Source organism: Xenopus tropicalis, chromosome 6 (assembly GCF_000004195.4).
Source record: "Xenopus tropicalis strain Nigerian chromosome 6, UCB_Xtro_10.0, whole genome shotgun sequence".
Classification (NCBI taxonomy): domain Eukaryota; kingdom Metazoa; phylum Chordata; class Amphibia; order Anura; family Pipidae; genus Xenopus; species Xenopus tropicalis.
This window is the reverse complement of record NC_030682.2, coordinates 138,174,366-138,237,699: the sequence shown is the minus strand read 5'-3', so window position 1 is coordinate 138,237,699 and position 63,334 is coordinate 138,174,366. Positions and strand designations below refer to the sequence as shown.

The following is a 63,334-nucleotide window of genomic DNA, read 5'->3' as shown; positions in this document are numbered from 1 at the left end:
GATAAGCAAGCCTTAATACCCTAAAACTACAGCTCTTTTACTGACTTCCTTGTCTAGCGTGAAGCTCCACCCCTCCTTCTCTCTCCGAATATGAAGAGGTGCCTACTGCACATGCCTTATTGATTTTAATTGGAGCAGAGCCAGTGAGCATGCCCAGTAGGCACCTCTTTGAGGTCTTTATATTCAGAGGGGGTAGGAGGGCTCAGAAAGCAAAAGAGGCGGAGCTTCACATTAGACAAGGAAGTACCTAAAAGAACTGCTATTCAGCTGCTTGTAATAGAGAAAAAAAATCAATCTGCACGCAGGGAGAAAGGTGCATTATTCAGGGCACTGAACAGAGTAATTTTAGAGATTTTTTTAAGAAATGGTTTATTATTTAAATGAACTTCTGTCATTCTGCCCAGCCTTCACCTGGGCCAAACAGCAGGGGGACTCAGGTTACACCTTCAGGGCAAAATAATAACACATCCCCTTTAACATCTGCTTTTAGGAGCTGTTCCTTCCAGGGGTCCCTTTGTGTGTTGCCCTTACACATATAACTGACATAAATCACACGCTAACATCGTTATGGATGCCTTGCACACACCAGAAATCATCACAAATCAATATTATTTCTGCTAGGAACCAACTGCCTGCTAGATTTCCTAAGGTGGGAAAAACCCTACAGAGTTATCTTTCAAAATGAGCTTTCCTGTGTGGGATGTATCAGCAGCTATTATCCAATTAAGATCAGACACCTCTCGCCCTCTAGTGGCAGACTTGATATCACTCCCCTCCACCTACCTCTTCCTCTTTGCTCATACCTGGGTGAAATCAGTGTTGATTTGGGTTGTCTGGGCCCACTTGGACTGCCACCTCAGCCCCCCCCCCAGCAAATTCAGCCTCCACCCCAACCCCTTGCAAACTGTGTACCCCAAGATCATTAGCACAACAAGCACAGTTGCACTTTATACACCAAATAGATATTTAAAGGAACAATTCAGTGTAAAAATGAACAGACTGCGCAAGAAAAAATATTTCTAATACAGTTAGGCAAAAATGTCATCTATAAAGGCTGCAGAGGGCAGATGTCTAACATAATAGCCAGAACTCTACTTCCTGCTTTCAGCTTTCTTAGTTAAGTTGGCCATACACAGTAAGAGAGCGGATCTTCTCCCAATATCCCCACCTACGTGTGGCCATAGGGCCAAACAATCGAATTAAAACAGCGAGTATAGGTTCAGGGACCACATCAATGAGCCAATGTGGTCCCCGATCCGATGGAAAAACCAAACCTGCCCCATCTAGATCAGGCCAGATGTCGGTTGGGCAGGCACGCCCATACACAGCAGATACAGTAAGTCTAAAGGACCAATATTGGCAGATAGAATCGGCCCTTATATGGCCACCTTTAGTCAGTGACAGTGACCACATGGGACATAGGTAACTATTCAGTTAGTTTGTAAGCACGCAGGTCAGATTCAAATGCAAACTAACTGAACTGTTATGTCCCATGTGGCCCCCTCAAGTCACTGATTGGTTACTGGCTATTATGTTAGACATCTACTCACTCCAGCCTTTATAGATGACATTTTTGCCTAACTAATTACACTGAAAATATGTTTTATATTGTGCAGTCTGTCTATTTTACCCAATTTAATTTTTACAACGGAACTGCTCTTTTAACTCTTTGCTTTTGAACCTGGCAGTGTCGCCTGAAGCAAGATCACAGCGTTCCATTGGCTCTTGCAATCCATTATTATGCAGATATGGTCAGCACTGGGTTCAATCCAAGCAGGACACTGCAAGGAGTTTGTATGTTCACTCTGTGTCTCACTTCAAAAATATCCGTGATTTAGATTGCAAGCTCCACTGGAGGAAGGAGTGATAATCTCTTTAGTGCTGCAGTATATATCCCTACTATACAGAGGAAAGGGCCACGTTTCCTGAGGTGACTTGTAACCTACGGTGCTCATATAAATATAGGCAACTTGTTTGCTCCTTTAATCCTCCCTTGAGTAAAGGAAAATGATGTTAGTGAAATAATTACAAGGCACGCGGAGAATTAGCCCAAACCTGTGATTTTGTTACCTCTGATCCCTGACAGCTTTGCTCCTTTTGTTTGACCTTTGACTTTTTTCCCCTATTAAAATAGTGCTGCGTATTTGCCCAGTTAGGCTGTATGTAACCTGTACAGTATACAGTATGTAGCGAGGGTGAATCCACTGCTGCATTTGGCATGGAACCACTTTCTACCCACCCTGTTATGGAGAAGCTTGGAGGAGGCACATACTATACCAGCTTATCATTTAATTCAACTTTCTCAGGGTGCTCTTCTGAGCAATTTTGGCATTCACAATAATCATTGTTTTCTTTTAGATATCACAATATAAATAGCTGTTTCACTGCTAATATCGCAATTTTGGAACAGGAGCGCCCTCTGCTGTTCAACCTGGAAGAGGCCAAATTGCAGATGCTTTATTTACTGACGTAGGAAGCGACTTCGGATGCTTTTCTGCTCTGCACACTCAATGTGACAGGAGTGATGGAACTGAGCAGAGATATGCCTAAGCTGACATCACTGTCATACTAAGATTGCATTAGAATGTAAATGGTTGCTAGTACATTGTTCACTAGTGAGGCACTAAGGTTAAGGAGAAGGAAACTTTAAATCGCTGGAGGGTTGCCAGATTGCACCCCCCCTCCCAAAAACCTCAGTTACTTCCTTTTCTACAATAGGTGGAGCTCCTCTTCTTTAACAAAAACACACAAGTCCAGGGGACATGGCCAAGTCTGACCTTGCTTAGGGTACACCTGGGTTCCTTGGGCAAAATGGGAGCAGCCCGATGAGGTTCTTTGCCTCCCTTGTCACACCCTTGTTTCACTGCATTTTCTATAGTTGTTGGGGTTGCTGTGTTGCTTCCACTGGCACAGGTATAAATAAATAAGAGGTATTCACCATAATAAGAAGTGACATTAAAGAAGCTTTTGACTCCTCGGCTGAGCAGTGCAATATGGCTGCCTCCCATCACATGCAATAATGAAGTATTATCAGGTTAAGCCTAGGAACTTTCCAACTTAACATGGGGAAACTATATAACATGCTTGGAAATGATTGCCTTAATCTATCCCAATACAATTTCAGAGGCATATTTGTTCCGATTTGTATTTCTTTTCCGCAAACCTACTGACCTGTCACTTCTGCCATGACAATGAGCAGTCCTATACAACAACACGGGCTTGTTTGCTCAGACCCATAGTTATCACACAGGGTTTATGCAAGAGCCTATCTTGTTTAGTCAATCCGTACAGATTGTACAAATCACAGAAGAGCTGACTTTGCTATTACTGCAGGGAGCTGGATAAGGCAGGAAAGGTCAGGAATTCTAGCACAAGGTTGCACTGCACTATTATATGGGGGGTGTTTACTGGAATTTACTAACCTCTGTTTAACATCCTACTAACTTCTATCATCCTCATAGATATACTGATTGTTCTAAATATAAACAATGTATGCATAGTACAGCTGAATATACACAGGCAGAGCTCTGATGCTGACTCTATTAACACAAGCAGCAGCATAACTTGGTTGCACCGGGCCCCCCTGCAAAAACAATCTTCTGAGGGGGGCTCCACACAACTGGTTGCCCTTCCCGTCCTTCTCGCGGCGCACCTCTTGCGCCCCACCCTTTAGGCCCTGAGGGGGGGTGCTACGGTACAGCAGACCTTGCAGTCCGGGACCCCCTGTCACCCAGGCCCCCCGGGTCTGCTGTATAGAGTTACACCACTGTCTACAAGCTTTTTTTGGATCACTAAAAACCACTAAAAATTTCTAGCTAGATTCTAATAAGGGGGGCCAGGGACAGACCTGTGACTCCCAGCACATGGCACATTATTATTATAAGTCTCTCTTTATTTATATTTACTCATTGCAATGCTTGTCCTCTCTGTTTCTGCTTTTAGGCTACAGGTACATGTGTTTGGTATTAATACAATGCTGAATAGAATCTCCTTTTATACTTGTATATAGCGATCAGTTCTATTTTGGAAGAATCCTTTTATTTTTATAGTATAACCATAGGTGCCCTGCACAGGTTTCTCTCCCGTTAGTCCAAGCACCACATGAACACACCCCAGAACGCAGTGCCATAACTACTCTGCACCGGACTCACCCCCCCAAAAAAATAAATCTCCAGGGGGCGCAGCACAGAGATGAAAACCTTACCCAGCCTCATTCCCCCCATCCATTTAAACCCCCTAGGACTGCTTGTTACGCCAATGCCAAAATGGCTCTACTCCATCATACCTGAAAAGAAATCCTGTCCCTGGTTCTCTGGTGACAATTCTGCAATTCTCCCTAAAGGGGGCCAAACATTGGAAGCTTTAAGCTGCTGATTTGGCCCCTTAAGACCAATTTGGAAGCTTATCTGCCCGTGTATAGGGCCCTCTGATGGGCCTTCCTGACCGCATCAGATCATTGATACAGTCCTTGCCTCAACAGTCTGTTAGCCCTAGGGCCAAACAATTGGTTCAGCCTGATATCGCCCACCTTAGGAATGCATACTGGGGAAAAAGATCTGCTCGTTTGGTGACCTCGCCGAACCACCAGATGCTATAGTGTTTGGCCAACGTAACCTGTAAGAGACATATCTGACCAGTTTCCATCAAGGTAGCAGTATATATCAGCATATCAGGCCCCCACATAAAGTCAACAAGCTGCTGGCTAAAGCTGGCCATACATGTTGACCCATTAAACCAGGGATCCCCAACCTTTCTTACTTGTGAGCCACAGTCAAATATAAAAAGAGTTGGAGAGCAACACAAGCACCATAAAAGTTCATGGAGGTGCCAAATAAGGGCTAAGATTGGCTATTAGGGGCATATTAGGGGCATTATACATATATAAGGTTCTATGCATGCTATAAGCTATTTATACTGCAAAGTGGATCAACCCTACTTATAATTTATTTTATAAATAACATGTATCCCTTTAATAAATGAGATCCCCCTATATCATGCACCCGCCGTTGTGATATCCGTGTTCTCAATCTGTAAATAATACCGTTTGTTATTTCCTATGTTGTTGGATAGAGGTTCTCCTTTCTGATAAATTTAAGGAATGACCCCATGTCCTGTGTACTCTTCGGAAGGGAAACGTTCCCAGCCAACATGCTTACAATGGCGTAAATGTATTTGTAAACAGCAGCCCTGCATCTCATTGAGAGCTCGTCCAGTGTCCACTAAGTGACCTTTCCTCTTACCTTAGCCCTTCCAGCCAGACCTGTCTTTAGCGGGGTGCAAATAAAGCAAATGGCCCCTTGGGCTCTGGGCATTGTGGGCCCTGGAGAGCCCCAGTTCTAGATATATAGGGTGCAGGCCAACAGGAATTACAGGGAAAGATTGAGACAGTAGAGCAAGATGGTGTTCAACAGCAGAAGGGCCACATGCTGAACAGTTCTACTTTATATAAAGCAGATATTTCACAGGCCTAGCAGGTCGCAACTCTCTGCAACTCCCAGCAGGGCATGCATTACAAGCTACTATCTCTCCGGGTACCCATTTTTCTGCTGTCCTCAGCAAGACTTCTATGAACTACCCTAACCCAGAGTTAGAGCGGCCTGCTAGAGTACCAGAGGATATCCCGGAGGTCCACAGCAAAGGTCAATTCCCATCAGGTCTTTCCTTATTTCCCTTGCAGAACCCCTAGAAAGTTTAGCACCATTGAAATCCAATATTAGTAAAAGTTGGCTTTTAGCACCAAGTTGTGGGCTGTAGGAGGCCCAGTCTGACCCTACCCTAACCCTATCTCCCACTCTCTATTACAGACGCTAGCTCTCATATTACTTCATAGACCTCTTCCTACTGAGACCCCTCCTTCCTGAAGCTTTTAGGTACCACACACACCCTCTAGCAAGTGGAGTCCAAAGAGGCTCAATTTTTACCATTTCTGTACTAGGGAACCATCTGACATCCCTGGCCAATAATTAATTCTCATGCCTAACCTGGAAACTTTCCATCACCCAGTCCATAAGTATATTTAACTCTTATAGGGATTTTCCTCTTACTATGTTACATACATACACCCTATGAATCAAACGAACCGCACAGCTTACGTTCCTGTAGAGTTTTAGCAGATAGTTATATACATCCAGGGGTAGATTATTTCTTTTTTTTTTGGCTGTTATGCCTTGCCCCCCCCACCCCAACCTTAGCCCTGATCCTGCTGCCTCTTCACCCTCCCTCTGCCACACCCACCATCCCTCCTCCATCCATGGACATTGGACCTCCTGGGAATTATGGGCACCAGAAAGGCCTTATAGGGATTTGCCATTGGACACATCTCTACTGGACACTGCCTGGGCCTATTAATAAAAACTGTTTCCTCCAGCAACTCTTGGCTTGCAGAGCTCACACTCCAGATGGGGGGGAAACAATTGTACCTTTGAAGAGGTTTTCCCAGACCAATTATGCCTAGGGTTGGCACCGCTGAAAGGGATCAAACGGCCATGCTGTGCTGGGCAGGGGTGATGCAAATGGACAGGTTGCTGATGTAAAGGGCGTGGGGTTGATGCAAGGGGCAGAGAAATGATGTCATGGACAGACAATGGGGCAAATTCTGCCGTTACAACTTTAGCTTTGGAGTGGGTCCAAGGGGCGCTACATCGCTAGTGCAGAAAGTGCTATTGCTACTTACTAGGGGCAGCAAAAAGCCTCCTCTGGTAACCTTAAGAGCTGAATTTCCATTTTTAAAAATAAAAAAAAAAAGGTTTTCACCTTGCCTCATTGACTGGTGTATTACTGGCTAGAACCCTAACCGATGCTTCTCAGAGGGTGCCTGCTCCTGTCAGAACTGTGGAGTTGGATTTGTAGGTACCTGGAGCCGGAGGAACAATAAATTGAGAAATCAGAATCAGAGTTGGAGGATTTATGTACCGACTCCACAGCCCTGCCTGTAGTATGCATGGCTTTACAGCAGACCCTGCGACTGCTACAGGGACCATGTGATTTAGTGGGCGGGGCCAAGTGTGGCACCAACTGATGAGCTGCTTAAAGGGGTGAGTCACTTTTAGTATGTTATAAAATAGCCTATTCTAAGCAACTTTTTAATAGGTCTTAATTATTTATTATATTTTTGTAATTATTTCCTTCTTCTCACTCTATGCAGTTGTTAAATGGGGGTTAGTAACCCCAGCAGCCAACAATTTTATTGTTACTTTGTGCAACTTTCTTTTCTATCCAGACCCTCTACTATTTATGTAATGGTCTCTCATCCAAACCACTCCCTGGCTGCTAAGGTAACTTGAACCCTAGCAACCAAATAACTACTGAAACTCCAAACTGAAAATGAAATGAAAATGAAATAACTAAAAAAACTGCGAATAATAGAAAATCAAGACCAACTGCAAATTGTCTCAGAATATTACTCTCACATAACTTCCGTGTGTCAGGTGGTTTTAAGGATTCGTATTCGGTTCGGCCAGTAGTGTAGATTCCCCTGAATCCGAATTCTGCTCAAAAAGGCAAAATCTTGGCCGAAACCCAAACGGAATCCTAGATTCGCTGCCTCCCTGTTATAAGCCATTAAGTTTAAGTGGGCCCTGAAATGGTTTTGCTGCTGTTGGTGCCAGTAAGTTCTAATCAGTGTGACTGGGAATATTCCGTAGGGCAGATACATAAATACACCCCAGGTCTGCAGTTCATGTTTTTTGGAAATGTTGTAGTACCATAAATATGAGCATTTTGCCCCAGACCTACAACTATTAGACGATACTTTGCACATTCAGTTGAAGCTCCATGTATGTCCCCTTACTGGTGACACTGGTGGGAGCCGGTTAGAGAGTGCGCTCCGCAGCTCTGCCATTGGTCTGACTTAGTAACAGGGAGAAATCCCTGCGCACAATAAAGCGCGGCTGTTTGACGCAGGAATAACATTCGGCTCCCGGCACTTCCCTTGGGATCACAGGAGCGACAGTCAGGCTAACCAAGCCCGCAGCACTTTTGTTTGAGGATCTTGTGCCAATAGCAGCGCTGTCTCCGTCCCCAACATGACATAAATCGGCCGACCACATCGCCCGTCTGCCTTCTCCAGCCCTCCTTCTGCTGCCTCCTCCGGACCCCCTGTTGCTGCCTCCTCCGGCCCTCCTTCTCCTGCCTCCTCCGGCCCTCCTGCTGCTGCCTCCTCCGGCCCTCCTTCTCCTGTCTCCTCCGGCCCTCCTGCTGCTGCCTCCTCCTGCCCTCTTTCTCCTGCCTCCTCCGGCCCTCCTGCTGCTGCCTCCTCCGGCCCTCCTTCAGCTGCCTTCATATTGTGCCTCAGCGCTTACAAGCAATGGAGCTCTCGGTACGGTAGGCTTTAATCTCTCCCCTAGCTAAGACTAAACTACAGTTCCCGACATTCCCAGCCAGCTTGGGATTTCTCTAACCACAGCTCAAGGAAGGTTCTAGATCCCTGTGCTAGATTATTAGTCTGGAATGTGCTTGGGGCAATATATTTATACATAGTCAATAATCATTAGGTGGGACTCCCAACATATTTTCCTGCAATATCTCAACTTTTCATGCCTGTAGCCATGCATGTGATAGGAAGGGGTCCCAGAAATATGACATGGGAGGGGGCCCCAAACATTTTTTACAGGTGGGAGGGGAGGTGGAAAATGAAGTTACATCAGTGATATCTGGTGAGTTTGGTACCTAATTCCCTTAGGGCTGTGACAGACGGGGAGATTAGTCTCCCGAAATGCCATCCCATTGGCTAGAATGTAAATCGCCGGTGGGATGGCATACCCAGCGCCATGGTTTCCCAAAATCGCAAAAGTTTCCTCTCAAGGCAACTTCCACAATTTTGAGAAATCGGGGCGCTGCGTATGCCATCCCACTGGCGATTTACATTCTAGCCAATGGGATGGCATTTTGGGGAGATTAGTCGCCCGTGACAAGGGAGATTTGTTGTGCGGCAAATAATCTCCCCATTTGCCACGGCCCTTAGAGTGAAGACACACTGGGCTACTAGTAGCAGCTACTTTTTCAAGTCTACTAAACACCAGAAAATACCCTGCTGTAGAGAATACAGGTATAGGAATGCTCGGGACCAAGGGTATTCCGGATAAGGGGTCTTTCCGTAATTTGGATCTCAACACCTTAAGTGTACTAAAAAATCAATAAAACATTAATTAAACCCAATAGGATTGTTTTGCATCCAATAAGGATTATTTATATCTTAGTTGGGATCAATTCCAAGGTACCGTTTTATTTCTACATATAAAAAGGAAATCAGTTTTACAATTCTGAATTATTTGATTATAATGGAGTCTATGGGAGACGGGCTTTCCGTAATTCGGAGCTTTCTGGATAATGGGTTTCCGGATAAGGGGTCCGATACCTGTACTAAGAATTGCCTCTGCTTAAGCACACATAGGGAAATTTTACAAGTAGCTGCTACTAGTAGCTCTGTGTGTCATCACCCTAAAAAAGCCCCATTAAACAACCAAAAGCCCAGCCATGGTAATATCAGGAATGATCTGTCAGCATTAAAGGGCAAATCACACTTAGCATTTGGATTGGTATTAGTGAAAATGCCTGATGAAGCCAAACCACCCCGTCTGTGAGCAATGGCCTGAAAATGCACATTAGAGCACTGGTGTAAAAAACTACTGATACTTTGATCTGTTGAGTATGGAATTACTGATGTAATGGGGTGTTGGAAAGAGCTTGCTTCCCCCCCAACCGCTGCTCTCTGGGGCTCGGGGCAGTTGTTCCCATTTGCACCCTACTAAGCTAAATGCAAGTTTGTTTGTTAATAAATCCCTAACAAAGGAAGCAGAGAGTAGGGCGCCAGGCTCTGTTCAGTAGTTGGTTCTCCTTGTGTGCTTTACTCATTAACCCAATTTCCTCTGGCAAAGGGTGAGATTTTTCTCCCAGAACGTGAGAATGTCTCCCAGTATCAGAAGTGCCAAATTGCTGATTAGGCATCCGAGGTGGTAAAGGAAACTTCAACGCTTCCGTCAGGCTAATCTCATTGTGTCTCTGGAAGTGTGATTTTTCCAACTGATCGGGCCGTGACTTTGCAGCAGAAAAAGCTGATTTTCTGTAATGAGTGAGGAGATCACCCCCCCCCCAATCTCTGATAACTAATCATTTGTGCAAACATAGTGGCCTATCAGCTAGCCCCTTATCTGTTGCGGTCTGTTTAACCTGTATATAGCCATAGTCAGTTAATTGGTGACTGGTGAGCTGGGGGGCAGGAAACTTCCCGTAATTGACCAGTCTCAGGGTTGATAGGAAGTTTCAGTAGCCGAAACCTCATTTTCAATGGCCCTTCTGAAAGCCAACTTGCTGTGCAGCCCATTATCTGACTGTCAGCAGGTAGAATTGCCATCTTTCTCCTTGATTTAATCTTCATGCAATGTTGATTCAGTGTCAGTGCACACTTCACTTGCCCTTTAACCTACTCACAAACAAAAGAGATCTTCCACTCATTCAAGGTTTCCTGAATGTAAAGGGGGGGGGGGGGGATAAAGAACATGGTGGGGAGCCAGCAGTATCTGCCACTCTGATTTATCCTTTTGGGTAATGGCATACAGGGTGTTTTGTCGGCCGCAGGAAATTGTGCAAAACCCTGAAAATACCTCTTCCTTGCAGAGCACTGGAATGGTTCGAAACCACTTGAACTGTAAGTTGAGCTGCAAGTTGGCTGCCTAATTAGCCAAACAGTGGGATTCTGTAGAAGGGCTATATAATGGATGGCTGCCTTTCTTTGGTAACAAGCCCAACAAGAAGTGCTTCAAGAAGAAGCTACAGCTTCCCCAATGCCCCAATACACTGGCAGATATGGTCCATTGGCTGATTCAACTTTCAAACTCTCCCAGTCAATGAGCCAACTAACATCCATAGCTTTAGCTGACCATACATGTGCAGATTTGGTGTGGTAGAAGATCATCCCGTGATTAGGTCCCATCAAATACGGTTAGAATTGTTTGAACATTTCATCTGCTGATGGACTATGTCGTGAGTGCTTGGTGCACAGTGAAGAGGAACCCAGCAATTCCAATCAACAGCCTGAACAAACAGTACAATAGAAGGTGGCCACATATATGGCCCATTCATCTGATTGTTTGGATAGCAACGGAGTATGACAGGCAGTCTATAGGGACAAGTTCTCTTCAACTGTGACTGTGCCGAAAAACTGTGACTAGTGAACTGTTTATTTAATTCTTTCAGCAACCCCTTCAGTGAGAGGGTTAAGGATCATTTCGAGCAAAGCTTAGATTGGCACTTGCTGGTTAGAATGCCTGACCCGCTTAGAGGCAAAGTATATTATTTCTCATGCAAGGAATTTCTTTTTGGCCCACCAACCTGTTGAGGTGCTTGGAGTGAGAAGTATCACATGTACCGACTTGCCTGGCGCGCTGCCTTTATCCACATTGCTGTGTAACTGGCATAGCATGGTCTCATAGGCCGTGTCTATTAAACAGTTGGGCAAACGAGGTAAGAAGGTCATTAAGGTATCAGTAGCTACTGCTGCCTACTTCAATTGGAACTGGAAATGGTATATTTAATCTGGGGCAAAGATTGCAGCCAATATCTGCGTAGAATGGATATTGGCCTGTTTGTCAGTTAACCCATCCGCTCTTTTGTTGTTCTGTAGAGTAGTTTGGCCATTTTGGCAGCTGGATGCAGTTAGCAAGGTCATTAGTTCTCCATTGAGAGCAATGCTAAATTCCAACCAGATCTCTCTTAAGGTGGCCATACACGCACCAATATTATTTAATTCAATAATCAGTGCGTGTGTGGTGGAAGACAAGCCTTAGATATCGGTCATCTCAATGATCAGGCAGGACTGAAAATTTTGATTCGGCGTCTTTGAAGGTGCCGGAATGTTGTAACGTGAATACTGAATCGCAAGCTGGGGTAAAGCATTCCTTTGTTTTTACCTGCGTATCTGATGATTCTGCTCTTAACGTTAGTAGGGCGGAACCATCCTATAACCAACGGTTTTGGGAAAGATCGTAGTTGTAGCGTTTATGGCCACCTTTATTGAGCTGTAATAAGGATAAGGCTGACCTCAAATAACACCCAGTTTAACCATTACAGTATTTGAGATGTGGCTAAACCTCTTATGGAGGATGACCTAGAAAAGAACGAAAAAAGGGACCAAAGCTTGGATGGTTTTGAGGGAGAGTGGTGGAGGCTAAGATTGAGTGCCTAGGAAGTAGTGGTGATTGGGGGTAGGGCTCCTCTACATTGCCAGGATCATCTTCCTCTATATTTTCAACCAAATTGGTTATATTTTGTGTGTTGTTGCTGAAAAGTGGTTGTGGCTTGTCAAAAATGCCATGTGTTTCCCTTCATCCCTTCAGGATGCAACTTTTTATTTTCTAAAATCTGGACTGGTATTTTGAGGCCAACGGTGGGTATAAACAACCAATGAAAACTGCTGGCTTGGTCCTTCTGGATGCAGTTTATTGGCCCTAGTTTGAAACCAGCAGGTTAGGCTGCCCAACCGATAACTGGCCAAAATCAGCCAGATATCAGTCGGGCAGGTTTGTTTGCCTGCATTTACCTACATAATGATTCGATAGCTTAGCTCTTGGCCTGAAATTGCCCACCTCAAGGTTTGCCAAACAAGTGGATCTCTAGGTGTATGGTCAGCTTTAGGACTTGCTTTCCACCAACAATAGAAGACTAAACAATGCTTTAACAAAAACACTTTTACATGTTCACAGTTGGTTATCAACATATGACATGGGGGTGGGTAGAAAAGCAAAATGGCACCAGCAGCAAGCCAAACCTCAAACCCTTTGTTTGATGTTGAAGACCATTCCCTGCCCTGCCAAAGGCATAAATCATAGGTAAAAGTTGTGTGTATTTAAAGATCTTTATACATTTAATCCTTCTGCGTCCGTAGTCCTTCCTGAATCTTTATGTATGTATTTTTATAACTGGCTGCTTGGATGCCAAAACCAATTTCATTTCCAACAGACAGACCTCAAGCTTTCTGTCGTCCTGCCAAGCCTGAAATCTATTCATAATGACAACCTGGTATTGAGGGCCTCTGTAAGGTTCTGCCAAGTTGCTCTGCTGACCAGATCCCATCTGGATGTGCCACTTAAAGTTTTTTTGTCTTCCCGAAAGAGAGCTAAACCTGCACAGTGTCTGTACTATGTGCTGCTTGGTCTCATGTGAACTCTTTCTTTTTCAGGTCACACAAGATAGTTTGTTCAGGCTTATTAAATTGAGCTTTGATTAAATGGACGAGGTTGTATGCTGAAACTCGTAAAGATATTAAATAAAGATTAAAATGAGGGGTCTTGAAGTGCCTAAAACAGCCCTGTGTGCCATGACCCTAAAGGTGCAAAGTCAGTCTGGAGCCACTAACTACAGGGCATCTTTGTGGCACCTCTTACACTTTGCAGGGAAGGTGCCAAGTTGTTCCCAGTTGGGCTTAGCTTTTGGCACGGCACCTTCGTAGGTGTATAGAGCGGCCATGCAAAGGTTTTGGATTTTGGAGCATTGGGGAAACTACTGGGCCCCACAGCAAAATCATTTCAGGAACTCCCTAGATTTTGGAAACATCATGATTTAATATACGTTAATTAAATTGTCTCAACAGTTATTGCCCTTCTGGGTCCTCCATCACAGTCATAAGGTGGCTGTATACAGGCAGATTTCAGCTGCCAATTCGGGTCCTTCGAACCAATTCAGCAGCTTATATGCCTGTGTATGGGCACCTCCGACGGGCCTTCCCAACCGATATCTGGCCTAAAATTTCTAGATCTTGATCGTTTGATTTTCCCATAAAGCAGACCAAACTCCTTCAGACCAAGCCAGCAGATTATTGGGCTGAGTATCCATTTGGATACCCAAATTATATTATGCTAAAAATTGGCCCCAAACCTATCAGGCCGGTTTTTAATATCCCATTGGGTGAGGAGCGAATTGGCAAGGTGATTTGACCCTTGTCTAATGGGTTACAGTGTGTAAGTCGCCAATCGGGCCACACACTTGTTTGGTGACCTTGTCATTGTACTTGTCATTAAATTTGTAAGAAAAATTCAATCTGCCCCCGGCCCTCCCCAATCCACCTCATTTTACCTCCTACCCACCCCTTCCTCCCTCCCCCATAGTCATAAAATGCCTGCAGAATCAATGCTGACTGCACAGCTCCGCTTCTTCATAACATAACTCCACTCATTAACATACGTCTGCCTGTTTACATCACAACCTGCCCCTAAGGGACCCTGCCTCCCGTCCTGGCCCTTATCTTCCTCATTAAGAAGGTGGCAACCCTAATAATAAATGATGTTGTAGACTAGTCCACAGAATATTCTGTGTGACCTTGAGGAGGGTAGCATAGCTACAAACCTTACCCCTTTGCAAAACCACAAGTTTTACCGGCCAGGCAGGTCCCCAATATACATCGGTATAGGAGAGTGAAATGGCATCTGTGTGACTCTTGCCCTTCTTTATAGAAGGGGAACCAGTAGGGAACCGAAATGTAGGTCGAATAAATCTCACCTCTTGCATCTCATTATTTTTTTTGCTTTTTCTTGATACTACTATCGCTAAAACCCTGTGAGTGCCGACACTGCCTAAGTCTATATATATATATATATATCTAATACTTGCTCTAAAGCATTTGGATTGTTGTTTACAATTTCCCTGTGACAATCAGTGTGGGCGTAGGAACATTCCCTGTGCTATTCATTGCCAAGTCCCAACTGCAGAAGTGACATTTTGGCCTCACTTACTGTGTGCTGTACTGTCAGGCTTGTGCTGGGCACTTTAAATGTTAGGTATAATTATATGTGACAAGAAAATCTCTCTACCCTTCTGCCAGCCCTGGTTCTGTATAGGATTTATTATACTGTACAAGCCAAGCAGGAGAAGCTCATTTATATATTTATATGTTACTGCTCTAGCTAAATATTTTATGTACTAAGCTTATTTAAGTGCATTTACTGCTCATGAAATGCACATCTGGAATTTTGGGCTCATATGCCAATGGGCAGCAGTCAGCAAGCATATTTCACACTTTCTATACTGCCTAAATAAGGCCATTCCAAGACCTATGTATTTATAGGCTTGTTTGGGTGTGTTTTTATTTATATTCTTGGCTAGTTCCTTGCTTGTCATGTGTGTGCCCTGTTGCTCGTATGGTGGAATGTATGTTAAATTATACATGTGAGTTTATATTCTGGCAAAAGCAGCAGTTCTACCCTGCTTTATGGCAGGGATTCTGCTGATAATGGGGTTTTCATCTTGCTCATACTGTTAGAACTGCTATTATGGTTTTTTTTATCTTCAAGTTGGATGTGTTTAATGAGGGCATCCTACCTAAATCTAACCCTTAGGGCTCTGGCACACGGGGAGATTAGTCGCCCGCGACAAAACTCCCTGTTCGCGGGCGACTAATCTCCCCGAGTTGCCTTCCCCTGCCATCCCACCGGCGAAAATGTAAGTCGCCTATTCCAGTCGTTATAATTCGATTGTTTGGCCCAAGGGCCAAACGACCGAATTAGCCTAAATTCCCCCGATATCGCCCACCTCTTAAGGTGGCTATACACATATTAAGATTTTTCTCACCCTAACGCCCAATTTTAGTGCTATCCAACATGTGTCAAATTATCAGGTTAGTGGGCACCAAACGATTGCACATCTAGCGATTTTTCATCTGACATTGGTCATAAAATCGGCAGGTTTAAAAAATTTTCGTTGTTAACAATGAAATTTGCCATTGTTAGCAGGACCAAGCAGGCAGCTACCCACAGTTTCCCTAGCTCCAGCTAGATGGTATTACTCAAAATGGTCATTTTTGTTGATGGACAAATTGAATTTTTAAACAATTGTTTCAGGATAAGCTTGATCCTACGATAACCGAAAGATTTTTTTTTTTTAAATCTTTCCCTACGTCCCTGGCCATAGGCCTGTGCTTAATCGCTTGAGTTGCAATAGGCTTCAGTTTCTTCAAACTGTCAGAGATGCCCACCTGCATCGGGTTTTATTCACAGACGTCTGTACCTGTTTTATATTACAAACCGGCTTCCAAAACCAGCTTGCAGAATAGCAGCACCTACCCATGAATGCAGTGTTTGGCAGCCTTGTATTCATGGGGGGCAGCTGATGTAGATACCCCTACCTGGTTTTGTTCCCCTTAGTGCTTCTGTGGTGGGCGCAGTAGTAAACGAGGCCCTTTGTTTGCCTCGGATGCTTTGCTTTTAACAAAGATGCAGCATCCTTGTGGTATGCAGATAAGGCTTTGCACAGGCACGTATAATTGGTGCAATTTAGTGCCCTACTTCCGTGAAACACTTTGCAGGCCTTGTTGGTGCAGGTTTCATTCCCTGCAGGGATTCTTGGGGCAGTTTAGTTTACTGAGAATGCAGCAATATATTCGGGATACTGCTATTCCTAGCAACAGACTGTCTAAACACAAGCAATCAACATGAATCCACTTGTGTGGGACCCCTCATATACCAGTATCCTAGGGCTCCCCAAGTATTGCTGAACTACAATTCCCACCATGCAGGCTATAGGGTCCATTGTGAAAAAGTTAACGCATCAGGTTAATTTTACACAGGTAACATGTAAAAAACATGCAGCAACATTCCGGATACTCGGGATATGTTCTTTTCTAAATGGTATAATGACCGGCCTTTGCAGCACTTCCTATTCACAAGAAAGTACTTAAGAAATGTTAAAGTTAAAATCACTTAGGGGTGCCAAATAGTTAGGAACACCCCCAGTGAACAACTGATGGTTAATTCCCCCTTCACACATTCACCAATAAAATTGTACTAAACAGAGTTTTTCATGAGTGTATGGCAGATCTCAACTGATATCTGTCGATTCTATGGATCAGAAATCAGGAAGGTTTAAAAATGTTATCCTTCAATCCGCCATTGTCTGCCTGTGTATAATGCATTGAAAGATGAGGGAGTCAAGAGTAACTGCATCTCTTCTTAACTTGATTTGGCTGCTGTAAGGGCTAATATTACTTGTCTGTAAAAGATAACCAGTGGCCCAAATACCACCCGGCTAGGGGTTTGCGAGTGCACCAAATCCTGCCTCCTCGTGGAGCCTGGGGGAGGCCTTGTAAGATATTGGTAAGGGAATGGCAGGTGATGCACTGGGGGTTTTGCATTTTGGACCTAACCTGTAAATGTTTAGTTCCTTCACTGACATGATCATTTCATTATAGTCTGGCCTCTAAAGTAGTATATATTAGCCAATATTATAAACACAACTGTTGGACAGCACCACAGGAGGTAAGTAGGTTATGCATAGGTGGCCATACACGTTAAAAGGTTGGTGAAGTTGCCAAACGATTGGATCTTCTCCTGATGTGTCCACATACAGTGGGTAATATAGGGCTGATTTGATCATTTGGCCCATTGATTTATATAGCGCCAGCAAATCACACAGCGCTTCACCATATATTCAAAAAATCTTAAAATGTTTAACAAACAATAGTATACAGAATAACAATATTATCAGAGGGCCCTGCTCGCAAGAGATTACAATCAGTGCCGGATTTGTAATGAAGGTGCCCAGAGGCCGCCCTAATTACCCACCCCTTCCATCCTCCATTGATTTATCGCACCTACGGAGCAGTGGGCACGGGACGCAATAGGCGCCCTGTTCCCAGTGCTCCGTATGAAAGCAATGTGTTTGTGTGGCTGGGTTACCCCTAAAGTTGTGCCGCCCTAGGCCTGGGCCTTTGTGGCCTTGGCACAAATCCGGGCATGCTTACAATCTACAGAATTACAATCTACAGGATGAAATTAAAACAGTGAGTATATTGGCCAAGGACTGAATCAATGAGCTGATGGGGAAATCAAACCTGCCCGATCGTGGGCTGCCCAATTTTAGGCCAGATATCGGTCGGGTAGGCCCATTGGGGGTGCCATACATGGTCAGATAAGCTGCTGAATCGGTCTAAATGATTCAAATTTGCAGCTTAAATCTGCCCGTGTATGGCCCCCTTTAGGCATTGCATCATAGAGATGTGATTTTTTTTGTTGGGGTGTTTCATAGGAAGAAATCTCTGGAGCCAATGGGGTGACTGGAAACCAGTCACAGTTCCGTGGAGGATCACATTTACTCTTCATTTTATTACACCAAAATGTAAAGGTCCCCATACACTATAAGATCCGCTCGCTTGGCGATGTCGCCAAGCGAGCGGATCTTCACCTGATATCACCACCTACGGGTGGGCGATATCGGGTAGCAAGTAGCTTAAAAAAAAAAAAATTTGCGGCCATGGGGCAGTCGGTTCGGGGACCGCATCAACGAGCCGATGCGGTCCCCGATCCGACTGGATTTTCTATCCTGGCCGATCGAGATCTGGCCAATTTCAGGCCAGATATCGGTCGGCCAGGCCGCTCGGTTCTGCCCATACACGGGCCGATTAGCTGCCGAATCGGTCCAAGGGACCGATATCGGCAGCTACTAACGGCCCATGTATGGGGACCTTAAGGCCTTTTGAAATTAAAAGTGCATTTACCCTTGAAACGAAGTAATACGATAAGATAAGTAGAAAGTAGTGTCCTAAGACAAATATATCCTTTCTCCTTGCAATATTTAACTGAAAGCTCCCTTTGCATTTATTAACCAGTTTGCTGACTTGGCATTTGAGCAATCTTTCTTTCTATTTGCCCTAACGAAACTTTACCCACTGCTCCCGACCACCCACATCATTATGTGAGAGTCATGCATGTTAATGACACTCCAGTAAGTGAAATGCCCCCGAGGTGCTGACATTTCCCTCTGCTGTCTCTGCTTGTCTGTGCAATAACCACTTCATTTATAGGCCCCTCTGGTCAACTGCTTATCTCCGCCCACATTTTGCAGCTTTAGTGCACATTAATTAAATATTTTCAGTGGTTTTAAAGTTAATTGTAAGTGGGTTGCTGTCTAAAAGGAGCCGTTCACATTTAGGGTAACTTTTAGTATTGTATTTTTGTTTTTATAGTTTTAAAAGAATTTTCCTTCTTCTGCTGCCTCCTTCCAGCTTTTAATGGGGGTCACTGACCCCAGCATCCACAAACTGTTGCTCTGTCAGGCTATTATTTTATACTTCTTTCCTATTTATCTTCCAGTCTCTTGTTCAAACTGCTACCTGGTTGCTAGGGTATATTGTACAAAAATATCACTGCCTACATCATACTAAATGTTATTTCAAAGGTGAACTACCCCTTTGAAGACTCCATTGGGGTAATGGCAAAGCGGTAGGGTAGTTTTTCTTGGTGACTTTACTCAGGGGCAAAAAATGTATGTGAGGGAAGTCTGAGCATTACAGTGGCTATGGGAAATTGAGGTGACTGTTGCCTTTAGGATCCAGGCACTACTTGTATGCTTGCAGATCTCTATTTTTTGCCTGATCCCTGTTACCATAACAGCCAGCTAACCCCTTATTAGCTAGGCCCCTCCTCTAACCACCCAAGCTCCACCCATTATCCAACCATTTGTCACAACCTGCCTCCATTATGTCCCAGACGCTAGTTTTTTCTTTTTTTAATAGTAAAAAACATGGATTCTCCTTTGTTCTTTGTGCTAGATTCCCCAGCATATACTTGCTGCTGTAGTTTGCCTTTAAAAGTTATGTACAAAATTGGAATAAAATGAAAGGATTAAGAGGGGAAAGATTCACTGAATGCCAAAGGTTGCCGATCTGCCTCTGGAATATGTATCTGCAATAAATGGGATTATCTTCTAACACTCCTACTATCATAAAGTGAAAAAAACATCTCACTCTTATCCCTACAAAGCTTAGAACTTGTAACGCTGAAATCTGGTGTTTCTCAGCCGAGGGTGTGACAGAACTGCACATTCAGCACAAAAATTGAGATTATTTTACACACTTCACAACTGTTCACCAGTGGGGAATTCCCTGACTTTCTATTCACATTTTCTATTTACTATAAAAGTGAACAGCGAGATGTGAAATTTACGTCTGGCTCAATGTAATGAAATCTGGTGGGCTGATTTACCAATGGGCAGTTGCCAATAGTAACCAATCGTTTTATTTTTTATAGCTGGCCTTAAACATATCTATCTGATCTCTGCCCTATTGGGCCACCCATGTGAAAGGGGCCAACGATTGGATCCTTACGCTGGTCTGTGCAAACCTATTGGGAGGAATGCATCATCTTGCTGATTTGGCCTGCCCATGGGCTAGTGAGATGCCAGCATAGCCTGGAGGGGCAGAGCTGGCAGCATTGCCAGTGTAGAGGTGGTCATACATGGCCGATAAAAGCTGCCAACGTTCTGAGTCGGCATTTTATTGGCCTGTGTATGGGGCCCTTAGACAAGCCTTCCTGACTGGTATCTGGGCACATCATCCATCCTTTAAATGTGATTTGATCAGGTCAATCTGATATCGCCCACCTCCCTCCAAATGAGCAGGGATACCATTCTCCCTCTAGATGTCAGCTACAACCCTGTATCCCCTATACCTGGAATAGTAAGTCTGGTTTCCATACACAGGCAGTACTGTATCTGACTGATCGCCCAGGTAGCTTTGTGGATGGACATCGTTCGAGGGACCATACACAGAAAGGCCACCCTTCCTTAATTCTGCTCATTGGGGCCAGTGGCCCATGGAAAGCTGGGGGATTGGTGGCAGATAGCTAAGTGTACAGCAGCTCTCTTGGTTGGATACAAGCACAAGTGCCGTCATGTTTTCCCTAGTGTCCTTTGTGCCCCGACTGAACTTAATTTGGAACAAAAATAAACTGTTTAGGGTGGGTCCCACCACAAACTCTTTGTGCAATATTCAATTGTAATTCAAATGAGATTAGTGTGTACTGAACCTTGGGTCCCAGGACTGAATCTCATTTTTACTCTATGTTCCATTTCAGAATGTTTGGGGAGAACTGTGTTTACCTATAAATATATATATATATATGTATGTATCTTTATTTATAAAGCGCTACTTATGTACGCAGCACGGTACAGTAGAATACATTAATACAAACGGGGTTATTAAGATAATAATAGATAAATACAAATTATAACAATAGATACAAATAAATACAAGATATAGTTGCAATAAGTTAAGAGTCAAAGACACAAGAGGATCGAAGTCCCTGCCCCGTAGAGCTTACAATCTATATACAAATGTTTTCTTCAATTCAGTGCAAGCGGCTATTATACCGGGGGAGCGTTGCCTTCTATCCAGAACAGATTGGCAGGCAGATCCGTTGTAAAGAGGAAGCTTTTGTTTTCTGAGCCGAGCTCCGCAGGGCACACTGAAGCAGCTGGGCTGGGGAGCATGTTCCATAGAAAGTGTTGTTGGCCAAGTGTGAGAGGAGCGTGTGTGCTGGGAGGGGGTGCTGTGGTGGTGGTGGGAGTCAGATGAATCGGTGGCTCTAGCCTCTTACACTAGGGCTGTGATTTGTGAGTACAAAGTGATGAAATCTGCCCCTGGACAAATCAAATGAGCCTGTCAACTCAGCCAGGTGGGATCAGTTGTAGCTAATAGACTCAACTCCTAGAGCAAACACAGCAGAGGCATTCAAACTAGGGGGGGAAGAGGAGCTATTTAGTGGCTGGGATAGTCCAGCACTATGGCAATGAAAAACGGATTCAGTTTCTATAAGGTAGGAAAAGATTTTCTTTCTAAAAGAGACAAACTTTAATTTTGTTTCCGTTTCAGACCTGTCCTTTTACCATTACATTTTGAGCACTGTAAAACCTTACAGTATTTCAGTGCACCGTTGCTGAGCTACAACATCCAGCTTCCTTTGCTCCTGGAGGATGCTGGGAATTGTAGTCCAGCCATTGGAATTTCAAAGTGACTCCTTTGCTGCTGTCTAGTCTGCACCCAATTTATTAGTTTGACCGGCTCCCTTTATTACCCCCCTAGGTAATATCGTTGGTTACGTTTGCCATTGGGATTAATGTTTGCCTCGGATTTACAGCAAATCGCTTTAAACGGTCAGAAGAATGGGATGAAGGAGTCGCATCAGGTAAATACAAACCTCTTTCTATATATATATATACTTTTTTTAACATTTGATTTTAGAGAAATGTCTGTGGTTTTCTTAAACTGACACATTTTGTATAAGGAACAATATATTAGAAGTCACACGAGTGGCTGAAGAAGAACACTAGGCAGATGGTATATCTGTAGTGATATCTCTGTCTGTGTGCCCTGTATGTATTGAGCGTCTAGAAACAAAAATCCTTTATGATAGTAGTCAGGGCTGTATCAACAAAGCCTGTTGTTTAAATACCCCGACCAACAATAGGCAGAGGTAGAAGTCATGGAGAGTCAAACTTCCTCAATCAGCGCTGGATACAATGAACTTCCCCTGCTTATTTACACTCTTCTACACATTCACTTCCATAGAGCCCCCCCAAACAGGGACAGGTTCAGCGAGGCGAAAATAATTCCTAAATCTAGTGATAAATCTACTTTTTTTTCCCTATTATTTGTGCTGGGGGAGACTTTTGTTAACCAATGAAAATGATAATAAATCTTGGTTTCATTGTTAGAACATTTTTGTCAACTTGTCACTGTCTCTGGCACAGTCGGGGTCATTTTTTAGGATAGGGCAGATTGTTCTATTTCTGCAAGTGACCCAAGGGATATATTTAGTGCAGAATGTTAGATTTTTTTCTTCAGAAATGTCAAACCTGCAGCCCACCAGCTGTTCTTTAACTGAAATGTCCAGAAAAGACTGAGGGGGGGACACCCCTAAGCTACATATATGACAGATGTCTAAATCCAGATGAGACTACTTTTGCTAGGGAGGGGTGCAGTTGACAAAGACAATGCTCTGCAGAGTCATCTTCTGTCCGCCCATAGTGACTTCGGCACTTGGTGTCATGGACAGCAAAAATATGATTGCAAGCTGTATAGGTGAGGGATGTATGTCTGGAAAAATGCAGTGCTTTAGAAAATGTTGTATAATCACTATCATGATAACGTCTTGTTAGGGTAAGGTCTGCAACAGATAGTTATATCTGTCCCACCTGTTGCCTATTGGTAGTATGTATTTGGCTTCACCCGTGATTGGGTTATGCTTGGCAAGTGCTAAAAAAATTACTGACCACTAGCCGGACTTGCAAGAGAAGACAGCAAAGACCTGTACATGGTATTTATGGTAGCAGAAACGTCTTTGTTTGCTGGGTCAATATAGTGAACAATCTTGGGCGACTGGGGTTCTGTACCTATAGCGCAGGTGATTTGGTCACTGTTAGACTGCTTGCCAGGCACTTTGAGAGCTAGTAGATTTAATTGAATCTAAAGTAAAGCTCCCACAGAGCCCTGAAAGTGCTAGGGCGACAGCTATGACATCTGTGTGGCACGTTTGACATGGCCAGTCACCATGTCTTGGCTAGTAATCCCGTTTGACATATAGGGTATGTTAGGGAATGTACAGCACTGCAGGCAGATTTAGCCCTGTGGTGCCTGGATGATTGCAACAGTCATGGCTGCCATTGAGTGGTAACCCATCCCAGCCACACAGTACAGCTCTGGTTGCACAGTATGGTGCCCACAGTTAGACAATACTCCCTGCTGGTACCAACAAGCACTTTGCACAATAGCATATGTATTGGCCGCGAGATTTCCATGTTGCAAATATATATACTAGCCACAGCTCCAAGGTAGAGGTATCAGTCAAATTGTATTTTTCAAGCAGTGTAATGGCCACCAGCATGCAGGACTAAACTAGGATGATCCAATTGGCCAATGATCAGATCATCACGGGAGAACAGCATCAACTTGCCAATGTGGTTCAAACCTGCTCGATAGATATCTGCCCGATTTATAGCCAGATATTGGTGCAGCGGCTGTTGGAAGGGTCTTATTCCTGGGCCAATAAATTGTATTTCCTGCTTAACTTATCATGTCAAAAGTTTCTTCCAATACTCTCTGATATACATTGACGGTTGTCCCTTTTATAAACTGCTGATTGTCTCTCTTGTACATTTGCTTGTAAAACTTGTAAAGCCTAGTACATAGGTAACCAGATCTACTTCTGAATGTAGACCTATTTGATAGATTGACATCTCTAAGTGATCTACAACCTGAGGCTGAATCTATTTAGTTGTGTGTTTTGGGTCTATAAAATGCTAGTAATGGCACTGTCAGGCCTATCCTATTCAAATCAAAGGGAGGCATAAGGGGCAATTTCACAGGCCCTTCAGCTGGCTGTAAAGTAACCTTAGGTTGCATAAGTGTAAGATTTCTATGGAAACACTCTTTACAGAAAGGGCTTTTGGTAAATATATGGATGACCTTTGTTTGAGACCTTTGTTTCACCTTCCCTTGCTTGGTTAGTCAATTTCACTGGAGCCAAATATTAACCATGGCTTCAATAAGCGGGCTATTTAGACAAATTGTTTAGTTGTTGGGAAATCCCTTATCAGTAAAAAAAAGTAGTTCAGTGTCCTTCAGTAGTGTTCCATCTAAACATCATATTTAGATGTTTGTTACACTTTTATAAGCCATAACGGCCAGTTGACTGTTAGCGCTGAGGGGTCCTGTGGACTGGGCATATTTTGCCCCTGTTGGCAGTGGCACAGGAGTTGGCATTGCTATCTCACAGTGATGAGGTCTTCAGTTTAATTCCAGTTGAGGCACTTTTGTTTTTTAAACCCCCTGCTCATGTGGGTCAGCTCTTGGTGATCAGGTTTGAACTTACAGCCCCAAAAGCATAGGTAGGTTTTCCAATAAAACTGATACTAAAGTGTTTTTGTGCTGGTAGAACGAAAACTAGATTGTAATAGTCACCTAGCTGGTATTCCAACACGGCAAGAACATTAAAAACCAGGGGCCCCCAACCTTTCCTGCTCTTGAGCCACAGTCAAATGTAAAAAGACTTGGAGAGCAATACAAGCACCATAAAAGGTGCCAAATAAGGGCTACGATTGGCTATTAGGCAGCCTCTATGCACACTATCGGCTTACAGGGGGCTTTATTTGGTAGTAAATTATATATAATATAGGTGTACCTCTTTTAACATGGTATAGAACACAAAGCTCTCAGGTTATTTTAGAATCTGATATTTTGGCGCCAAGTACATCTGTCTGTGCCACCACCCTCAAACCTCCATGACCTCTTGTCTATTCTTTAATGAATGGGCCAGTTCATGAAGGCGATGTAGTGTTCTTACAGTAAATACATTCACTGACCTCATCACGCTCGGGCTGCTGCAGGCAAGAAACAGAAGAATCACCTTTGGTCTGGTCTAATGGGCATGGCTTGTGGGGAGGCTGAAAGGGGTAACTGTTGACAAACCATCAGCCGATCAGTAAACCCTCATCCCCCTGCCAGGATTTTGTGTAATTTTCCTTGATTTGAACGCCTGCAGTCCTGCGCTGCTCCAAAGTTCTGTGTGCTGCTCTGCTGTTCCGTCGGGCGCTCCAGAATTATCTGCCAGTATTCAAAGTTCACATGCAGATTAGTGAGGGGCAGGAAAATGTGCAGAGGGGCTTAAGCAGTAAAATCTTACCCCAAAGTACAGTTAACATGGAATGATTCTTCATAATTGTTATAAGGAAACTGAGACTTAAAGCATTGTTTATGTATAGAGTTTATAAGTTTTAGTTGATTTATTTTTCATATGATGTTTACTAAATCATATTGGCATAGGTTACTTTGCACTGGGGCCTATTATATTTATCCATCATTTTGGGTTAGTTTATTTTAGTGGGAGCAACCATATTTGCTCTGATGTGAATGCAACATTGCCCGCTACCGCCCTCTAATGGTAGAATGCTTCTTTTGGATTTACTAAGCAATGCCTTTTGTCTCACACATGGGAGTACCAGGGAAGAGAAAACATGTATTTTATATATTATATTATAGAGACAACCGGACCATTTAAAGCATTGTGCTTAGTACTTGATAATGTGTCTCTTCTATAGTGACCCCAGTAATGTCATACCCAGTGGCAAGATTCAGAAAGCCTAAAACTGCAGGATGAGCCAGTAACCATTTAACAGGAGGCAGGGAACGCTAGAGAACGATAACTAAATTCCCCCAAAGAACTTCATGTAAAACTGCTGAGAAATTTCTCCAAAAACCCCACTAGTCCCGCCCATCTGTTCCATTTCCTGCTGTCTCCTTTCCCAGGCTTTGCAGGGGGGGGGGGGGGGCGGCGGAAGTGCACTGTAGGATAGGAACCAATCAGCCGCTAGACTGACCTGATCAGGAACTGAAGCCTGTCTTTGCTTGTGTGACTGCAGGCTATCCCCCTCCTACTGTGCTTCTGGAAGGGGCCGTTAGGACACGCCCACCCCTCCTTTGAAACACTGACAGGGACCTGAGAGGATCTATAGGGGCCATTTTTACAGATAGTATTAATTTTTTAGCCAAAACTGATACCAGCACCATATGTTCATAATTGCCGACAGGATTAGAGGTTTTTTGTTTATCCTATATGTTTCTTTTAATATCATGAATGTGTAACACAAGGGCCCCCTGTCAAGGCGGGTGGCAGAACAGTATATTCTTAAATTACTGATGTAGGAAGTACCTTCTGATGTATTTTTGCTCAGTTATATTGCTCACTGTGACAGCCAGGAGCATCACCTCCATAAGGTGGTTGGCATGGTTCACTGGTAGTTTGTACCATGCAAATCTACTGCTCTGTAAAGTAGGGCTACACAGCTTGGTCTGGGCTGTTGCTTTTTTTTATTTTCTGTCCCATGTCTTTAGAAAGCTTATTGCCTCCAAGAATCCTTCACAGTTAGAATGGAAAGAAACCCCAGGCGTTGGGGGGCACCAAGGTGTTTTAACAGAAAGAGCTGTCAGAGGGTAGAAAATGTGTTTTTTCTTGGGTTGCCGTCAATGGTTATGTTGGCCGGCGCTTGTTTCTGTTGAGTTGCATGTAATGGTTGGGTTGGCTGTTTGCTCAGAATGTTTCATGTCCTTATAAATTAGATAATTGTCAGTAGGAGACATGGTGCTTTTTCAGCCGATGGAGGTTAAGTAAACGTTCCATACCATGTTGGTTTTGAGGTTTCCTATTCCAGTCATAAACATTACTGACAATGATGTCCTCCGGGGAGCTCTGAGACTGTGGGGATACGGTGTCGGGTATTGAAAAGCAACGTTATGTATTCATAGTGATGGTGGCAACTTGTTTTGATCTCTTCCTACTCCCATATTCTTGGGTATCTGTAATAAATGCTACTTGGAAATATTATTGCCTAGTCACTTGGTGACTTTATTTAATAAACCAGTTTTCCTGAGAAATACTTAGAAACAGGATTTTCTTTTTCTATCAGGGACATATATATCTGTTTCCCCATATAACTGCACCATGATTCTTAACCCTTTACCCCATATCTACCCCTGTTTGTTTTTTTTTTTTATATTTTTTTTAAGCTGCACTGAATCCACTATTTTGGGATTTGGCCCAAACCCGAATCCTTTGTGAAAGATTAGGGCGAATATCTAGCTGAATTGGACTATACAAATTAGGCTCTGAAGCATTAAAGAGAACCGCACTCGGTTAAAAATGTTCAGCTTCTGTGTTTCTGTGACGCAAAGTCATGTGATTTTTAAGGATTCAGATTTCGTTTGGTCAGGAACGTGGATTCTTCTGAATCTGAATCCTTCTAAAAAAGGCAGAATCCCGGACTGTGCCTGTGCCCTATCCAGGACACGAAAGAAGATTGCCGGGGCCAATGTACTTGTTAGCAGACAGGAGCACCAGCCTGGGGGCTAAGGTTATTATTATATTCAATGGGGTTGCCTGACACATTAACCCCCCCCTTCAGTTCTCTCAGTAGTGCCCTTAAGTCTCCCCATATTTCTCCTGTTCAGAAGCCTCATAGGAAAAAAAACACTGAGCTGTGTAAAGAAAATTCCCATAATGCCTCACTCCTGCACCAAGACCAAGACTGGTGTACATACTCAGTTTGTAAGACTATGAGGAAGCTTCCTGCGGATTGGCTCAGATCCACATTCCTAAACGGGGGAGGGGGGGGCGCGTTCTTAGAATTCTTGAAGGAGAGAGGAGAGAACTGCGTGACAACAAATCCTGTTTCTTTTGAAAGAGAACACTTTCTGTGAGTGCTTATGGCTGTATTTACATAGACCTTTCTGATAAAGCTTACTGAGTTTTACCTTTCCTTCTCCTTAGATAAAATGAAATTTGTTTGTTTGTAGCGGTTATAGATTGGTGCCATAATTAACATGCTATACATTCTACGTTACATAGGGTTGAAAAAAGACCAGAGTCCGTTAAGTTCAACCCTTCCAAGTAAACCCAGCCACTCGAATGAAAAACTCAGAAAAGTCCAGTTGTTTTAGAGTTAATTCTTCTAGATACTATATTGCATAAACGGCTCATATGTAAAACCCTGTTTCATCTAAATAAACCATTTTCAGAAAAAATATACTTTTTGCTATTGGGTACTCCTCAATAGAAAATTGCCATTTTATATACTAAGGGCCGCCCCCTGGGATCATAGGATTCACAGTGCACACAAACAAGCCAAGGCACACATACATGCTAGGCCCCATCAGCCAATGAATGGGCAGAGTTCCTCCTGTTGCTCCCACACTACTTCCTGTTACAGTTAGAGCTGCATCACTTCCTGTCAGCTGATCTCTGAGGGAGCACACAGCCCATCACTAAATGGCGGCTCAAGGGGAAAAAAATGCAAAAGAGCAATATTTACTGATAAATATATTCCACTTTGGCAAGATCCTAGTAATAGTTTATATCATGTTAAGTGACCTATCTGTTGGTTGATTATTTATTTTGTTGGTCTATTTTTCCTTTAAGAGAGTTAAGCACCCCTGCTTTAAAACAGTGGACAGCGAAAGATTTAAGTTTAAGCCCCTAAGGGCTCTGGCACACGGGGAGATTAGTCGCCCGCGACAAAACTCCCTGTTTGCGGGCGACTAATCTCCCCGAGTTGCCTTCCCCTGCCATCCCACCGGCGACAATGTAAGTCGCCGGTGGGATGGCACACGCGGCAGCGCGATTTCGCGCAAATCACCGAAAAAGCCTTGCGAGTCTTTTTTGGCGATTTCCCGAAATCGCGCCGCCGATACACACAAGTGGCAGTTCTGCTATCTGATTGAAAATTCCTGGTGTCATTTTTATGTTTCTGGGCCCTTGTTTTAACCTGCCTAGGGGTCTGGCTTAGGTACACTTGCCCCCAGGGGCATTTCATAACATACACTACATAACGCCTTCTAAATTATATGTTGAGTAGAGTTGCAATAACAGACCTTTCAGCTCAGACATGGAAGGGTGCCTTTATGAGGTGTGTACCTCTAAACCTGCGCATGTTGTTTCTTTCTGTGTCGGACTTGGAGTATGGGAGTATTGTGACTGATCAATATAAAAACCTGTATTTAGGAACATCCTAGCGCTTCCCTGAGGATTTTGGAACTGGCAGTGGCACACAGGGCAACTTTGCCTCAAAAAGTAGCTAAAGCAATTTTGGTGCCTGCTGTGGCAGTTGCCTGTAAGTGCTTATACCAACAAGAGACTGTTGCTTAGAAACATCTGGCAAAAGCTTGCTATAGCAATCAGGGCTTATTTTGTACTATCCCATAATGCACCTAGGCATTTGTTTCTCCCTTCCCATAATGCACCTGGGCAACCAGTGGCTAATTTTTACCTTCACATAATTCACCTGAGGAGCCCAGTGTCTAGTTAGTACCATCCCATAATGCACCTAGGCATTTGTTTCTCCCTTCCCATAATGCACCTGGGCAGCCAGTGGTTAATCTTTACCTTCACATAATTCACCTGAGGAGCCCAGTGTCTAGTTATCCCATAATGCACCTAGGCATTTGTTTCTCCCTTCCCATAATGCACCTGGGCAGCCAGTGGTTAATCTTTACCTTCACATAATTCACCTGAGGAGCCCATTGTCTAGTTAGTACCATCCCATAATGCACCTGGGCAGCCAGGGGTTAATTTTTACCTTCACATAATTCACCTGAGGAGCCCAGTGTCTAGTTATTCCATAATGCACCTGGGCAGCCAGTGGCTAATTTTTACCTTCACATAATTCACCTGAGGAGCCCAGTGTCTAGTTAGTACCATCCCATAATGCACCTAGGCATTTGTTTCTCCCTTCCCATAATGCACCTGGGCAGCCAGTGGTTAATCTTTAACTTCACATAATTCACCTGAGGAGCCCAGTGTCTAGTTATCCCATAATGCACCTAGGCATTTGTTTCTCCCTTCCCATAATGCACCTGGGCAGCCAGTGGTTAATCTTTACCTTCACATAATTCACCTGAGGAGCCCAGTGTCTAGTTATTCCATAATGCACCTAGGCATTTGTTTCTCCCTTCCCATAATGCACCTGGGCAGCCAGTGGTTAATCTTTACCTTCACATAATTCACCTGAGGAGCCCAGTGTCTAGTTAGTACAATCCCATAATGCACCTAGGCATTTGTTTCTCCCTTCCCATAATGCACCTGGGCAGCCAGTGGCTAATTTTTACCTTCACATAATTCACCTGAGGAGCCCAGTGTCTAGTTAGTACCATCCCATAATGCACCTAGGCATTTGTTTCTCCCTTCCCATAATGCACCTGGGCAGCCAGTGGTTAATTTTTACCTTCACATAATTCACCTGAGGAGCCCAGTGTCTAGTTATCCCATAATGCACCTAGGCATTTGTTTCTCCCTTCCCATAATGCACCTGGGCAGCCAGTGGTTAATTTTTACCTTCACATAATTCACCTGAGGAGCCCAGTGTCTAGTTAGTACCATCCCATAATGCACTCCAGCATCCAGAGTTTATTTTGTGCCATACTGTAATGTGCTTAAGCAGCCAGTGGATAGTTTCTCCCTTCCCATAATGCACCTGGCAGTCTGTGGTAAACTTGTACCTTCCCATAATGCACCTGTGCTGCCAGTCTTGAGAGTTTTGACTGAAAATACTTAGTGCCCCTTTTGCCTCAAAATTGTTTGTGCCAATGGAGCTGGAGTCTGAATAAGCCCAGACTCTGCATGGAGGTTACAATTTTGTCTTAGTGACCGTTTTGTGCTCAGGTACCTTATCGTCTGTAATAGTTGGTGGCCATATAGGTGGCAAAACCATCCTTTTTTGTTTATTTAGGGGGAGATTTCTCAACATTCGAGTTTAATTTTTCTTACAATTCTAGTTTTTTTGCTCTAAAAAAACTTGGATTTGAAATGATTCTCAATTATTCATTGCTATATGTGCTTGAACTACTTGGCAATCATAAAAACCCACAAAATATACAAGGAGTGCACACCCCCAGTCCACCAAAATCCAGGTCCCAGCCGCTGCAACTGTGTTTTCCATTTTTACTTGTTACTGTTGTTTATCTCTTTTTTTTACTTTTTTTTTTCTTTTCTATACTTTATTCAATTTAGAAAAACAATCTCAAATTCAGGAACTTGAAAACTGACAAACAAGCCCATTAATGTTTAAATGACTTTTAGCCGACTACAGGTATGGGATCCCTTATTCGTAAACCCGTTATCCAGAAAGGTCAGAATTACGGAAAGGCCATCTTCCATAGACTCCATTATAAGCAAATAATTCTGATTTTTAAAAATGATTTCCTTTTTCTCTGTAAAAATAAAACAGTACCTGTTCTTGATCCCAACTAAGATATAATTACCCCTTATTGGGGGCAGAACAGCCCTATTGGGTTTATTTAATGGTTAAATGGTTCCCTTTTCTCTGTAATAATAAAACAGTACCTGTACTTGATCCCAACTAAGGTATAATTACCACTTATTGGGGGCAGAACAGCCCTATTGGGTTTATTTAATGGTTAAATGGTTCCCTTTTCTCTGTAATAATAAAACAGTACCTGAACTTGATCCCAACTAAGATATAATTAATCCTTATTGGAGGCAAAATAAGCCTATTGGGTTTATTAAGTATTTAAATGTTTTTTAGCAGACTTAAATTGTGGAGATCCAAATTACAGAAAGATCCCTTATCCGGAAAACCCCAGGTCCCGAGCATTCTGGATAAGAGGTGCCATACCTGTACTAAAAATTACTGAAAAATCTATTTGGAAAACCCCATGTCTGGATAATAGATCCTTTACTTGTCTATGTATGTATATTTATATAGCACTATATGTGCTGTGTGACTCAATGACAGAATTACTCAGACCCGTTTGTACCTGATTTCCATGAAGCTTTTGTCCCAAGGCAACACAGGGCAGACCTGCAAATCTCTTTCTTTTTTCTGAGGCCTGATGGCTCCGGCACTAGGTAGATAAGCTGCAGGCCATACTTTGTTGGGCAGGCCTCCTTCGGGCAGCAAGACGGACATGAGTTAGTAATGTGAACTCTTTCCAGAGGTGTCTGGGAGTTGCTAGTCAAGGTCAGAAGGGTGCTTATAAAGCAGGCATCTGCTAATTTTAAGATTTGCGAGCAAGTATGGGGATGTTAACCAAAAGAAAAAAGAAAAAAAACAATGACAGTTAGTTATTTGTAAATTAAAGATTGCAACTGCCATAGCTTTCCAGACTACAGAAATGAAGAACATAGAAATGTAAAATAGATCAGCTCTCCTCCTGCCGAAACTCTATGTCCCACGGTACTTAGCACACTTCTTTAAAGGGCAATAGAACCCGCATTTTGGTTTTGGGAAACAATGCTGTTTTTTTTAAAGAAATGGCCTTTTTAAGTGCAGAATATGCAAAGCATTATGGGAATTGGAGTCTTGGCGGGAGGAGAGATGACTACGGTGTTTCAGTGGCGTGAGTAGTCAGGACAAGCAGTGTCCAGTCCCAGGGCCACTTTAAAAATCAGTGGGCCCTGGGCAGATGCCTCTTTTGCTCTCGGAACAGAGATTGGCCCTGTCCAATACCAGTGCCTGTAGTTACTACTATATGGTTACTCCAGTACCTGTGGTTACTCCTGTATGTACCACCCACTGTACTTTACTGTCTATCTAGGCAGGGTAATTCTGTGGTTAATCCTACACTAATTCTGTGGTTATTTCTGTATGTACCAGTTGTCTTACAGCCTGCGCAGGGTACATCTTTCCTTACTTATTCTGTAGGTACCACTCACCTTGGCCTCTCTGGGCAGTGTACTTGTGCAATTACTCGCCTGCCCTCTGTGTGGCTAGCATTGATCTGTCAGGGATCCCCAACCTTTTATACACATGAGCCACATTTAAATGGAAAAAATGTTGGGGAGCAACACAAGCATGAAAAAGGTTCCTGGGTGTGCCAATAAGAGCTATAATTGGCTACTTAATAGCCCCTATGTGGACTGGCAGCCTACAGAAGGCTCTATTTGGCATTATACTTGGTTGTTATGCAACCGAAACTTGAAATTCAAAAATAAGCACCTTTTTTGAGGCCACTGGGAGCAACATCCAAGGGGTTGGTGAGCAACATGTTGCCCCTGAGCCACTGGTTGGGGAACACTGCAGTGCCTACTCATCTGCAAGTGCCTCTTGGTTCTGTACATCTATGGTTATTTGTACTATGTGCATGTTTCCTTCTACATGGTCAGCGTTTGGTTCCATTTCATCTGTCCCGTATCTAGAATAACAAAGAAATGAAAACCGTTGTACACATTTAATTAAAGCAGGCTGAACTGCTCAGTTATCATTGCACAATCACAAGACATATTCCTTGGCCACAGAAAGCATATTTTGTCTTAATGCAACAGTGTCCTGTTACCTAGTTATAAAGCTAAAGCAATAACAGCATTGCATCTGCATTTATTATATTTTGTGAAATATTTGAAATAGTTGCCAGAAACACCCTGCAACGTGCCAGTAGGATCTGGGTGATAGTGTTCAATAAATGTGTCTGGCTTCAGTAGTTGCCACCTTAATGATCCATAGAGTGTCTTCTAAATTGAACAGCTAAGACTTTGCTAAAGCTGGAGCTTGCACAAATGGGCACCACACTAATTCACAATGGCCTTTCTCATTGACCCTGACTGGGATGCCACTTTGTCCGCCTACTTATGGGATCATATATCTCACATCTCACCATCTACTTACAGGTCCATATATCTGTAATGGACCCGCTAACTATTCCAAAGAAGGCAGGAGTGAACATTATATGCCTTGCTTTGTGATATACAGGAAATGTTTAGTTCATAACTTCCTTTTGGTCTTTCCCACAGTTCTTTCAGACTCCCCTTGGATTAGAACTTCTGGGTCCTGCAAGGGAAGATGTTTTGAACTCATGGAGGCCGAAGCCCCTGCCTGCCGCTGTGACAACCTGTGTAAAAGCTACAACAGCTGCTGCGAAGACTTTGATGAACATTGTCTAAAGATAGGTATGCAAGAGAGATGGCTTCACTTATGATAACTGTATACTAAACTGTTTTTTCCTTTGTTTTGAGCATCTAAAAACATCTTTGTGTGGTCAGTGACTAGAGCTGCCATCTGGTACCACCCTAGTTGTATATCTCCAAATTTACTGGTAATGTACTTGCTGGTACATTTGTAGGCACATTATCCTACCCTGATCCTCCCCATCGCAGCTAGCTTTCCAGATCCAGTAGTGCCACCCTGCCCACCCCCCAGAGTGAGTTAGTTGCCAACGCATCGTTTCAGCTTTCTGAAGTTGTGCAAATGTTCCCCCTGCACGCAGCTTTTGGAAAACTGAAGCAATGGAGCAGTTGGTCATCTGCAGTAGCAGAGATCTTGCTCCATGGGCCATCAGCCTTACAACCTTTGCTACCCCCTATCATGTATGGCAGGTAAAAGACTAGACTAAAGGTGGCAACTCCATCAGTGACACATTTTATAGATAAGATGACCACATTTTATTATTGAGATGGTCAGAAGGTGAAAAGGGAAAATAAAAAATTATGCATTGTAATAAAGACAACAGAAGGAGGGTTGCTAGTTAGTTAATTAGTTGCATATCTTTTAATATTTCAATTTTAAAGGTGGGACAAGCTCGTTCCCACCTCAGTCCTTCTGGCCATGCAGTTATTCACAGACAATCCACCCAAAGACCCCACTGATTTTCTTGTACCTGTAAAAAAGTTTGATTTTTTTTCTTTTCTTTCTACTTTTTTATAAAATAATAATTTACTCTCAAAGGCTGTGCCATGATGGGAACCCAGGGCAAAAGCCCTTTCAGACCTGATAATGTAAGATGTATCTTGGTGTCAGACTGCAGCCATTTTTATAGTAATAATTAAAAATGCCAAAGATAACAATGCTCTAGATGTTTAGTTCTGCCGAGGGTGAATATTAATACATATATATATATATATAGTGACTACAAAATAAATATGACCTTCTGTCCAATGATATTATGTTTTTGTATGTTGCACATATAAAATCTGTAACTCGCACACAACTATGTTTTTGACATTGGTGCCCATGCAAACTACAGTATCGAAAAGACAGTCTAAACGATGATGATAAATCAATAGCAGTGTATTGTGGGTAGGTGTGTTGAAGGGGTTAAGTAGAGTCCAGCATACATGTGGCTTTTAGGATTCTGAATGAGGGAGGTGGTTGTGTTTCATCTGGTCTGGGTCGCCACTCTCTCTAATTAAAGAAACCACTTAATAAATACATGTTAGTCTCAGTGAAAGTCACTTTTTATGAGACTTTAAGGGGCTCAGGACACGACTGGAACATGTTCCCAAGTCAAACAGTGCTCAGATTGTTTGTGCGTGAGGAATTGGGTAATAGGACATAAGGAGGTTTGTAAGGCCGGGCCCTGCTAACGTGTGTCTGCCCCACTTGGGCTTTCCTGCTGTTGTACCTCCTGAAACACACTGTGCATTTATGTACGTCAGCTTTACCCTTCCTGGCTTTTTCTTAAAGGTAAAATATAACCCCTTCTTTTAATGCAATAAGTAATAAATAAATACTGCATAAAGTCATATTGGTGGCAAAACAGTCCTGTATTTGATGTTAAATGTTTTGCACATACTTAAGGTATGGAGATCCAAATTAAAGAAGTAGCTACATATGTCTTTGCCCTAAAGGGCCAATGAAGTAGGACGATCTCCATTACAGTTATGGCTCTCTTTGTTTTATATATGATAACAATAATTTAAAAAAAATGTATAAAATATATATTTTCTTTAGCAGACAGCATCAAGGACACTCCCCTCTGGATTAAACATGCTGTTGTTAAATCTGTATTCGGGTCTGCTTTGGCTATTCAAATCCCTGAGTAGAGTTATGTTCCAATTTTTGCTTCTTTCATTTCCAAATATTCTGCTTTGGGGCACAGTCTCCCTTTTCTCTCAGCTCAGATCCCCCCTTGTCTGGCTGCTATTTATATACTGAGTTCATGAATAGTGTGTGCCTGTAACATGGGCAGAATTTTCTTTTTATTAGGTCAGAGCCAAGCTGAGAAGAAACTGTATCAGCGGGAAAGGGGCATTAGGTAATACTGTTCTGGGAATATGCCTTTTTCAGTTGATGTTCTTTTAGTGCTAGACTGGATATGTTTAAAAGTGCAGTAATAAATTCAAAGTGATTCAATTGTGTTAATATCCCATTTATTTCTGTCCAGTAAAGCTGGTTATGCGTGGGTCCATTTTGTATTTCCACCTTTTGAAAGCAAGATGCCATCTTATTGGTGTGGTCTTGGACAGATATTAATAAGGCAGGGTTTGGTCTTGGACAGATATTAATAAGGCAGGGTGTGGTCTTGGATATTAATAAGGCAGGGTGTGGTCTTGGATATTAATAAGGCAGGGTGTGGTCTTGGATATTAATAAGGCAGGGTGTGGTCTTGGACAGGTAATAACAAGGCAGGGTGTGGTCCTGGGCAGATATTATCCAGGCAGGGTGTGGTCCTGGGCAGATATTATCCAGGCAGGGTGTGGTCTTGGACAGATATTATCCAGGCAGGGTGTGGTCTTGGGCTGATATTACCCAGGCAGGGTGGAGCATCCCACAGGTGAGCACCCCATCTGTTGTGGACAGTGACTGATTGCTATTAGGCCTATCTAGGCATTTGCCCAGGCCCAGAGTTTCTAGGCAGGAATAATACAGTATATCCCCTGTTGAAAGAGGTCACATAGTAGTTCTGTGACTATAGCTTATTCAAGTAGTGGAACACTAAGGGCACTTCTAATATCCCATTCTTGCAGGCCGTGGTTGGGAATGCACCAAGGATCGCTGCGGAGAGACTCGGAATGAGGACAATGCTTGCCACTGCTCTGAAGACTGCTTAACTAAAGGCGACTGTTGCACTAACTATCAAGTAGTATGCAAAGGTAAATGGCATCTTCTGTTCTGGTTCTGCCTTCTTTCTGACTTATATAAACTAGAACAGATAGTATAAACCATAAAAGGCCCTAAATATCTCAATTTATTTTTTCCTTCCTCCATTTTTTTTATCCTTTCTTGTTCTGTAATCTACTTAGCACTATGAATTACTGTTCACTCTCAAAACCTCTTTGAATTTTTTTGGCCTCCAGTGTGTATGATAATGCTGAAAGCAAGTGAGCAGATTCTGCATACTGAATGCCCTTTGCCTTCGGACAGTTATCTTTTGTCTTTGCCTTGAATTACTCATTGCGGTTTGGGGGCTGTCGCGGGTGGGTACGAAACACAGCATGAATCATGTGCAACTGACGTTGGTTTCGTTTTTGTGCTTTGGGGAATATCAAGAGCAGCAATCTTAAAGCAGAACTAATGGCAGAACTAGTAATCTGTTTGGGGGGCTGTTGGAACGTTACTTGCCCTTAGTATTTTGTATGAACAAGAACTAGAGTAAACTTTGTTAGTTGCTTACATGATGGAGTGTCTGTTGAAAGCAGGATCTGCTGGTCCCTTTTTTTCTACTTCTGGCCTTGACTTTTTAAACAATTGTCAGAAATCAGTTCTTTTCCAGCAAAGACTGATCTGTTAATCAGCTGGCTTCTCTCAGTGTTTCAAAAGTCTTAACTTGGACCAGCTCTGAATCCCTTGACCCAGTGTCCCTGGCTTAAATCTAGATCATGTAAACCCACACTTAATATTCCCTGTCTTATTCATATATTTCATTTTTGTTTTCTTTTCTTCTGTATTGTAGGGGGTACACATTGGGCAGATGATGACTGTGAAGAAATGAAAAATCCAGAATGTCCAGCGGGGTAAGATTTTTTTTTGTGTTTAACATTCGCTCTTCAAAGGGGAATTGAAGGCCGGTTTAAGCTTGATCTTGATCCTGAGCATTGTGGAAGGAAAGTTTGAGGATAAAGGGGGCTTAATTTTAAGGGGCTGATTTATCAAAGTACGAATTTCAGACTTCAAAAAGTACGAGCGGGGAAAAAAACATATTGGATATGAAAATTTTGGATCACATCGTGGTCTTACGAAAATATTGTGGTGCAATTCGAAAGTTCCAAAATTTTTGTATCCGAACGATTGTAAAAGGCGCGGAAAACTTTCTGACTTTGAACCTTCTGTGCATGTTTTTGGAAGCCTCCCATAGGACTCAATGGCACTCCAGCTCCAACCTGGCCAAAGGAAAGTCACAACACCGAAGCTTGAATGAATAACAAATATTTTGAACTCGTTGCTACAATATGATTTTTTGTCGCACAAATTGTCACTTTTTTTTGTCACAAAGTACGAAAAAGTTGTGGAAAAAATTACAGAAAATACGCACACTTCTCAAATTTTTTAATATTCGGACTCAATCGTACATTAATAAATGGGCCCCATAGTGTCATATGGCTTCAAAATTTATTTTTAACAGACATATAGGGAAATCTGGCCACATGCTATCAATTAAATGATAGTTTGCCCTACGCTGAACTGCTGAAAGATCAAAATAATCCATTGAAAGGTCAAACTGAGCCATTTTGCATTGGCCAACTGGCTACAAATGGGGTTGTTTGGTCATCAGGTTGAATTGCTGCATTGGCCTAAGTGTGCCCAGTAACCATGAATTTGTCTCTGACATAGTAAGGAATTTTCCAATATACATGGATTTGTTTGTTTCACATTATAAGGAATAATATGATTTTTGTGCTCGGTTTGGGCCCATGTTGGAACTCTAGTATATATAAGTCTAGGAGGCTTTTTATATAGGGAACAGTGCAGAAGCCAAATTACAGTTACCCAGATGGAGAACTTTATGTTGTAGCACTAATTTTTCATTAGTTATTATTGATGGGTATGGGTAGATACTGGTCAGGAAGGCCTCACGCATGGGCCAGTTAGCCACTGAATAATTTGCAATACGTTCTCTGTTTAGGTTTCATCCCTTGTAACATCTGTAAATCCTTGTTTCAGTTTTGTCCGCCCCCCTCTGATTATCTTCTCGGTCGATGGGTTCCGTGCTTCGTATATGAAGAAAGGACAAAAGGTGATGCCCAACATAGATAAACTAAGTAAGTGGGAACCTCAGAATCTATGTTGACAATAGTATTCTAAGATAATTTGCTTAATTACCTAAAAACTAGGCAACATATGAACCCTCAGTCTGCTTTCTATTTTGTGCTGTTGCTGCCAGCATCTCCGCATCCCCCATCAGCTGCTGAGAAAGGCTGTGCATAAAATCACACGTAGAAGCTATGGAATTGCCACAGGCATAAAAAATTCTCTCCATAATGAATTGTGTTTGTAGTAACACTGTTAAATATTTATTTTTATTTTATTCTCAATAGGAACATGTGGGACACACTCGCCTTACATGAGACCAGTTTATCCAACCAAAACTTTCCCAAACCTGTACACCCTGGCAACGGTAACTGCATCTCACTTCTTTCTTTGCTTATTTAACAGGAAAAATATTTATCTAGGATTTTGTACTGATTTTGTACTGACTGTCTCAATATGTGCGCCTCAGCATTATCTCTCCATTGTGCAGTTTGCCACTTCCTATGCTGGATTTTCTGGTTTATTTGCTGATTTTGGCCTCTGTATTGTACAGTATTAACCTTAAATTCACACTCTAGGGCACATGTACATCTGCAATTGCAGTGAGCAAAGTGCAACTTTGAGTGCAGTCAATGGGTTATTTTCACCACGATTCAATATATGGGAACTGTACTGCCTACAGCATATGCGGTAGCTGTAGAAAGGCTGTTGCTAAAATTCTTATTTCACGATTGCTGCTTTCTACAGCAGCAGCAGTCAATAAAGATCCTAAACTAACTTAAAGAGTAAGTACAGATGACGCAGGCTTAATTGGTGCCCAGGAATTGCATCTGTGCATTAGTTGCACAATTACAGCCTGGTATATTTGTATAAATTGTTCTCTGATCATTATGCTGTATGTAGTCTTTTATTTTTGGGAGAGGCTTAGGACCATGGTGCACAAGTAGTGCATGTTTGAAACACAATCATTTTTGGACAGAAAGTACTTAGAGCTCTGCCGTGCACCTGTTTTAGCAGCAAAAAAATCCAGTAGCACACTGAAGATGCAAGCCGTGAAAAAATTGTGTTTTATTTGCCCAAGTACATATAAACAAGCAAAGAGCAATGTTTCGGGACCCTCCGGACCCGAAATGTTGCTCTTTGCTTGTTTATATGTACTTGGGCAAATAAAACACAATTTTTTCACGGCTTGCATCTTCAGTGTGCTACTGGATTTTTTTGCTGTTGGATATTGACCCCCATGCAAGGTGAGGTTCTTCCAGTATTTGCACCTGATACCCGTTTGGGTAAGTTAACAGAGGGTTGAGCTCCCCAATACTGCTAGTGCACCTGTTTTAGGGCATCTTGCCTTTAAAGGAAGCCATACAGGGCAGTCATGGGCATTTCTGCTTTTCACTGAAGTGTCAAAACTGAAATTATCCACTTGAGAGCAGTGGTACGAATGCCTGTAACGGAATTCTCACCTGAAATCACGTTAGTGCAAGGTTTCTGGGGAAAAACCTGTACTGGTACTTTCAGGCGATGGTCATTGAGGGCAGTGTGGGGTGACCTGAGGCATTCTGACACAACACCACGCTTTTAGAGAAACAAATATTGCCCTTTGTGCCATTTGTCCACTTGATAGGAGGTTTTGTTTTTGCCTGTTCTGTTAATATTAGTTTTTGTTGTTGTTTTTTTTTTGTACAAAAGGGACTTTACCCTGAATCTCATGGAATTGTTGGCAATTCAATGTATGACCCCGTTTTTGATGCCAACTTCAGCCTACGATCGAGAGAAAAGTTTAATCACAGATGGTGGGGAGGACAGCCAGTAAGTAACTCTTTATATACACCCAACAAGTGTAAGTGTATGCCGGTGCATAAGAACATATTTATTGGCTTGATGGTTCTTCCTTTTATTAGTATGATTCTTCTTAGCTTAACAGATACATGAAAACAGAAATTCAGCCAAAGTTCCCAGAAATCCTAGGACGTTGCTTAATTTTTCACCCTCATTTGTCATCAAGCTGAGCTTTTTAGGAGATCAAATATGCTTCCTTCCTTCCTAAATCTTACCCTATCAGGCCTATAAGCTAAACCCACTGCTCCAAGCTTCCCTGGGGGGGTCAGACACACAGTTTGGGAACCACTGCTGTACACGGATATGTAGGAAGTGAGTTGGAGGTAAGGAAATGGCAGGGTCTGTGTAGGGATTGCTGATATTTCATATTCTGTATGCACTATATCCTTAACATTTATAGACTGGAAGACTTATTTATTAAATGTCCAGAACCAGGACAGCTTAATAGGGGCTGCACGTTACATCTCTGTAGCTTCTCTGTATCTGCACCATTACATTTGGATATTGGGTTGTTTTTTTAATGAGAATGTGGTTAAAACTTGCCCTGCTTGTAAATGCTGGTGGATTTATCAATAGAGATTTAGCATTAGAATTTTTTATTTTTCAGATTTGGATAACTGCCTCTAAACAGGGTGTGAAGGCAGCGACATTCTTCTGGCCAGTGTAAGTCGTGCTTGGAGATATCGGTACAAATTGGGCATGCTGTTGTGATTACTGTTCATAAGGAAGCCATTTTTGTCGGAGCAACTTCCTGCTCTTCATTTCTTCTAAAAAGAATAACGAGGGAAACCATTAAGAGCATTACTCACGGGTCTAATATTGTTAAGTAGAGAAATGCACAGACCTAATCAGTTAGGTACTAAACAGTTAAAAATCAACATAATAGCATAATTAATTATAATTTAGCATCTAAATATTTCACCTGCTGGCCTTCATTTCACATTGGCCTTAATATAACCTGGAAACACAAAATCTATGAACCTCTGTAACTTCTTTTCCAGCAACATAGATTTGATAGAGAGATGTAAATTCTTTGCCAGCAACATAGATTAGATAGAGCAGATGTGTTGTTTTCTTACATTAACTCTACAAGTCTTATCAACCCAATGAGTGAGAGGTTATTATGGACTACAGCATTGGTAAACATGCATTATATTAAAAAAGAGGTCCTAATTGATTCTTTTTTGCTTTACCCAGCTTGTCTTCTAAAAATTACTTTTTTTTGGCTTTAGGGCTATTTCTCAAGAACGAAGAATTTTTACTGTTTTACAGTGGTTGCACTTACCAGACAATGAAAGGTATGCTGGGAGGTTTGGAATCTGATGTTTTTAATGTGTGTGGTCTTCTTTATGACTAGAGGAATTTATAAAGTACCTTAAATGTCTTTTTTAAGCGGCCAGAGCAGCATTATGACCATGAAGGTGAGGCCTAGCCATGCTCTGTTGAACTCCATGATAGGGCTTGCCCACAGGCTGCTAGTAATCAGATTCTCCTATTGACACACAGTCAGTCTTGCCATGGGCATAAGCACTGACCTTGCAAATACGGTGACCGGACCGCCATATTTGTTATACTGATACAACATAAAGCCGGTGCAGCATTGTCCATGTTAGCACTGTAACCACACATCTGCTTTGTATGTTTTATGATTGTTACGCATGCATTTTTCATTTTGAAATTATTAATTCATACTAAGACTATATTTAACAGTTTTGACTATATTAATGGATTCTGTTGTTTATCATTATTTCCCTTTAGACCGTATGTTTATGCACTTTACTCCGAACAACCAGATCAGGCGGGACATAAATATGGTCCTTTCCAACCTGAGGTTTGTACTACTATACACTGATTTGCCCGATTGATTATTGATATTCGTTGGCACAAATTGCATGGATAAATGTGTGTATATTGCACATAGAGGCATACTAATAAACCCTGTATTTGCTGGGGCAATGAAAATGCTACTAGCTGTTCAACAGTAGTAGTAATTGTACTCTTACTGTCTTGTCTGTTGTAGCTGACGGAACAACTAAAGGTTAATGATAAGATTGTGGGCCAGTTGATGGATGGCTTAAAACAAATGAAGCTGCACCGATGTGTCAATGTCATCTTTGTTGGAGACCATGGTAATGTATTTAAATACAGATATGACTGTTTGTGCATTCCAACAGCTTTGAGGTTTCAGGTTAAAAAGTACTGGGTTAGATTAATGTCAACATTAGACCAGCCAAAGTCCAGTAAAATGAGTGCCTCATGATAACATTGTATCCCCTTCACCATAGTATGAGCGGATATATACTTGATTTGACCACCCATGAGCTAGGTCAAATCAGGTTGAGCCAATCACTGGTCTGGGGGCCAATATTTGGATCGTACTGCTGGGCTGGCCTAGTGGCACCTGTTTGGCAGTCCTTCTCAAAGGTTTCATACAGCAGCCTTAGACTAGCTACACTTTGATGGTGATGTCTTGGTTGAATATTGGACACATTTGACTCTGCTTGTATCATAGAAAGAATATTCAGATACCTGCTTTAACAGTTCCTCCCCTTTTTTGAATGGGTTGATTTCCCCTTAACAGCACCATTAACCAACTTGTTTTTTTTGGGTTGAACGATCACCTGTGTGCACCAGAATTTGTTATAAACCCCTTTTCCAGTTTACCTGGTCACAGTACATGTAATGAGCTCTGCAGTTCTCGATATCGGGAGCATTTGCCATATCAAATCATATGTATAATAAAGGTACAGGAAAATCACATTTTATAATGATATTTATGTGACTCCTGGAGAATCTCCTGCTTGCTTGGAGACAAAAATATGATCCCATTCATCTCAAAGTTTCAGTGTTTAGTTATATAGACACAATTAAGCTGGAGCAATAAGGTGATACTAGATAACTAATTAAATCAAAAAGCATCCTTAGTTCTTGTAAAAACATAAAATATCATTTTAAGAATGTGCCTGTTTTTGTAAGCACACAAAGTAGTAGAAATTTTATTGCAGAATAATGTGACTTTGCAATTGCAACAGTTTTTATCTGATCAACATGATTTCTTAGCTAAAAATAAATGAACTCGGTAGCTTCATGTTCCGTGGATGAAATCCTTGGCTTCCAGCTGGATCTTAAGATCTCCAGCTGGGGTAATGAACAGCTTCCAGTTTCCTCCTCTCTTGGCCCATCTCTTTTGATTACATATTGGTTCTTTAATTATAAAACTGTATGTCCAAGATGTGAAGCTTTGATTAATGCAGGGCTTGCTTTGGTTACAGAATCCGCTTTAACCACCCTTGGTTTGAAGTGATTTGTTTTCTGTTTTTTAAGGCCGACAAACATGAGAACAAACTGTCCTTGTTTATTTCAGCTGATGTTCTGGATTTGTAGTGTGATCCAAAGCCTTGATTCTGTGCGTCCCCTAGTCATTATAATGATATCACTTTAAGAACGTGAATGCGTACTGGGGTTCCATTTAAGACAATTTGCTCCTACACTGGCAAAGAGAGCTGACGTTTACTGGCTTTTTTTTTAAAACAATATATTTAATATTAATAAAATAAAGGTTTTATGGTACCCCTTTCCCCACAGGTATGGAGGAAGCCACCTGCGAGAGAACAGAGTTCCTGAACTCATACCTAAGCAACGTGGATGATTTTGCTTTGCTGCCCGGATCTCTTGGACGCATGAGATCTAGAAACACTGCAACTAAACGTAAGTGGGGGAGTCTTTGTTACATAGCATTTCTACCATGTTAAGCCCCTCCACTGGCTCGTCCATACTCGAAGGGTACTCTTGTGAAACATTTATGAACAGCGTGACCTTTGTCTGTAGGACTGTATTTGACCATTGTGTCATGAAGGGTGAGATGAAGGTGGAAGTTTATTGAACTTTTCTGCTTACTTTAGAGCATGGCTTTCATACCTGTCACTGTTCCACAGCTGAAGGCCATCATGGTGGCAGGGAGATCTAGCTGTAGATCAAATAGTTGTCCTCCAGATAGCGTTGGAGTCCTACCTATTCCTACCTAGTAAACTTTATTTTATTTAAGGCCAATGCTCCATCCTAACTTGCAAGTATTAATGAAGCTTAAGTACATGGTTTTTCCAGTTCATCCATCAAATAAATGTATCTTACATATTTTGTCTCTTTGTGCCAAAATCTTAGTCTTGGAACTATTTTCATTTTTGTGATTTTCATTATCATCGTGAATTATTATCCCTTATATAGGCACATATTTAACATTACTTTAAAAAGTAAAGTTAATCATTCACAACACTTCCTGCCCCATACTTGGTCAACCTTCTTGTATTTGGTGGGACAGTACCGGCAAGCAAACCACAAAAGGGGATAGAGTTTGCCTTTAGGGAGATTTGTCGACCATGGTAGCAGAAACTTATTGCTGGCAACTAATCTCTCCTTGGGGCATTATCCTAAATGTAGAAAAACATATTGTTGTTGTTATTCCTCAAGCTAAACAGGGCAAATAAAGAAACTGAAGCTACTCCATGTTTCCAAATCCCTAGTTCTTGCCAGGTTGCTAATTAGATTACCAGTGCACAACCCCCTCGTGCATAATGGACGACTCCTTATCTGTAAACCAAAACAAAGGAGTTTGCTAATACTGAGCTCATTGTTTTTAAACTAGCTCATGGAATTACAGGGGTTTGTGCAAGCTAAACAATGCTCAGGTTGCTGCTTTGTCATAAAAATGTTGTTTTAATTCAGAGAATACGCAAAATGTATTTTCAGCATGATTTCTGTTTATTTTGAACGTGTTAAAAAAAAAAAAAAAAGGTAGGAATAGCATCCCATCCGCCCCCCATGACAGTACACACTGTCCATTCAGTAGAAGTTGCACCTGGAGGGGCGGATACATAAGAAGAACTTCCTCTTCCAGGTCAGTGTTACTCTAAAGCGGTAGGAAGCAAAGAGAAGAAAAAAATGTCAGGCAAATTTGATGTTCAGGCTTTTGGGAAAAAGCGTAACGAGCTATGGAGGGACAAAGCTGTGTTCTGTCATGTCTGGACTAGAAATTTGAATGCTGGTAAGTACGACTTCTGTTTTCAATGCATCAGCGATCAGCACCTTCAGTGCATTGAAAACTGAACGCGGCTTGGAGGCTACTTTAACATATGGCGGCTGCATGCACTGGAAAAGCACCTCTCCATTTCTACAAATGAAACTTACCATTGTACGAACAGATATAACATCCTGGTCATTGTACATGGGAAAAAGTTGGTTTGTTCGAGTTGGTTACACCAGGGATTTGCAGCCTGTGCTTAACATCAGCTGGCTAAGGGTGCTAAAAAGCGCACTATGGGGACCCAGTGGGGTTAATAACTTAACCTACGGCTATACTAGGTGCCATATGTGACTGAAATGTATGATTCCCACTTACTTGAAATATGCAGCCCAATGTAGAAGTGCATATTGTTGTGCTCAGAATGGCAGTGGCCAGCTCCACTCCTTTCTGTTTAAATAAGCTGGGTAACATACGCTTTACATCTTCAGAACAGCCATCTTTATCGCCCTCTTATATATAGATGGCTCAGGTATGAACTGCATTGTGCCATGATCTAACCATTGCTTCTGCTGGATTGGTATATCTGACCAATCTTGGGTGTTACAGTACTTACTTATTTACATTCCTGCTCATTAACTAAGTCATAATAAAGGCAACCACAGTGGGTGGACTCTGACCACTGTGATAAGTGGCTCTATTTAAGCCCTTAAGACCATATACATTGTCAGAAAGGGAGCATTCAGCTCCATAATACTGACCTCATTCTTGACATGGGCTTACGTCATTGGGCTGAAACCCAGGCAAGGAAAATGACCCCACAGAGTGCATCATTTAATTGACTCCATACAATGAGCTTTTCTCAAATACATTTCCAGCGTCAGACCTTGACTGTAATTGGTAACTAACTAAAAAGGCTGCTTGCTTGCTTTGGAAACTCAAACTTGTCAATGCTTAGAAATATAGTTATTGATCTTATTCAGCCTCTTGTTTTGGTTAAAGGGACCCTATCATCCAAATTCATGGCTGTCATGGGACTTCCTTGCTGCTAAAATGCAGCAGTTCTGCCATGCTTTTTGACCTACACTGATTATAAAGTTATCTGCAGTCAAAAAAAATCCAAAGTGATTATATGGCAAAGGTGATTTTGCCATATAATCAAATAACATTGATATGAGCTATTGATAGGGTTTTGTGGAATTTTGACACCTTAGTTTATATGAAAAAAACAAACAAATCTTGTGATGGTAGTATCCCTTTAACATACAAGGTGTGTCATGCCCATGCTTCTGCACTGTATTGTAATTAAAGGCATTTTGCTGTAGGGTGAACTCTTGGCTTTTATTTTCCAAATGCTAATTTAATTCTACTTTTGCTTCCAGATGACCCTAAAGCAGTTGTTGCCAATCTTACGGTAGGTATTCAGTTTGGCAGGTAACACAGAAAAGAAATGCCATAGTCTTTTTGGCTCCAAGCACCATCTATTGCCAGTGTCTTCCAGGTTTCCTTCCCCATCCACTGCCCTTTAGGAGGCTAGCTCCACTGATCCCATGTGATTTTAAATGTAAATCCTCTAGTTGGGGCAGATTGTTGTTACTGTGACATACCTCCGTCTTTAAATAAAATGATTCTATATGTATCCCTCTTTCTAGTGTAAAAAACCAGATCAGCACTTTAAGCCTTACCTGAAGCAGCACCTTCCCAAGAGACTGCACTATGCTTTTAACAGGAGGATAGAGGATATCCATTTGTTGGTAGACCGGAAATGGCATGTTGCAAGGTAAGCCCATTACTAATTGCAGTGCGGTAATTGTATGGCCACAGGCAGGAATAAGCCCCAGGCTTAGGATCCTTGCTTTTCCATACAGTCACCCTTGACTGGCTACTTTGCCATTGGCCAGGTTTTAGTGTGGTGGCATTGTGCCCATGTTAGTTATAAGTAGTCTTCTTAAGTATAGCTAGACAAGCCTTTTAAGCTCTTTATCTCCCAAACCAGTTAAATGTGTCATTGGAGGTCACCTGACTGAATGATGCAAATAAGTACAGGTATAGGACCCATTATCCAGAATGCTCGGGACCAAGGGTATTTCGGGTAAGGAATTTGGATCTCCATACCTTAAGTCTGCTAAAAAATCAACAAAATATTAATTAACCTCAATACGATTGTTTTGCATCCAATAAGGATTATGTATATCTTAGTTGGGATCAAGTACAGGTACTGTTTTATTATTACAGAGAAAAGGGAATCATTTAACCATTAAATAAACCCAATAGGACTGTTCTGCCCCCAATAAGCGCTAATTATATCTTAGTTGGGATCAATTACAAGGTACTGTTTAATTACTACAGAGAAAAAGGAAATCAGTTTTAAAATTCTGAATTATTTGATTAAAATGGAGTCTATTGCCGGATAAGGGGTCCGATACCTGTATTTTGAACGTCTCTTTTGTCCATCTTTGTGGATAGAGAAGACAATGGGCTAATGAAATTAATTCAAATGCAAGACATTCCAGGGATACATATTATTAAATGTATGTGCCGTAGTTCAGGTAGCATGTATGACACCCTTCTTTCTTCTTACCAAATGTAATTACATACTTTTATCCCACCCCACTATTGATGTTTGTGATTTTCAGTCACCCAGTTACCCTTTTCCTAAACAGGAAGCCAGTGGATGTGTACAAGAGGCAGGGAAAATGTGCTTTCCAGGGAGACCACGGCTATGACAACAAGATTAACAGTATGCAGGTATAGAACCATTTTCAAGGAGGCTTTGGATGGGTGAATATATGGGAGGATTGGTGGAAATAAGATTAATAGAGAAGCTTGACAGAACAGACATTGTTGATCAGTTGTCTTCTATTTCAGGCTTTACAGCCGTGACCACTGCATGTCGAGATATTTGATACTTGACTGAATAAGTTAATATAGTACCAGTGTTCTCTGTTTATTTATAAGTGTAATGAAGCTATAATGTTCAAGGCGTAGACTGCCAAGTGGGCTGAGCATAGTTGGCACATTAATGCAGATCTGTATAATTTACCTTTAATTTTGCTCCTATCTGTCATCTGCCATTTCAGACTGTGTTTGTAGGACATGGCCCTTCATTTAAATACAAGACAAAAGTGCCTCCTTTTGAAAATATCGAGCTGTATAATGTCATGTGTGGTAAGTATCCCATCTACTCATCTTCTATACAGGCCCAGAGGTCTAGCAGCCCTGTAACCGTAAAAAATCCAGATCTTCATTGTTGTCCTCAAGAGCTTCCCTTCTTGCATCTTGTTAGGCCATCTTTTGTGTGTCGGTGGCACTGCTCATGCTCAGTGTGCTCTGGGATGTTGTTCAGAATATAAGCTTAGGGATTGATGGAAAACATTAAAACATTAGCAGAAACTAAGGTACATCTTTCATAGAAGCTGAATTATATTGTATGTGTGCATATAGATATACAGTATATTGTGAGTGGGTCCCTACGCTCAGTAAGTGGCAGCAGCACAGAGAATGTGCAGTGAATCAGCAGAAAAGAAGATGGGGGGCTACTGGGGGCATATTTAGGGTCACAGACTTTCCCTGCTAAAGGGCTGCAGTCACCTAGGCTGGTACAGAAACCCAAAACATAATGTACCGCATTTCTAGCCTATTTCTTGTTAAGCTTTAGTTCTCCTTTAGGCTGAGGTTTCTCACTAAGCAAATTTGAAATCTCTTGAAAGCTATAAGAAAAAGAATGATACAGATTAGTTTCTATCAGGCTGCATTTTGGGAAGTTGTTCCACTTAATTTGAAACAGTTGCAATCCTTCTCTTATTATTCCTGTTCAGATCTTCTCGGATTAAAGCCTGCCCCCAATAATGGAACCCACGGAAGTCTGAACCATCTCTTACGAGTTGCCTCTTATAAACCTGCACTTCCTGACGAGATTTCCAAACCGCTGCCTATAGTAACATCTCCTTCCACCGTGAATGAAGAACTGGGGTGCTCTTGTGACGACAAGGTAAAAACTGTTATTTGTACCAACCCTTAGCCCTTTAGCAAGGAGTGCTTAGTTATGAGAGTATTATGGGGTTTAGCTACAGCCATAGAACTTCAGGCTGGACATCCTTACACATTATATACAAATATTAGGTTTCTGTAAAAATGTTCATCAAAATAAGCTTCTGTCATAGTTATATATATATTTTTGTTTTGTCTTTTTTATGAAGAATAAAGCAGAGGAGCTGAATAAGCGTCTTTACCTAAAAGGAACTGATGGTAAGGATGATGCATATGTATATATCCCTCTTGCTTTTGGGTGCTTTGCTTATGGTGACATTGCCACAGCTGGAAAATCCCAATATGGAGATACCTAGTATAATGTCTTCATGACGAATGTATTTAGCTGCATAGTAAATTGTTGCAACCTCATTCACCTTGTGAGGCCATACTGACTGATTTCCTGATGTGAATCCACAAGCAGCTGATTGATGGTGAGGACCCTTTGGTTACACTCGCCTTTAAAGCACCCAAAGGAAACTCTTTTCAGTCCAGTTTATAGCACATATATGTAATTTCCAGCATCTACTCAACCAGCAGAGCGAAGAGTAGCCAACCCGCCTTAGGCCTTATGCACTATAGCCTTTCCATGGAATGGATAGATTCAGTCAGTCTCTACTTTACCTTCACTGTGTGGGCTCCTGCTCTACATTCCCTTAATTCATTATACAATAAAGATAATTGGCTAAGGTTTTGAATGTTAAAAGGGTTATCTGTTATATCATAACAATCAGTGAAACATTAACTTTTCCTTTTATAAGGACATTGTGGTTTGCAGTCAGAATGTTTCAAGCAGATTTATATTCATTTATGTTCTTGAAGGAGTAATAGACCAGAGGTAATATTGTGTCTAGTCCTGATCCTGACCTGCTGTGGGCATGTTCATAGATACTGTACGAAATAATTGGCTATATTGCACTGATCACTGAGCAAGGTTGCCAAGTGATTAGGTTTGGGCCAAGTGGATACAAAACAAGAGTGACCACTATCTTTGTAGCTTGTCAGTGATTGAATACACAGATGAACTATTTTGAGTCTTGGGTCTACATAATGTATAGTGGGTTTGCAAATTTGACCAGTAATCAGCCATTGGAAGGAATCCACAGATTTAATCTTTGCATCATTCCATGTCTTCGTAGACCTTTAATGGAAGCCATTTCTCATTTAATAACTGCACATGTTACCGTTTGAGCAAAAATATGATTATAACAAGCATGTAGGTTTGCGGTAACTTACATTTTTGTGGCATAGATATTTTTGCAAACTGGTATGTTAACTGCTTTATGGTTGCCATAAACCCATAGGAACCAGAAGAAGAAAAGAATGGCTTGTTTTGTTAACACCTTTGTTTTTCTCCACCAATTTGGCATTGAAACCATTATTCTCTTCCTAATAACAGTGCCTTTAACCACCAGATTGCAGTGTGAATGCCAGAATCTAGACACTAATTAAAGTCAGTTACTAGGTTTAATAAATGTCCCCTTAAAAGATGAGGTTCCCAAAAGGCCTTGTTATGCAGTAATGTTTGTGTCTGTTTGTGTTGACAGATGTAGCAGTAGAAGAGCTGAGCAATGAAATTAAGGAGTTGACTTCAAGAAACACAGGTTTGTGAACTGATTTTCTAAAAGGATCCTGGATTTTCAGCGTCACTCCAAAATCTCTGTTTCTGTGTGGTTGCTTTGGCTTCACGGCTCTGCCTTGTGAATGTATAGCTGCCTGTGCTGCATCCATGGGTTAAGCCTTTCAGTGCTGCCATTGCTGTGTTTACATGAGCTTGCAACGTTACGGTCTAATAACAGAATGTCCTGATTGGTTTTTACCATCTCTTTCTCTTCGATGGCTGACCCACCAAAGGAAGGAGCTCTGGAGTTGAGGATGAGATGTTAGAAAGGTTATGTGAAAGTTCAGAAGAGGGAGCCGTAACCACCTCCTCATGTGAAAAACAGCAAGAGAAGGCCCCAGGAGCAGATCAGCATGATACATTCACAAGCAGAGCGGGTGAGCCTCTGAAACCCCTCATTCTATTGGCTGCCCAGCTCTTCATGCAATCTCAAGTGACTGCTTGCACGTGTTTATTTATAAGTAAAACCACGAGTATCCATCTGACTGGCATTTGACCAGCTGTTGGAAACTTTAATGGGTGGATGATACCGGGATCTGAAGGTCTCAACAGCTACAGGGCCAATGATGGTATGCCACAAAACTAAATAGTAGATAAAGAAAATTTTCAATTTGGTTTATAATTGGTACAAAGACATAGGGTTGAGGATGGCGGTGGTGGCTTCCAGGACTGTATTTATTTTGTTGTTGTTCTGCAAATACACATTGGTTGACTAGTTGAGGATCTTGAGCTTATTTGACCAACAAAACGTCTAGGGATGATTAGCGTTCATAAAAGTTATCATCAGTGCTAATGATAATTCTACTGTTTGTCTTAAAGGGATACTGTCATGATTTTTATGGGGTACTTTTTATTTCTAAATGACACTTTTTAAATAGCAAATAATTCCCTCTGCCATTTAACATTTTATCTTGAACCAACAAATGTATTTTTAGCTGTAATATCGGTGTGTAGGCGCAATCTCAGTGTATTGTGCCTGAGTCTGAGCTTTCAGAAGGAGCCAGCGCTACACATTAGAACTGCTTTCGGCTAACCTGTTGTTTCTCCTACTCCCATGTAACTGGAGGAGTCCCAAGCTGGACTTGGATTTCTTACTATTGAGTGCTATTCTGATACCTACTGGGAGCTGCTATCTTGCTCCCTTTCCATTGTTCTGCTGATCGGCTGCTGGTGGTGAGGGGGGGGTATCAATCCACCTTGCAGCGCAGCAGTAAAGTGTGACGAAGTTTATCAGAGCACAGGTCACATGGATGTGGCACCCTGGGAAATGAAGAATATGGCTAGCCCCATGTGAAATTTCACAATAGTGTTGAAAAACACATTCCAATGCAGAATTCTGCTGGAGAAGCTCTGTTAACTGATGGGTTTTGAAAAAAACATTGTTTTCCCATGACAGTATTCCTTTAAGTGTTTATCATATGGTATATGGGTTTACATCATGAACCTAACTGTGTACACCAAACACAAGACAACCATACATTTGATGCCAAAGTAGTAGCCAAAAGACCAGCAGTAGACATCTTTCTTCTACTGTCGCTTGGGTAATGCTTCTTTTCAGCCTGCGTTTCTCATCAAACGGGAATCCTGCATGAAAGCCTCCCATCATACCGAGACAACAGTAGCCATCTTGTTGCTAGTACCTACATTTGTAAGCCCTGGTTTTTGAAAGGACATGATCTGTGGTCCCGTGTTAAATAAGCCTTCTTGCATTGTTACTTATGAGCTTTAACAAGGTCAGCACTAGCTATGCTTCAAATCAGTTCAATAGGTTTTGTTTTTGCTGTTAAAGACAAACACAACCCCAGTTCCCAACGCTATCTTCTGGCTCCAGCTTAGGGCAGGGCTTCCTTTAACAGCATGCATTATACATACATCATCTGGATGAAGAAAGGTATGATGGAATAGTTAGGCAGATACGGCCAACTAAAGTGTAGATCTCTTTGTGCCACCTTCCTCCTATCATTCATTTTTTCTAAATATCATTGAGTGTCTAAATAATAAATACTTGGTTCATCCATTATTCTGACTGCAAACCACAATATAGCCTACAAGTTCTACATAGTTTTCTACAACATGGAAGGATCTGTGTGCCAGGGCTTGTGTGATTAGCCGGGGCTGCAAGGGATCAGCATTGTTCAGAACCAAAAAATAAGGGAATGCGTTACTGACATTTTTTTAAAAAAAAAGTCAGTATAAGGTGATATTTGATTTGTGAGAGGAAATGGGATTTTTTTTTCAAGCTGGATATAATTGTTTGGTAATAATTTGGCCCCTGTGTTTGTAAAAGTTGATTTATTCTGTTCCTTTGATAGATAAACATGTAGGGAGATGGAGTTGCAAGCAGAGCAGTGGCAGCAGCAGATGAGGCGCACAGATGCTTCATGTCAAATGCACCTCAGTAAATATGCCTCGGTGACCGTGCTCTGGTTCTAAACCTGGCTAGGGCTTATTTACTTTACATTCCCACAGTTTGGGGTTAATTCACATCTCTCCAAATGTTTATCATAAGCAAGGTGTTGTCCAACTGTAGCCCTCCAGCTGCTGTACTACGGCTCCTAGAATCCTTTAGCAGCCTAAACAGGAGAGGCACAGGTTGGAAATCATTGGTCAGCAGATGAAGAACCTTTTTTATATCATACAAATTGCTATGAGTTAACGAGAACTTACAGCACTTACAGATCACCCTGTCCCTGGACACAATAGCTGCCTATGTGCCCTCCATTCAGATACTGAGGGATCTGGGTCACGCCTGCTTCTAGCCAGTCAACAGCAAGATAGCAAATACCTTGGGCATCTGTTGGGCCCCCCACTCTCATCACTGCCAGCCCTGTTTCAAACTTGTGCATAGCAGTGACTTTCTTCTACTCTTAACTTTGGAAGGGAATAATGTTAAAAGACGTCTATGTGGAAGGGGCGATTTACTAACACAGGTGCTAAATTGAAGAGTGGTTACCCATATCAACCAATCATTCATGCTTTTATTTTCTATCTTGAGGTAGACTGATTAAAACTAATTGCTGACTGGTTGCTTTTGGTAACTACACTGGTCTGATTTAAAACCTCTGTTGGTAAATGAGCCCCAAAATCTGTAAAATAGGTCTTAATCCCTTGCATCCCTGTAATGGCTTGGATAAATTATTTGTACAGTGGAACTCACTCTCTCCAAGCGAAAGAGCCATCGGTGCATTCTCACATTGGTGCATGTCATAATGTGAAGCTAATGGCCTCTGGTTGTTGCTACGCTGGTTATTATAGGACATGTCCCCTGAAGTACTGTGATCTGTAAGTGCTGGTGTTTGCGTGGGCTTTAACTACAGTAACTTTTCAGCGTGACAAATAATGTTCAGCCATGTTTGTTTAACCCTCTCTTTGCAGATAAGAACATCCTGTATGGCAGACCAGCAGTGTTGTATAAAACCAAGTACAGTGTTTTGCATCACAGTGACTTTGAGAGTGGTTACAGCGAGTCATTAATGATGCCCCTATGGACATCGTACACTATATCCAAGCAGGTAGGTATGTTGTACTGATATTGAAGGCAGTGATATGTGATTAATTTGTATATTCTTCATGCATGGGTTTTATTTACCTTATCTGCATATAGCACGCACTATTCTATGCTAGTCACTGCTTTTTATGTGACTGATGCAAAAAACTGCATTTTGTATTGTGGTAGTTGATCATTCCAAACCACTGGCTTGTACTGCCCCTGTATTAACCCTCCCCAGCAGCCTGTGCAATAAATATCTGGACGAAAATTGCTCAGATATTTACTGACCAGGGTTCGAAATCATGATATGTGATGCGGTCCTCCTCCCGACGGGCCTGCATAGGTACCTACCATGATGCAATTGTTGCCCAGAGGGCCAAATAATTGGATAAGCCCAATGATGCCTAGCTTAAGATGGCCTTATCAGGGAAACATCAAAAGTCTGTGAGTGCTAGGTAAAAAAAAAAGGCTTTCCTTGGAGCCCAAATGTGTTAACAAATTAACAAATTCAGTGTTGGACTACAGTGTTGGAGGTTGCGGCATCCCTCCTCAGGAGGCACCTTGTACCTTTAGTTTTCTAAAAGTAATAAGTAGAAAAAGTAGTAAGATAGCAGCTCCCAGTAGAAAAGAAAAGAACTCAAAGTAAGAATTCCAAGTCCGGCTTGGGACTCCTCCAGTTACATGGGAGTAGGAGAAACAATAGGTTAGCTGAAAGCAGTTCTAATGTGTAGCGCTGGCTCCTTCTGAAAGCTCAGACTCAGGCACAATGCACTGAGATTGCCTACACACCAGTATTACAGCTATAAATACATTTGTTGGTTCAAGAATAAAAGTTTAAATGGTAGAGGGAATTATTTGTTATATAAACAGAGTAATTTAGAAATAAAAAGTACCCTATAAAAATCAGTATCCCTTTAAGACTGCAGACTAGGGGTAAGCAGAAGTACCTGCCTAGCGCCCCCCATTGCTACACCTAAGGCTGGTGCCTCTTCTGCCTACCCCTAGTTCTGGCCATGGAAAAAATAACTCTTTTCTCAACTTTGAAAAGTTCCCATCACAGCTCCCATTATGTGGCCATGGCCCTAAAATGTCATATTGTGCCCTTGGGTTGCTAGGTGATGCCTACTTCTGGCCTCTTGTCAGTAGATTATAACATAATAGAAGGACTATGGGATGCTCATAAGGAAGGTGGTGACCATGACGGTCAATGGAAGCAACCAAAGGCCATTGGGGAAGGGGGTCTGCACTTGTGAAAAATGTGTAACTTTAGCCCAACAGACAGGGTTATCTGTGTGCCAATGATAAGTCATTCCCCATTCTCATATCTACATTTTATCATTTCAAACAAGTTACTGCATTATATCTGAGAGTAACCTGAAACTTATTGTGCTCCAACGCAGGCTGATGTATCTGGTATTCCTGAGCACTTATCTAACTGTGTGCGACTTGACCCACGCATCTCTGCGGGAAACAGCCAGAGCTGCTCGGCCTACAAAGCTGACAAACAGATGTCCTACGGGTTTCTCTTCCCACCTCGTAAGTGAATTTTTTTATAAAACAAACCCCCGCTTGAATGTAGAATTTCACAATAACATAAATGGAAATTTGCCCTGTTTTCCTTTCTTGGTGGGGTCATTTTTGCTGGTCTCAGCCAGAACAGCGCAGTTTGCCCTTGAGTTTTATCTGAGGTTCTCTGCAAAAGGCTGCCTGAGGAGTAGTTAAAAACACAAATTGAGTAATATTCACAAGATATCTTCTATTTTTAATTCAAGTTGTTAACTTCCCATCAATAGAGCAGGATTTATAAATATTTAGACATTTAGAATTACAGTTTGTAGCTGGGACATTTCTGGGGTGGGGGGTTGTGCAATAGAGTTCAGTGGGCTCACAAGCACGGAATAAACTGCTGCCCCCACTGCCTTGTGTAGAAGAAACATCTCTTGGATCATCCGTACTGTGTATAAAGAGGGCTAGATTAATGGCAAATAACCAGAGAGCACAGATGTTCCTGCAGAAACCGAGGACAAGGTGAGGGATACATACAGAATTTGTTTACAATACTCTGTTTATAATGCAAAGTGAGTATCCATAGATCTACCCTATACAAATAGATAGGGGCACACAGAATGAGTTACTACAGATGTAGCCTGCCCAGACAGACAGCAAAGTGAGTGACAAACTCAGTAGCTACAGATCACAGGCAGAGGGCAAGATGGCTGATACATATTATCCTAGAACTGGGCTTTAAGTGACTGAATAACTCCAAAGTATTCTATGTCTCTTGTTTGTTATTGCCAATTTTGTCCCTCTTCGATTTTCATTATATGTATTTTCTTTCTTTAGAATTAAGCTCCTCTGCGGAATCAAAATATGATGCTTTCCTCATTACGAACGTCATTCCCATATACCCTGCATTTAAAAGTAAGTACTGCTCGAAGTGGGTCTGAATAGAAAGATAAGCGATAAAAAGTAACAATAACAATGAAATTGTATCCTCAAAGAGCAATAGTATGTTGACTGCCAGGGTCAGTGACCCCCTTTTGAGAGCTGGAGTTAGAAAAGGAAAGCAAGTAATTAAAAAAATGATAAAAAAAAATTAAGACCAATTGAAAATTGCTTAGAACTAGCCATTCTTTAACATACTAAAACTTAACTCAAACTAAAACTTAAGAAAGCTCCCTTAATGAGGGATCATGTATGAACAAAGGCGCTAAATAGCACAGGTGCAATTGCCCAGTGCAACCCATCAGCAGTTTGTTGGGATCAGACTTCTACTAATTAGAAAATGAAAAATATTGCCCCCAAAAAAGGCCCCCCAGGACCCCAGAACCGTTAATGGGCCCCTACATGTGCCAAGGGAGGTATGTTTGTTTTGAGCGTTCAGCCTTCAAGATCAACTATGACCCACTTGGACATTGGTGCTCAGAAATGTCACTGGCGGAATTGCTCGACTTTATTTGAACTTGTTCTTTTATTTTCAAACAGAAATCTGGAATTACCTGCAGAGAGTTTTGGTGAAACGTTTTGCCACAGAAAGAAACGGAGTCAATGTTATTAGCGGGCCTATCTTTGACTACGACTACGATGGCGTATACGATACTATGGACAAAATGAAGACGTAAGAATTGTTTTCTGGGGGGTTTTTGTCTTTGTCCTGTAAAAATGTGTGTGTTTTAAGTTTTGATGGGTAAGTTTTACCTTTAATTCAACTTTAATAATGTTATAGGTTTAACTGTTCTAACCAGTTTCTGAATTGAAACTTGGAAATGCTCTACTTGCTACAGCACACCTAGTGGTGATTAATAGGTACAACAGGGCTGACTTTACTTTCCATTCTGTGCAGATGATATTTTACATGGTGGAGACCCAGTACCTCACATAAAAATAATTGGTGGCGCGCTTACTATCATGGTGCCTTAGCAAACTGGATGATTGTGTCATGATTATCTAGTATAATATCTAGTAACCCCAGTATCCCATAGCAACCAATCATTAAAGTTTTTTTTTTTAATCATTTAGGTACAGTTAAGTATGTTGAAAGCAGATTTATGTATGTTCTTATGGGTTGGGTTAGTTCGCTAATATAGACTTTTCCCCATATCTTTTTCAACACACGTCTTGTGAATGTTGAAAAGAACAAAAATCTTAAAATGTGGCTTTTATATTTAGGTCTTGTTTTCTCATCACAGGTTCGTGGACGGCTCCATTCCAGTCCCAACTCATTACTACTGCATTATAACCAGCTGCATGGATTTTAACCAAGCGGTTGACAACTGTGACGGGCGCTTGTCAGTCGTTTCCTTTGTCATTCCGCACCGGCCTGATAATGATGAAAGCTGCAATGTAAGTCTGATTCTTTTCCTACCAATAGGGAGCTATGTATAAGCTAAGGTCTATCACTTGTATACTGGTCCCTGTTTGTCCAATTAGTTGTGCGGAAGCTCTGCCACAGTTTGGTGAGGAATAAACTTTTGGCAGAAGGACCTTAGCTTATGTACTAATATTTGTCAATTTTGCAGAAATCAGATTTGGCACTCAGATCCGAGCAAAAATAATTATTAAATAGGGGCAGACTGTAAAGTTCGTATTACTTGACCATGATGTCCGTTCCAAAATCACCAACACCAAACTAATTCAAAGCAAGTTTGATGAGCATGTTCAACTTCAGTGATCTTAATGATATTCAACATTGTTGACTTGCTTTGCACTAAGGCACTTTATCTATGTTTCCTTCATTCTGGCTGGTACCTGTAGGTCTCTGGCCGAGGAGAATCAGAACATTTCTCATTGGCAGAATCACAACTCTTCTTAGTAATACAGCAGATCAAGATACATTACATTACCTATGGTTGCTAATATATTATTACATACCTTGCAACTGATTAACCAGAGACATCCTACGCACAGAATGTTTCTCTCTTATCTCTCCTCTTTATTCCACTATTCACCCCTCTCTCATGTTTATCAGCACCCGATGTCATTGCCCCTGTAACCTCCCCGCAGAGCACTGCATGGCAACTTTCTTGTATTTTGTGTTTGGCCCCCGGCATATAATAAAGCGCAGTCTTCATTGCTGTTCATTTTTATCCAAGATCAGTATTGCAAATCTAAATGAGAAATTGCACTGAGAGTGATAAGTAGGTTGACCACATTTAATATGGAACCTGCCACTCCCCTTAATTTTTTATGGACGGCGCCCTGCTTGGCATTTTTGCACAGTTGCTTTATGACCAATCCATGTCTGACAGGTGGACAGAAGCTGCCGAATCGGTCCAAGGGACACAATCGGCCCGCGTATGGGGACCTTTAGCATTGCAAATGTGGCTGTCTCTTAAGGTCCCCATACACAGGCTGATAGCAGCTGCTAATATCGGTCCCTTGGACCGATTCGGCAGCTTATCGGCCCATGTAGGGGCAGAAACGAGCGAGCGAATCTCGACGTGGATGGAGACCTTTACAACTGTATAATGGCATCTAGAATTCTTGTGTAATTTCTTGGTACATGTCTCATTGGCCTAGACCAAGGAGAATTCAAAATTAACCTTTGGGTCTGTCTTTTTCCCCCCATAGAGTTCAGAGGAGGAGGCCAAGTGGGTAGAAGATCTCCTGAAGATGCACACCGCACGCATCCGTGACATTGAGCTCCTTACGGGCTTGGACTTCTACCGAAAGACCAACCGCAGCTACACAGAAATCCTTTCTCTAAAGACATATCTGCATACGTACGAGAGCGAGATTTAACGCTGGAGAAATAATCTTGTTGGGATCTTCTCTCGAGTGGTGTACATTTTTTATATCGGAATTTTTTTTTTTTCGTTTTGTTTTTGTATTTATTAATTTTTAAACCAGGACACTTAAATATATTAGTATTTTAATCCTGTACCTAATTGTCAATGTTTAGCACATGTTTGTTTCTCTAATGTTATTTAGATGTCTGTTTTATTTTTTAGGAACGGTTTTTACCCTGCAGCCGGCGTAGGCTTATTCATGGGGCTGCAGAATTTCTACCTGCACTGGGAAGTTTGTGTTTTCTTGTGCATCGCTGATATCTTTGTAGGCATTTTATTGTATAATGAAGTACTGAACATATATTAACTGGAAAGTGTACGTCCAAGTGTATTTATGCTGTATGGAATATTGCAATGTCATGCATAATAAACCACACCGATTCATTTTTAATGTTGTCTCTGTTGACTGTGCATCGCTCCCCCCGCCCCCAACTGGAAACACTGTAAATATATCCTACGTATGGAGAACACTGTCATGGTATGGTGCAGAAATGTCATTAAAGGCCAGAGATGACTCTTTCTATTGTCCATTTCCATGTTTGTACAAATCATTAAAACATTGCCAATGTTCAGCTCCTACCCCCTAAGAATTTGTTTTTGGTTTTATTTGGAACCGTCTCATTTCTTCCATTCATTATCCAGACTTCTAGATTCCCAGTATTGCTACTAACAGTGGCAAAGGCCAAACTGTAAAAAAAAACCAAAATGGTATCCAGGGGTGTATTTATATATATATAGGCACCCGAAGGCCTGTGCCTTTGGGGGGGGTGGGGGTGGCACTCTGGTGCCTATATAATTTATTTAAAAAAAAAAAAACCTCTCCAGCCCCCCACCAATCAAATCTATTGAAATCCAGCAGTGGAGTGAATGTAGGCAGTGAAGTGATGTCACTTCCTGTTGAAGCGACAGGGTTGCAATAGGGGGATGTGAGAGTGCTGAAGTGACACGTACGCATGATGTCACTTCCACAACCCGAGGGGCGCATATAGGTCTGGGTCCTAGGGTGGCCCAGGAGGACCTAAATACAGCCCTAGTGATATCCCTTTAAACAGCTGGCCTGTTGTAGAGTATAAATTCTACAGCACTGACTGCAGGGCTGGATTTGATGGTGGGGCACCCCTAGGCCCTGAGCACTTACAGGATATGAAACTAACCTTACAAGCAGACTAGTGAAGTCATTATCTAGGACAGGGATCCCTAATCTTTTTTTTTACCTGTGAGCCACATTCAAATGTAAAAAGAGTTGGGGAGCAACATAAACATAAAACAGTTCCTGGGGGTGCCAAATAAGGGCTGTGGTTGGTTATTTAGTAGACCCTATGTGGATGGGCAACCTACAGGAGGCTCTGGTTGGCAGTACATCTGGTTTTTATGCCTCCAAAACTTGGCCAAAAGTCAGGAATTCAAAAATAAGCACCTGCTTTAAGGCCACTGGGAGCAACAGCCAAGGGGTTGGGGAGCAACATGTTGCTTTTTAAGCCACTGGTTGGGCAGCGCTAAGGAGTTTAGGAGTTTATTTTTACACAAACACTCCCATATCCCCTATTCCAACCCTGGTATTTGTGTGGGTCCAACAAAAGTCAGCAGCCATGTTGTCCCAGATCAACAAACTCCCCTCCCATGAGGGTTCCAACTATACTTATGTTAGGCATGATCAGCAGGGGAGCGCCAATGGGGATCCTGTCCCAGTGTCCTGTCTGCCCGATCCTACCCTCAGGGCCTAGGAATATAGTGGGCCAGTAAGGACTCCAAATGACAATGTAAATAAAAAAGTTTATCTTCCCTAAGTACTGAAGGGTGGGGGGTCCCACCAAAGAATCCCTAATAAGGGTTAGTAAGGAACAAAAGGGCAATATCACTGTAGGGCTGACAGTTTGTAGCAGGAGCATACAGGCCATTGGATTAAAAGTAGGTATTTTCTGTTCAACCCAACTATTTAGTCTTATTCCCCTCATCCTGACTCTTCATTCTCACACCCAGTGTTTCCCCACAGCTTCAGTACAAATAGAGTGGCATCAAGTGGTTACAATGTGTATTACTCTACAAGTTTTACCGTTACTGGAGCAAATAAAAAAAAAAAAAAAATTTTTACAAGAGTTTGATAAGATAATGGGCACCCAAATGTTCCATTCTAATAGGGCCCCATAGTGCTCATTCGGCTAGAGGAGCTCTATGGTGCTGGAGGAACCTAGGTCAATCACTGGAGGGCTCAATGAAGCGAGGTGCCCTAGAGACTCCCTAGTAACTTGGTTGGCCTGTGTTTTATTACATGTTTGTAATGTCTGCCAAGTGTAGAAAATCAAAGTACAGTTAGGGACTCATTCATATCAATGATAATGGCTAAAACAGAGAAAGAGCACTTGAAGGGAAACTTGTTTGTTTAAAATCGAGTGTTTATATTAGGCCCACAAGGGATTATAAAGGGGTTAATGAGTGGAACCTGAAAAGCTTGTGGCAGGACTGTACAACTCTTTGCCTCTTACACAGGGATTACAAGCCCTGAGTATTATTTTCCTTCTAACCGCACTACTTGTTATGTTTAGGGGCTCAGTAAGCGCACGTATATCAGGCCAGACCTACATCACTGTACAAGCCCACTTGGGAGGCAGACTGGGAGAGTAAGTGCAGTAAAATACTATAAGTGAAACAAAATATCACCATCCTTGCAAGAAAGCAGAAATATACAGATTTCCTAGGGGCCCACCCAAAACAAGGCCCCTCTGTCTTTGTACAATTACTGAATCTGCACAAAATATCAGTTTGCGTGTCCAACAGATGCCAAATCCTAACTTACATATTAAGATAAACGAGCGTTTAAAAAATAT

At 42.0% G+C, this 63,334-nt stretch overlaps 1 protein-coding gene across 4 annotated transcripts; it reads left to right on the top strand.

Moving 5' to 3' along the window:
• Positions 1–7,926: 7,926 nt before the first annotated feature.
• enpp2 (ectonucleotide pyrophosphatase/phosphodiesterase 2) lies at positions 7,927–60,900 on the top strand. Of its 4 annotated transcripts, none has more exons than XM_012964658.3 (27): positions 7,927–8,317; positions 21,842–21,944; positions 34,053–34,208; positions 37,005–37,130; positions 37,931–37,991; positions 39,139–39,236; positions 39,513–39,592; positions 40,915–41,034; positions 41,672–41,727; positions 42,297–42,362; positions 42,823–42,895; positions 43,085–43,193; positions 44,650–44,772; positions 47,464–47,495; positions 47,734–47,861; positions 48,745–48,829; positions 49,162–49,249; positions 49,900–50,072; positions 50,281–50,329; positions 51,658–51,714; positions 51,965–52,108; positions 55,107–55,243; positions 56,622–56,757; positions 57,565–57,642; positions 58,207–58,339; positions 58,911–59,064; positions 60,292–60,900. In XM_012964658.3, the coding sequence occupies exons 1-27, from the start codon at positions 8,306–8,308 to the stop codon at positions 60,460–60,462; spliced, it is 2,748 nt and encodes a 915-aa protein (XP_012820112.1). In that variant the 5' UTR covers positions 7,927–8,305; the 3' UTR covers positions 60,463–60,900.
• Positions 60,901–63,334: the final 2,434 nt, after the last annotated feature.

What these genes read in the sequence shown, in the direction of transcription:
- enpp2 (XM_012964657.3), top strand. Translation starts at nt 21,543, where the DNA reads ATGGCAATGAAAAACGGATTCAGTTTCTATAAG. An exon ending in CACTTACCAGACAATGAAAG is followed by an intron (nt 42,363 to 42,822) that starts GTATGCTGGGAG and finishes ATTTCCCTTTAG; the next exon opens with ACCGTATGTTTATGCACTTT. An exon ending in TAGAAACACTGCAACTAAAC is followed by an intron (nt 44,773 to 47,463) that starts GTAAGTGGGGGA and finishes TTTTGCTTCCAG; the next exon opens with ATGACCCTAAAGCAGTTGTT.